The sequence below is a fragment of the Notamacropus eugenii genome, chromosome 5, assembly GCF_028372415.1.
Source record: "Notamacropus eugenii isolate mMacEug1 chromosome 5, mMacEug1.pri_v2, whole genome shotgun sequence".
In the NCBI taxonomy this organism is placed as follows: Eukaryota; Metazoa; Chordata; class Mammalia; order Diprotodontia; family Macropodidae; genus Notamacropus; species Notamacropus eugenii.
In genome coordinates, this window is record NC_092876.1 from 121456957 (window position 1) to 121529045 (window position 72089).

At 35.2% G+C, this 72089-nt stretch overlaps 1 long non-coding RNA gene across 1 annotated transcript; it reads right to left on the reverse strand.

The window, feature by feature from the left end:
• Positions 1-25804: 25804 nt before the first annotated feature.
• Positions 25805-39063, reverse strand: LOC140508888 (uncharacterized). The gene is made up of 4 exons (XR_011968516.1): positions 38857-39063; positions 37854-37894; positions 26697-26988; positions 25805-26221 (listed from the first exon to the last, which is right to left on the reverse strand). It is a non-coding gene; the product is annotated as an uncharacterized lncRNA (long non-coding RNA).
• Between the last annotated feature and the right edge of the window lie 33026 nt (positions 39064-72089).

Here is a 72089-nt window from a genome sequence, read left to right on the forward strand (position 1 = left end):
TCATCTCTACTTTCTCTCTCTTTCTAGTTCTGACTCTCTGTCTCTGTCTGTCTCTGTCTCTCTCCCTCTCTATCCTACACTCTCAGTCTTATTTTCCCCTTCACCTCTCAGTTCATTCATTCATTCATTCATTCATTTATTTGACTCAGTCTTATTTGTTGGATCTTTATTCATATCACTCCTACTAAATATGAATCAGTCAAGGACCATCTTCCCTTTTCCCTCTATGCTATCTCACTCAGTCATTTAATCAGTTCCTATTATCATCTCCATGCTGACAATTCGCATATCTGTACACAGAACTTTGGTCTTTCTCCCAAGCTCCAGTCTCTTTCTACCAAATCATAATGGATATTTCAAACAGAATATCCCATAAATATCTCAAACTGAACATGTCAGAAAGATAATTACTCATCTTTCCCTGGAAACCCACCTCTTCTAAATTCCCCTCTTATTGCAGAAGACATTCCTCCCAGTCAACTAGGTTTGTAACATCAATCTAATCCTCAATTACTCATTCTCCCTTACCCCACTGATCCAATCCAGTGTTGAGTATTTTTACTTCAATCATTTAATATCACTTATACTATACTCCTTTTTCTCTACTCACATACCCACTATGCTAGTTCAAGCCCTGACCTCTTACCTCTATTATTGCTGTCTAATTGATCACCTGTCTCTCTCCACTTCAATCCTTCTAACACATATCTTCAAAAAAAGATTCTACTCTGACGATATCACCCCCTGCCCATTCACTAAATACATAAATCTCCTACTTAGATTCAAGATCAACACTAAGTTCTTTATTTGGCATTTCAGTCTCTTAACAACTTCCCCCTCTTACCTTTCTATCATTCTTATATTTTGTACTCTACTATTCAGCTACATTGACGTACTTATAGTTTCTCGTATAATCTATCTTATATCTATCCACTTATACTTACTACCCCACATGCCTGGTATGTGCTCTCTTTTGACCTTCAGCTCTTGGAGTGCCTTCCTTCAGGATTCAGGTCAAGTGCCAACTGCTGAAAGAGGCCTCTTTCAGATTCTCACAATGATAGTGTCTCCCCTTCTGATATTACTTTCTGATCTATTCTGTATGTATCTTTAATATACCTAGATTATTTCCAGATTGTCTCCCAATGAGATTGTGAGTTCTTTGAAGCAAGAGATTTTTTTGGCCTTTTTTATATCCTCATTGCTTAGCCCAATGTTGACACATACTAACCACTTACTAAATGCTTATTTATTGACTGTCTCTAAGCTTTCAACTCTGTTTATTCAGATATACCAACTTCAATATTCCCTTTTAACCTCTGGCTATAGAATTCATTTTTGTTTTATTTTGTTATTTTCTTTGAAGGACTAGCTCAATTGTAAACTCCTACAAGGAGGTTTTCCTCTTCTTTCCAGATAGAAGTGATCTTTCCATACTCAATATTTTTAGTTACTTTGTATTTCTCCCTGTTAGCTATCACATTTTGCTTCATATTATACTTAGTGTTTCAAGGTCAATATTCATCAAAATATTCAATTGTATCCAAAACCATCCCATTGTCTCGTATCTCTAATACTCAAGCGCATTACCATTATCCAAGTCACTCATGGTGACAACCTGGTATCATCCTGATGTCCTCAATCACTCTCTCTTGCCACATATTCACATATTCTCTTGCCCCAATCCAAGCACTCCATTCAAAATATTTTTCACCACTTTTGTGTAGGCTATAATATTCATCTTTCTGGATTACTCTGGTAGTTTCTTAATGGGTCCCTTTCATTTTACAAATGATGAAACTGGTGATCAAGAGGGTAAATGACTTTCCCACACACATAAAACTATCATGTCAGAGTTAGGACTTTTACCAAGTTCCCCTGACTCCAAAACTACTTTTAGAGTTCTTATAACATAAGGTTCAGATTCAAATTCTGAGTCTTCTCTTACTGCCTGTATGACCTTGGACAAGTTATTTAACCATGTAGTCCTTGCTTTACTTAACTGTCTAATGAAGTGGTTGGACTAACTGACCTCTAAGGCTCTTTTTTTTTAAATAGTAAGTAGAGTTAAGCACTGATTTAGCCTAAACAGATTGTCAGAAGTCCCAAGCCTAAAAAGTCAAGTCCATTTAACACAAGCTCCTGAATCTTTCCCTTTTGACTTCTTTATTTCAGGAAATGATAAAAATAGTCACCTATTCTCTAGAGTTCAAAACTTTTTTGTTTTCTTATCTTTTGTTTTTCTCTTCTCTATCCTATACCTCTGGTGTCTGGGTTATCACCATTTTCTATTTTGTAACATCCATACTATCTCATTATTCATTCATTTAAAAGACATTTCTTCTACCCTTGTGGCCATTATAAATACCTGTTGGAACTATTGTATTAATTTATGAATGCAGTTCCTTGCCTCCAGTCTCCTTCCTCCAGTTCATCCTTAATGCCTCTGATAAAATAATCCTCCCATGTAACAATCCAATGAAGTCTGTCTTTGCCCAAATAGTTTAAGTGTTCTCTATAATCTGAAATAAAAACTATCCAATCAACCAACAAACAAACAGTTCTTTGCCTGGCATTTGCTAACTGAAATAAAGAAAATTTTAATAAGCATCTAAAGTGTACCAGGATTTATGACAAACATTGGGTACATAAAGAAAGGGAACAATAATTCCTACTCTCAAAAACTTACTACATAATGGGAGAGATAACTTGCAAACAAGTATTGTAAATATGTGGAACAAATTTGACATAATTTTAGAGGGACGTCAAGAGTGTTTAAGTGGATTAGGAAGGAAAGGCTTCTAGTTGAGACCATAAAGAAGATGAGCATTAGAAATGAGAAAGAAGAGAATTCCAGACATCATAGATGCTATTGACATTTAACAGTTAGTATATAGAATATCTTGTATAGGACTAGACTAGAGATTCAGTGGAAGTAAAATTGACAGGATTTGGCAAAAAACAATGGATGGGGGATATGTGGCAAGAGAAAGTGATTGAGGACATCAGGATGATACCAGGTTGTCACCGTGAGTGACTTGGATAATGGTAATGCTCTTGAGTATTAGAGAAATGAGACAATGGGATGGTTTTGAGGAAAGATAACTACAGTTTTAGATACGTCAAGTTTAAGATGTCTATAGTATATCCAGTTAGAAATTTCCAAGAGGCAATTAGTGATTCAAGATTGGAAGTCAAGAGAGATATTAGGACTGGATGATAGATCTGAAAATCATCTACATCTAGGTGATAATTTAATCCTTTGGAGTTTATAATATCGGCAAGTGAAGTAGTATAGAAGGAAAAAATAGAGGAGAGCACAGGACACAGTTTTGGGAAGCACATGTAGGTAGCAGGTGTGAGCTTGATAAAATATACTTCAAAGGAGACTGAGACAGAAAAGTTAGAGAGTGGTACTAAGTTCTATTATTTATTAAACTTTGAGGATGTCAGAACAAAAGTGAAAGCATCCCTTTCCTCAATTATCTTATGTTCTTAGTGATATCTTGCCATGGTTATCTCATCAGTCATACTTTCCATACTCTTTGCTTCAATGAAATTGAACAATTCTCAGCTGTTCACACATACATCATTCTCTCATGTCTTTATTTCTTTCCTCATGCTGTTATAACTTCCTGTTTTTCTTAATATTTTGTTAACACCTCCACCTTTGTATTGACTTCAAAATCTACATGAAGGACTTTCCTCATAATAGTACTGTGATATAGGAACTAAAATTGCAATTTTCCTTATCATTTGCTAGGTGAGACCAATGCCAAAAGAAATAAATGACTTGCATTTGTCATATAACTAGCAAATACGGGAGAAAGGATGTGACAATATGGTTGCACTCCTATCAATGTGGCAACCTAATTTCCAATTCACATGTTGTAAGAATTTTGAGTTATGTTCATCTCTGTTAGTATTTAATCTCCTGAGAAGACTATAAACTTCATTACGGTAGGTCTTGTTTTATCATTATTTCTCTATAGTACGTAGTATGGAAACCTAACACTAGCAGGTCCTCAGTAAATATTTGTTGAATGAATTAATGAATTCTGATGAATCTGATAAGCAGGGAAACATGGGATTCAGGGAAAGAAAGAATATTTAAATCTAGGACAATTGGAGTCAGTAAGTACAAAGAAAGGCAGAAAGTAAAACAAAATTAATAGTCTAGAGCCTGTGACAGGTTACCTAGATAATTTATCTGGGATATTCTTTGGACTTTTTTGCTAGAACCTAATGACACCCACTTCTATAGCTCCCTCAAAGGTTCCTAAAGTAGATGGTGCTTGGAGGTGATGGTATTAAAATTGCTAGAAAGATGGAGAGTAGTTAATTTTATGATAGTCACAACAATGTTCAACAAATTGTAAAGTTCTTGGATTATTTTATTTTCACACAACATTTTCCCCCTATGCATTTTATCTGTATCAAAGAAAAAAAACTCCCATCCTAGGAGTCCCTCACTCCAAAAATTCAGTGATTCTCTCTATTTATTTGTGTTTTTCAGGTTTTCTTATTATTTATATTTCAATTCTGTATAAGAGTCATGGTTTATGGTACCCCTACCAACAATGACCACAGCAATTCCCTCCTCCCAACAAGTGAAATTTAGTAAATACTTTGCTGAGAGCTGGTGTTTTAAGAACAAAAATGAAAACAAAGCAACAACAAAAACTAATGAACAAATAAACACAAATTCTCGCCTTATGGTCCTCCTTGTGTTGATAAACTTCTCCATCGTGCTTTCTCTAACAAAATGTGGAGAATTACCACCTTGGGAGCTACCTGTCAGCATGTGATACTCTGGGAAAGCCTTTTAGTACTTGAGACCAGTACACTATGGTCAGAAGTAAGGGAAAAAGTAAACAGTATGAGGCAATGTGGTGCAGAAGATAAACTGCTAATTCTGTAGTCAGAGCATGTAGGCTCATATCTCCTTTCTTACATGATCTTCTGGAATTTGGACATAACATTTAATCTCTCTGGGCCTTGGTTTCCTTACCTGTAACATTAGGAATTTCTCCCTTACCCTTCTCATTCCCTCCTCTCCCCTTCTCTTTTCCCCTTTCCCAAAATGGTGGTGGTGCAGTATATAATGTTGAAACTAGAACCAAGATCCTTATTGTAGAGGGTTTGAACAGATTTAAATTTCTCATGTGAAATTTTTTTAAGTAAAAATAACAATATCTGAATTTTAAATAGCACTTAATATGTAACAGGTACTGTGCTAAGGGCTTAACAATTATTATTCCATTTGATCCTCATAAAACCATCTTCTAGGGGCCAGTATTGTTCCCATTTTATAGAGGAGGAAGCTGAAGCAAACAGGTTAACTGATATGCCCAGTTAGTAATGATCTGAGGATGAATTAGAACTAAGGATTTCCTGATCTCAGGCCCAGAGCTCTTTCTTCTGTGTTACCTAGCTGCCCTAATTCTTGAATTGATTTAATTTTATTACATTATTTTCAACACATGATGATGGATATGGAAAACTCTGAAGTAGAATCTTTGATTAATAGAGATATATTGCTTATAAGTGAGGAATGAGAAATAAAAGTCTTCTGTAGAAACCTTCTTACCTCACTACGTTTCTTAAATAGTAGTATTAACTTTTCCGTTTATGTATTAAGTGATCCATCTCCACCATAATTACCAATTACACGGAAGGCAATGACAATCCTACTGGTATGTATGAGTAAGGTATGGCCTAATCTTGAGAATAACTTTGGGAAATGAAGGAATGTGCAAGCCAAGTATACCCAGAAATAAAGGGAGGTCAATTGTATGGCAAATGTGTCTAGCAGATGGTACACAAGAATGCTTCCTGGGTACTCAGGAAATAATCAAAAACACAAAGAAGTCCTCTGATGCATTGAATTGTTGTTCATCTTTAATTTTAGAGGAGGACCAATGACATCACGGGGTGGTATCTTAACTTGAATTGGATTTAAGTGAGGTAGAGTTGCTCAAAGTCATCAGCCTACTATCTCTTCCAGAGTCATCAAAGTCCAATGGCAAGATAAAAGTCGAGGTGATGGGTAATCAGTGGATGACAGTAGCATCTTTCATGTCTGACCAAGCTCTAAGCACTCCATGACTTAAGCAGCCTTCATTCCTGTTGGAACAAATTATTCTCATCTGTCCATTTTGGAAGTCTTCATATGCTAGGGGTAGACATCCTTCTAAATCATTGATAAGTTTGAGGCCTGTCAGTTACCCTAAACCTAGTTTATCCCCTCTGCTGAAATGGTTTTACTGGGGTATGACCACTGCACATTCTACAGGAAATAGATTCTCTATTAATACTTTACATAAGACCTAAGAAAAATGGCCCAGGACAAGTAAAAGAGGAGGATCTCAGACTTGTACTGGCTAGGGCACACTTGAATCAGTGAACTCCTGGATTCTGAAAAGAAAAGAAGCTGAAAAGAAAAGACTTTCCTTCCAATAACTGTGTGGAATCTGCAATGCATATTAGTCCCATTTTACAGGTGAGGAAATTGAGGTTCTTAGGTGTGAGATAACATGCCTGAGGTTACACAACTAATATATGTGAGGATTGGGAATCAAACTCAGGTGGCCTGACACCATTTAGCATGCCTTCCAGAATCACTATACTGTAGAAATCTGAGAGAACAAAAGAGAGAGAGAGAGAGAGAGAGGGAGAGAGAGAGAGGAGAGAGAGAGAGAGAGAGAGAGAGAGAGAGAGAGAGAGAGAGAGAGAGAGAGAGAGAGAGAGAGAGAGAGAGAGAGAGAAGGAAGAGGGAGGGTGTAACAAGTGTTTTCCATGAAGTATGAAGTATACTGTCTCAATCTAAGAATATCCCCCAATATTTTAGCTTCTCTTTAAGGATCCATTTAAGCATTATGTTGATTTTCATGTGACTGAGCCTGGAGAAAATTTCATTATGTAGTCAGTGGGATTTTAAGTTGTACTCACCTGGAACTAATTTCCACATAGTCCCTTTTAGGTAATAATGAATAAGAAAATGGAATTAAATTTGTGGACCAATTTGGATTAATACTATTTTTTCTAGTTATTCAGACTGGAAGCTGTACAATATAGATTTATTTTTATATCCTTTCAACCACATTGGCTTCATAATTGAGCTTTAAATGCACTGGATTTGGAAACTGAGTTCCTTGCTTTGAATTCTGTCTTTGTCACTTGGTACCTGTGTGACCTGGGATAAGTCAACTAACCTCAAGGCCTCAGTGTTGATTGCATAAAGGCCATTACAACTACAGATCTCTGAAACTGTTGCATCTCTCCCCCTAATTTAAGGACAGGGATGGTTAGGCTTGCTGAGATGGTGGGTCTGGGGTACAGTTAGTGCTTATAATACAGTAAGGGAAAATGGGATATTACATGTTTTTATTGAAATCTCAGCAATGCATTAAGAAGTTCCACAAGGTTATGGTAGATAATAGTAGCAGTAATCAGAGGAAAACAGCAGCAATAATCATACAATTAATACATTTCAGACCACAAACCATATTAACGTCAACTTCTGATCATCAGACTGAATAAGATCCAACTCAGTTTTGCTCTAGTTTTGTTTTGTAAGACAAAACATGGAATAATATGACTGGGTGGGGGGTAGGGTGACTTGAGTGTGAGTCATGGAACATTTAAAAACAATCTGCATAAACTAAGGTACTTCATGTCTCTGGTCTCAGTTTTCTCACCTCTAATATGAAGAAATTCATATTAGATCTTCTCCGAGATAGCTTGTTTCTGAAATTCTTTTTTGTAAGATAGCTTCCAGCTCCTCTGAGATCCCTTTATTTTCTAATATGAATTTTTTAAGCATGACAGCAACCAAGTAGCTGAGAGACAACACCATTTTGAGATAGATAGGCATTAAAAAATACTTTTTAAATTGTGGAGATTCATTGCAGGTTTAAACAGGACAAACAGATCCATTTATAAATAAACGAATCTGTTAATTGGTCAAAGTCCTAACAGGAATAAGCAGGGAAATGAAAGAACTGGCCGGGAAGTAGGCGCATATTGTATCTCTAATTTTGTTACTAAATCTCTCTGGGACCTTGGGAAGGCCTCTTCTAATTTCAGAGCTTTAGTTTCTTTATATGTGAAATGGGGAGGATGGCTACATAAACTCTAAAGATTATTGTCATTTTATGAAGATATATAGAGAACAAAAGTATATATTTGCATGAGACAGGTTATTTTTCACATCCTAAAGTCTAATACCAGGCACCTGTTGTAAAAACCTTATCTAGGTGTCCATGACAATATCTCTCTCTTTCTCACTCTATCATCTATCTGTCTATCTATCTGTCTATCTATCTGTCTATCTATCTATCTATCTATCTATCTATCTATCTATCTATCTATCTGTCTATCTCTATTTCTGTCTGTCTACCTATCTGTATGTAAGTATATATGTATATGTATGTATATATACACACATGTGTTACACATCCATACTATTCATATATAATATAATAAATATAGATAGATACAGATCTATCCATATCTATCTACATATGATATCTAATGAAGTAGTAAGATGATTATTTTTAACCTTTAATGCAACTTTAAAATATCCTATGTCAGCCTTTTCATAATAATGCCAGTTGAATCTTAAACGTCAATGAAATCTTGGACTTGCGTCTGAGAAATTCTTCCATTTTGTTTGATTCTATATATCAGTCACATCTGTTTCTTCTAAAGCAAAATTATTGATAAGCTGCTGTACTTTTACTGAAATAGCCTTCTATCAAGCAGTCTGTTCCATTTTGTATAACAGTGACTCTGAAAATCTCATACTTCATATTTTTGGCACTAATCTGCCTGCCAGATATCATTGCGCATCTTGTTTTTACTCACATACCTGACCATTGCTGTCATATGCTTTGAAAATTCAGTATATCATTAGAGAATGAAACATCATGTTCTGAGAGAACATACTATATTAATCTAAGGCATTTTATTAGTTGAAATTAAATAACTATTTCCCTATTATTACTACTGTTGCCACTACCACCCATATTAATACTTTATCCAGAGCTTAAGATTTCTAGATGATCTGCACAAAGACTTTTTTCATGAGAAATATAAAGTGCTTTATAATTATAAAGCACAATATGATTTCCATTATTATAATGCAGTAGAAATAGGACTGGATTTGAAATCAGAGGAAACGAATTCAAATTCTAGTTCTGACAGTTGCTACCTATGTGCGACCAGGAGTAGGTCACAAAACCTTTCTGGACCTGACTTTCTTCCTCTGTAAAATAGACAGTTGGACCAGATACCACTGATTTCCCTTGTAGCTCCCAATATTTGGAATAAGCAGGGGATGGGGGATGGAAGGGAAGAAAATGGAATGACTGAACATCAGAGATTTCCTACTCTTCCCTCAGTAATATAATGTGCAGCTTGAAAAGCCAATGAACATACAAACACATACACATCCATATATGTACATGTGCATATGTGTATCGGTGCATATGCTTGTATATATAAATATATATAAATATATATATGCATGTAGGTGTGTATGTATTCACATACAATATCCCCTAACTTCCAGTATTGTGAACAACATATTTCTTATATTCTTCAAAAATAGAATTAGGAACTTACTCAGAAGCACATTAATTTATCAAAACTCCATTCTGAGAGAAAAAATATTTTAGTTTTCTTCAGCACTTTGCTTTTTGCTTCCTTTTCAGGTCAGTAGACAAATCTGTCTCTTAATATTTCATAAATGCTAGCAGTTAGTTAATGGTCCTGGGATGTCATTAATGTAATCTTGTCAGAACTTGGCACAGACTTTGTCACCTCCCCTACTACCCCACAGAGGATGATGCATTTAAGGATCTCATTTATATTTTAATTGGCAACTTTGTAAGCCTCAGTTTCCTCACATCAATATTATACTTTAAAACATTCAGAATAGCCAGTATGTTAAATAAACCAATTTCAATTCAAGTCTCTAAAATCTTTCTTTTCATTTATACACCAAAGAGTAAGAAATGGGTGCCATGAAGTCAAATTTTCACTTAAATTCTGAATTGCTTTTATCATCATTATTATCATGGACAGAAGAAGATCTGTGTCCAACCCCTGCTTTCTTTGACTTTGGGATGTTGTGTTGTGGAATCTCTGTAAAGTAACATAAATCAGCAACTCATCTATAACTTAGAGCCTTGGAAATCTGCCTGAGGCTCTATGATCACAGATGACTTGCCCAGTGTCCTCAAGCTGGTATTCATGACAGCACGGCTTGAGCCCAAGACTTCTTGACTAGAAGTCCACTTGTTTATCCACAATGATGTGCTTCCTGTCTAGATTATGATTAGCAGAACAATCCATAACATTCTCTTCCTTCGAGATGCACCTCAGATATCACCTTCTCCATGAAACTTTTTCTTATTCCTTCCAACTACTAGTTGACCCCTTCCCAAACTCCATGCTATTTAATTTATTCGAATTGACTCTCTCTTGATTAAACATATGCTTAAATATGTATTTCATGTCTTCCCTACTAAAATATAATTTCCTTGAGAATAGTAACTACTTTGGTCATTATATTTATACCCCCAGAACCTACCACAGTGCTTGGCATGAAACAAGTCCTTAATAAATACTTGTTGATTGATGAACTGATTTATGATAAAGACTTGCTGAGGGTAATGGAGGACATATTCTGTAGCTATAAAGAGTCTGAATTCATATTCAGGTAGGCAAAACCATTGTCCTTAATACTGTTGTTCACTGGCTTTATAAATGGGGACTCGGGAAGGGGAAGATGTCACTTTACCTCCCTCAGTTCTCTTTCCTTAGTTGTAAATAAAGGGGAGGGAGTAGATCAAATAATAACTGTGCACCTATCCAACTTCAGCATTCTAAATTCATGTGCAAAGAGTATGTGTGATCTGGCAGAGATATCTGCTGCCTCACCAATAATCAGATTAATCTTTCTGATGTCAATGGATAAACAAATGTGCCCTTTCTCCTTCCCCACCCCATGGGTTTCCTTCCCAAATCATGTGCTCAACTCAAGAAAATAGCCTTCTAAAAACAGAGGAGAAATCCATCAGGCCAAGAATATTTAAACATGTCAGGTAATATAGTATATTTTCAAATATCGGAAGTGAATACTAAGCTCTCTGAGCATATATATCCTCATTGATGTGAGTAGCTCTTAAAATGGTGCATATCTTGAACTATTAGAAGATCTATGCTTCCCAATACCTTTTCATTCTCATTCTCCACTCATGATCAGCAAGCCTTTACACATCTGTGCCTCAGTTTCCTCAACTGTAAAATGAGAAGATTGAACTTTATGGCTTTTAAAGCAACCTTCTGCTCTAAATCTATGACTGATATTGAAATCTCATCTCCTCTTTTTCAGTTGCATATTTCCTGGGGGATACATTTATTGCCCATTTTACCAGCCTTGGTAAATTTTAGCAATTATTAGCAATTTATATCAATTATACCCATTTAAAGCCATAAAGTGAGTTGACAAAAGTCACTCTACTAGTAAGTGATTAGCTGTTTTGACTCTAGTGCTATACCCCATTATCTCTCTAAGATCATATTGTAAAGAAATATTCAAATTTGTATGTAACTCCTAGAGAGTCTCATTAACTGAATGTGCTTCCATGAGACTTACTTACTCTTCTGGAATCTTATACTGAAACTCACAGAAAAATTACAGTAAATACAGAGACAATTCATTTCTTTCCTTATTAAAGTCCCACATTCCCTAATTAAGCAGTTGAGTACAGAGAAGTAAGACCTTTCTCTCCTCAACTTCAGATCTCTCCCATTATTTTATCCTGTGATCCAGTGTTCATGTGCCCTATATTGAGTCTCAGCTTCCATGTGTGCTGACCTTCTGTCCCCTCTGTTTTTAAGGATGACTGCAGACAGAGTCACATTCCTCGTTATCTACTTCATTTCTCTCATCTAGGTTCATGTGCTGCGATGATGTTATGTCAGTTGTTTCTAAAACTAGATGTTGGAAGGTCCAGAGTGGTCATTGATATGGGCAGGGCATAGCTGCAGATTCCTAGTCAGCCAGCAAGCATTTATCGTTTATGTGCAAAGCATTATGGCAAGTATACTGCAAACTGCTCTGAAAGCTATTTTTTAGGTGCATATTGTGCCTCATTGGAAGTATCTGAAGGACTGGCACAGAGGAAGAGGTGCTACACTTGCTACGCTCGGTCATAGCAGTCAGAACTAGGAAAATGGGTGGAAGCATTAAAGAGACAAAGGATATCAGAAAGAAGGGGATCTCAGGGACTACCTTAGAGAAGAGGAAAGGAGAAAAGAAACATTTTCTGATAATTTGGGCTGCCCCAAGGAAGAAAATGCTTTATTGGGAGGTACTAAGCTCCCTAACGTTAAAGGCCTTTAAGCAGAGGCTGAGTAAGTGCTAATCTGTGATATGATAAAGGGATTCTTATTCAGCCAATATCTAGACTAGATGACATCTGAAGTTCCTTTTAACTCTGTGAATTTGAAACTGGATTATTTCTTGAATTATCAGACACATCAAGATATAAAAGGATGTCACCTATGAAGTAGGATTTTTCTCTAATTCACAATTCACCCCTTCTAGTGCAAGCACTCGTGACCAAAACTTCTTCAGAACTAATATAATAGCTTCTTAATTAGTATCCCTGAATCCAAGCCTTGCTCTTTCTCATACAGTCTTATTACAGCTGCCAAATTAATATTCCTCACATGCAGTCCTATCTCAATCAATAAGCTTCATTATCTCACTATTTCCTCTCAGATAAAATAGAAACTCTGATACTTAAAGTCCTTCATAGTTTGTTCACAACCTGTGCTCTAGCCTTTGTTCCAGCCATTCTTGTACTCTTGATATAACTTCCTCAATTCGTACTTCTGTCACTGTTTTTTTGAACCCACACATAGTATTTACATTTAACTTTTTCAAGGTAACTTTCATTTCATCTTGTCAAGATCTTTCTTGGACTTTGATTTCAATATATGACTTACCACTCAGATTGATATGTAAGCTATCTATGCTTTCATTCACGTGAATGATAAAATTGTTAAATAACACAAGCCCAAACAGAATCCCATGGGGACACTGCATTAGAGATGGAAAAAGTTCCAACATGAAATTGACATTAACAAAATTAATAATATTGTCAGAGTTTTGGATTCAGACATTCACTGTTTTATGAATTTGCTTGGGAGGGAGAGAAAATCAGGACATTTTTTATAAGGATATACAATCATTTTTTAAATCATAATTCCCTTTATAGATGTCCAAAACAAATCCCACTAATAATATATGTTAGAATCCTGTCAGCAATATATGTCAAATCACTGGCCTTCAAAAAACAGATGCTATTTTCTCTCTACTTTTCTCTTCTTGTTCCATAAATAAGGATAAAATTTGTCATTATATCCTAGTGAAATAGCTCTGATACTGTGGTATCTCTCCTATTTTTTAGTAATACTTGTAGTCATCACCTATGCCACATTTTTCCAATACCCTGATTTTTTTGTTTTTGCTTGTTTGTTTTCTTAAGACATAGTGATGTGAATTTATTGAGGACAGCAAATGGTTCCTTTATTATGAACTCATTCATCATGAGTCAACCCCTTGTTAACCACACAATCTGTGTCCTTCCCAATATAAAATCATCCTGTTTGTCACCAAAAAAAGGAATGAAATATAACTTAGCTCTCTAGCGTCTATTATTCTTACCTCATACAGCCGGGCACTAGTCTTAGAATTTTCTTGATTATTCTCTTAAACTGAATGCTACTTTTTAACAAGCCCTGCTTTTGTTCTGCTTAGCATCTGTTTATTCTAAATTTCAGTCTTATGGGACACCACCAAGTTCTCATATTCCTCCTTAGAAGCCTTCCTTTAATTTCACCTTTGATTCAGGTTTTTGCTGTTGTTTTATTAAGCGTCAACAGGGCCATATGCATATCTAACTATAGAGAATTTCTCCAAGTTGTGATGTAAAATGTTAACACCTTTGACGAAAGAATAGCAAAGCACTGACGAATCATAGTAATAAATTGCTTTACAAATCAAAGTACCTCAAATATAAAAAAAAATTACTCAACAGCTACATGTATACAGGGTAACATATTATAATTATATAAAAAATTTGGATGGACCCATTGCTATTTAGCCTGATGGGAATAAAGAACCAGAATACCAGAACAGCTAATTCTCTTCTCATTTCATCTCTTATCAAACTACTTGGTTTATTCCCTTGAATTTTTGACTTTTGCCCATTCATTGTGCAATGAAACTCATTTCTCTACTTTTGTAGTCTATGGCCCATCAACATTTTTATATGAATTGCTCATTGTATTTTCTGATGCAACCTGCTTTCAATAGTTGACATCTCTACCCTTAAAAAGAGGATTCAGTAATAATATTAGTTAATTACAACAATAATATTTTACCCCCAATTAAACTCTCTCTGGAATGTCTCAATCAAATAGAGATGGCCCCACATCATTGAATCAGTGTTTACAGAGGGCAGGCTCAGGAACATCTGGTAGATTGTGTGCCAGCCTGACTAGGTTTCCAGAAGTTCATCCCCAAATGGTTGTATATGAATGATGATTTTTTCCTAGGCTCAGTAAATATATTTTTTTAAAAAAATTAGTAAATCATGATTATAGTCATAATCAGAATATAACTAAAAAAAATTAAACCAGACCAAATTTATTAAGGTATATCACAAATTATGTGTGTAAACTCATGATTAAAATGCCTGGTCAGTGGGTCTAGTAAATAAGCTAACGAAAATAGAGATTGAAGTTTAAGATAGCTAAACTATTCATAAGATGCTTTTATTTTTCCTTTCTGTTTGCAAGCTTATATGTTATAATTTGCTCAAATGTTATTTGCCATTACATTGCTGATATTGTACCTTGTCTTTATAAACTCATTTTTATATATGGAAACTATCTTAGATTTCGGCATTAGGTGCTAAAGATTATGCAGGGGAAGATTACTTAATTGACTTCTTTTGAATTAATACATGAAAAAGGACAATTAAATGGATAATATTCTTAAAATCAATTGTCCTGACACCAAATAAAAAGATCCCTCAGTATTATCATATATATTCATTAACTATTGAGATTTTACTATGTACTAATATATCAAAATTAAATGTTTCTGTGACTATGAATTGAAACTTAATTAAAATATTGCCTAATATTGGTTTTCCTAAAATTGAAATAAATTATTTTACTTTTACCATAAAAGATGAACTCTTAGTCAATCTAGTGTAGTAAAAAGAATATTGAAATTAATTCAGAAAACTTTCTTTCTTTATTTATTTTTTATAAATTTCAATCTGTCACTTAATAGATGAGTATTTTTGAACAAGTCCCTTTAAAAATTCACTGAATTTCAGTTTCCTCATCTATAAAATGAAGATCTTGGACCAGATAATCTGTTAGGTCCATTTTAGCTCTTCCAGGCTATGAGTGTATTATAACTAAAGCCCATACACATACACTGTATCATATATTTCAAACACAAGATGGCACCATTACTAGTGATTTTCAATTTACTGATAAAAAGTGACAAGCTTCAAGATCTATTTTGTCAAAGAAAATAAAGGGTTTTTTGCCTCTAAGGTTATATCTGTACTATTTTGAAAAAAAATCTGGGAGAAAAGTGAAAAAAAATTCCTGCCTGTTTTGTTTACTTAGCACTAAATATCCAGGTGATTGCCAGAATTAGAAACAGACTCACAGTTCCAAAAAGGAACCTAGATATTATGTAGTTCACCCTTCTCATTTGACAACTGAAACAATTGGGGGAGATCAGAAGAGATTACTTTCGTAGATTTAGAGCTGGAAGTGGCCTTCAAGACCATGTAGCCTTGGACCCAGATTTTATAGATGAATAAACTGAGAATCAGAGATATTAAGTGACTTATCCAAGGACAGGAAAGTAACAACTAAGACGGAAGGATAGGGAGAGTCAGAGGAAGAGACAGAAACAAGTATTCGCTAGAGTGGAAGATAATGAAACTTGAGCTGATCTCATGCATATGCACATGGCATGATAAAAACAGAACATAGTAGACCTATCAATATGACTTGATTTCTTCTGAATGTTATACTTCTATTGTATCCAAAGATTCCCTTAGTACTTTGGGGTTGCCATGTTTATATAAGAACCAGTCACATAGTAATAATAATAACTTCATGAGATACTGTTATTAAGTCTTTTATACAAATAATAAAGGGGCAGATAGATAGTGTGGTGGGTAGAGTTTCAGGCATGGAGTCAGGAAGATTTTTCTTCCTGAATTCAAATCTGGCTTCAGATACCTACTAGCTGTGTGACCCTGGGCAAGTCATTTACCCCTGTTTGCTTTAGTTTCTTCATCTCTAAAGTGCTGGAGAAGGAAATGCAAGTTGTATTGCCAAGGCTATATTCACAGTACTGGTGATGACTGAATATTCCACAATAGTTCTCAATCACAAAGTATAACAGACTCTCCATGTAGAAGGCAGAAGAAAAACATTTATTTAGACCGCAGAAAGCCAAATCCCAGAACCTGAAAGCAAAATCCATCACGGTGACCAAAAAGTCAATAAACATGATGACCACCGGGAGAAAAGCCATTCCCCAGCCTCCCTGCCTCTACCAGGGCCTTTTCACAAGCAAACATTCAGGAGCCTGAGGCCTGCCAAGCCCACAGGTCTGTGACCTCTCTCCTCCCCCACAGCAGCACTCACTCACTTCCTCCCAGTTCTGTTCTACCCTTCCTGATCCCCCTGTTCAGCCAGCTCTTCCCACCACATGTGACTTAGGCTTCCAAGTGATTTAAGCAGATCATATGGGCATATTAATGAATGAGAAAGATCTTTCTATTTAAATTGCTATTACACAAGCCACTGTAGTGTCTTTGAGAAGAAAACTCAAATGGGGTCATGAAGAGCTGGGCATAAATTAAATGACCAAATAACAACAATTGATGAAAAGAAGGTAAAGAAATCAGAGGAGAATTTATAAAATTACTGAATTTAAGAGTTGGAGGTTACATCAGGGGTCATCTAGGACCATCTATACTTGGAGAAATCTTTTCTACAAAAATAGTAGACAAGACATAACCCAGGGTTCGCTTATATACCCCCAATGTTAGGAGACTCAGTATCTCCTAAGACAACCCTTTCCTCTTACAGATGTTTTTACTTTTGGACAAATATTTTTTTTTATTTATTCTTTATTCAATTTATTTATTTTTAGTTTTCAACATTCACTTTCACAAGATTTTGAGTTCCAAAATTTCTCCCCATCTTTCCCCTCCCTCCACCATAAGTTAGTGTGCATTCTGATTATCCCTTCCCCCAATTTACCCTCCCTTCTATCACTACCACCCCTTCTCTTAACCACTTTCCCTTCTAGTGTCCTTTAGGGCAAAGAGATTACTATACCCCTTTCCCCGTATATTTTATTTTTCATTTTTATACAAAACAATTTTAACATTCATTTTTAAAACTTTTATCCCTCTGTTTCTAACCACTCTCATTGGGAAGGCAAAAAATTTGATATAGAATATATATACATACACACATATGTATGTGTGTGTGTCTGTGTATGTGAAGTCATGCAAAACACTTCCATATTAGTCATATTGTGAAAGACTAACTATATTTTCATCTATCCAATCCCTCTCTCCATTTATTCTATTCTCTCTTTTGACCCTGTCCCTCCTCAAATGTATTTGCTTCTGATTACTCCCTTCCCCCAATCTTCCTTCCCTTCTATCATTCCCTCTCTCTTATCCTCTTCCCCCCTACTTTCCTGTAGGGTAAGATAGATTTCCATACCCAACTGAGTGTGTATGTTTTTCTCTCCTTAAGCCTAATCCATTGAGAGAAAGATTCACTCATTCCCTCTTACCTTCCCCCCTTCCCCTCTTCTATAAAAGCTTTATCTTGTCTATTTGAAGTGAAATAATTTACCCAATTTCATCTCTCCCTTTCACCATCTCACAGTATATTCCTCTCTCACCCCTTAATTTTACTTTTTAGATATCATCTCTTCATATTCAACTGACCCTGTGTTCTCTTTCTTTCCATTTATCTATCTGTCTGTCTAGCTAGCTAGCTAGCTATCTTGATATAATTATATCTATATATGTATCTCTATTGCCTCCAGCTACTCTAATACTGAGAAAGGTCTCATGAATTACAAATATAATCTTTCCATGTAGGCATGTAAACAGTTCAACTTTATTAAGTCCCATATGACCTCTCCTTCCTGTTTGCCTTTTCATGCTTCTCTGGAGTCTTGTATTTGAAAGTCATTTTTTCTATTCAACTCTGGTCTTTTTATCAAGAATGCTTGAAAGCTCTCTATTTCATTGAATTTCCATTTTCCCTCCTGAAAGTTTATACTCAGTTTTGATGGGTTGGTGATCCTTGGTTTTAATCCTAACTTCAAAATATTATATTCCAAGCCCTCCAATCCCTTAAAGTAGACGCTTCTAAATCTTGTGTTATTCTGATTGTGTTTCCACAAATACTTAAATTATTTCTTTCTGACTGCTTGCAATATTTTCTCCTTCATCTGGGAACTCTGGAGTTTGGCTATAATATTCCTGGTACTTTTCATTCTGGGATCTCTTTCAGGAGATGGTAAACTCCCTCACTTTCTAATTTATTCTCTATTTTCAGAACATCAAGGAAATTTTCCTTGATAATTCCTTGAAAAAGGATGTCTATGCTCTTTTTTTGATCATGGCTTTCAGGTAGTCCAGTAATTTTAACGTAATCTCTCCTGGATCTGTTTTCCAGGTCAATTGTATTTCCAATGAGGTATTTCACATTGTCATCTATTTTTTTTTCATTCTTTTGGTTCTGTTTTATCATTTCTTGATTTCTCATAGTCATTAACTTGCATTTGCTCCATTCTAATCTTACAGTAATTATTTTCTTCAATGAGCTTTTGGACCTCCTTTTCCACTTGGCCAATTCTGCTTTTAAGGCTTTCTTCTCACTGGCTTTTTGGACCTCATTTGACATTTGGTCCAGTCAATTTTTTAAGGTGTTATTTCCTTCAGCATTTTTTGGGAGGGTCTCCTTTAGCAAATTGTTTACTCTTTTTTCATGATTTTCTTGCATCACTTTCATTTCACCTCAGCTTCTATTACTTGATTTTCAAAATTCTTTTTGAGTTCTTCTTGATCTTCAATCAATGCATATTTTTCTTTGATGCTTTGGTTGTAAGAACTTTGACTTTGTAGACTTCTTCTGGTTGTATGATTGATCTTCTTTGTCACCAATGTAAGATCCTGTAGTCTTTTTTGCTCATTTTCCCTGCCAATTACTTGACTTGTTACCTCTCTGTTAAGGTAGGGCTTTACTTCCAAAGTGGAGGGTGTACTGTCCCAATCTTCAGGGGTTTTGTACATCTGTTTTCAAAGACACTTCTATGGATCTATAAATTTTCAGTTGTTCCAAGGTGGTATGATCAAAGGAGAGGTGTTCCTTACTCTATTATCCTGGACTATGGCCTGTAAGTGACCACAAGCACTCTTTTCTGCCTTAGAACTGTGAGGAGGATTCCCTCTCTACCATCACCATAAGTGCTACCATGTCAGCACCCCTTCTTGCCCTAGGATTGCCACCCTAGATTGCAACCCCAATCCGAGCTATGAGCAAAGCAAGAGTATCTTGCCTCAGTGTCAGAAAAGAGATCCTGGCAATCCCTCTCTGATCAGTTAGTTGATCTCTCCACCATCTGGAGCTCAAGAGTTCCAGAAACAATTGCTACCTCTGCCGCCACTGCTGCTGACAGCTGGGGCTAGACCAGACTCCTCTCTTATCCAAGTCCAACAGACCTTTTCTACTGACCTTCTAAGTTGTCTTTTGTGTTTGTGAGTTGAGAACTCTTGAAACCACAGAAGCTGACAATGATTCGGTCCCCTGAGGCTTGCTCCAGATTATCTGGGGCCTGATCTCTGCCAGTATGTTTTGTGGTGAACTATTCTCCTTTCTCAGATTCTTGCAACAGACTTTTCTTGTAGACTTTCCAGTTTGCCTTGGGCTGCAAATTTGTTTCACTCTGTCATTTTGTGGATTTTACTAGAATTTGTTTGGAGTCATGTTTTACAGATATTTGGAGGGCTTTGGGTGAAGTATCTGATGAGTCCCTACTTTTATTCCACCAGCATGGCTCTGCCCTCGACAAATTTAATTTTTACAAAGCTTTAGTTTTTTTGTCTGTTTTTATTTTTTCTGACATCAGTCTTAAATTTGCCACTTCACAACTGAGACTCGTGAAGTCACAGGATGAAAGATCCAAAGTTGGAAAGGGAACTTCAAGGTAATCTTAATCATCTTACAAATGAGAAAAATGAGCTAGAAAAGAGGGTAGGTGACTTGAATACATACAGTTAATAACTGGCAGAACTAGGATTTGGATCTTATGACTCCATATTCAGCATTTCAAATTATACATTGATTTCATTCTCCCATGACATCCGTTGTTCTTATTTCTTCTTTCTGAATTCAAACAGAAAACAAACTGAATCTCTTGCTCTTAGCAGCCCTGTCCTTTCCAACCCCCAATTATTTTGCTTTCACTTTGCACATATTTTGCATTTGCTTACCTCACTCCTCAGTGGAATACTTGAGTGATGTCTGGAATCTCATGGAGCCAAACAAAGAAATTTGGGCAACCACAGTCTAGTCAAGATGCTTGTGAGCACAGACACACAAATACATATATGCAAGCACACATACACACACATGCATGCATGCACAATTGTTCAACAGATCTTTCCAGGTCAATCTATCAGATTTTTCAACTATTATTCCTTGGAGCCTACTGCCTTAATATACCCTTAGACTAAAGAAGGAGTCCCTTTCTCCAAATGGGGAGGGAGTTCCTTCTTCCTCAGCTTCTTGAATTGGAGATTTTATGATTCTCTCTCTCTATCTTGGGTATGATCAGAACTCATGAATTCTGGAGGATTATGAAAGTAGTTAACCATTGCTTGGTTAACCATAAAACATCTTATTCTAGAGGAGAAGGGAAGTAAACGAGGGAGGAAGGGGAAGAAATATCTCTCCTGTATTTTGGATTCTGACTTTCTCCTTCTCTTGAAGCCACATTTGTGTCTTCATGTACAAGCATCTAGGTTTTATTTGTTTTTAGTGGCCACTTCTAACTTCTGAGAAAACATTAGTGAGCAATTAGTTAGGAGTTACTCAATAAATATTTATTAAGTTCTTGGTATGTCCCAAGCACTATGCTACATGCTGGGGATGCAATAGTCCTAGTGCTCAAGGAGCTTATAGTCTAATGGTGGAGAAAAGTAAATAGGTATTAAAATATATACACACAGGATAAATAGGAAATAAACAACAGAGTCAAGGCACTGGAAAAGGCATTAGGGAAAACTTGCTATAAAAAAATTGGTATTTTAGTTTGGACTTAATGGAAGGCAGGGAAGCCAGTAGGCAGAGATAAGGAGGGAGAATATTTCAGAGATAATGCAGAAGCCAAGAGACAGAAAGTCATATATATGGAATACTAAGGAAGCCAGTTATTGGATCAAATATATGGCAGGGAATAAAATATAAGATGACTGGAAAGGGAGGAGTAGAATAAGTTATAAGGGATTTGAATGATAACTGGAGAATTTTTATTTGGTCCTAGAGGTTATAGGGACTCATTGGTGTTTATAGAGTAGGGAGGTAACATGATCAGACCTATGCTTTAGGAAAATTACTTCAGTGACTGAATGGAGGATGGATTGGAATGGGGAGAGATTGAAGGCAGTCCAACATACCAGCAGACCATTGCAATACTCTAATCATGAGGTGATAATGGCCTCCACCAGGGTGCTGGAAGTTTAGAATAGAGAAGAGGGCATGTTTGAGAGAGGTTGAAAAGGTGAGAGGCTTTGACAAAAAAAATGGATATGGGGGTGAGAGATAGTTAGGGATTGAGGATACCATCCATACTGCAAGTCTCAGGGATTGGAAGGATGATGTTGCCCTCTGCAGTAATAGGGAGGATGGAATGAGAGAGTTGAGAAAGAAAAATAATTGAGTTTACATTTGAATATGCTGAGATATTTAAATATTTAAGTTGTCTACAATGTATCCAACTTGAGATGTTCAGAAAGGCAGTAGAAAGTGAGACAGAAGATGAGCAGAATGGTTAGGGCAGAATAATTAAATCTGAAAATCATTAGCATAGATATGGTAATTAAATTCTAGGGAGCTGATGAGATTACTAAGTGGAGTAGTGTAAAGGAAGAAGAGAAAAAGCCCCAGGAAAGAACCTTTTGAGACACTTACAGTTAGGAGGCATGATATGGATGAAGATTCAGCAAAGGAGACTGAGGAGTAAAGGTCAGATAGGTGGGAGGAGAACCAAGACAGAGTCATACCAATAAAACAAAACAAAATATGTAGAGAGAGGAGAGCATCAAGGAAGAAAGGGCCATCAGCAGCATCAAAATTGCTGACAGAAAAGACGTTGAATCAAGCAAAGACCATTGGATTTGTAAATTAAGAGTTGATTAGAAAATTTGGAAAGAGCAATTTTGGTGGAATGATAAGTCTGGAAGACAAATTTTAAGGGGTTAAGAGTGAGGAGAAACAGTGGCGATACCTACTGTGGATGACTTTTTCAAATGATTAAGGCATAGAGGATAGAATAACTATAGGATGTTAATTAGTAACAATGGAAAGATCAAGTAAAGAGGCTTTTTGTTTTGTTTCTAATGAGAGACATGAGTAGTAGATATGAACCTGTAGATGGGGAGATTGAAGATAGGGGATAGAGTGGGAATGAGAAATGATGATGGAGAAAAGGGGATGGAATGGGATATCTTGATCAGAAAAGAGAGGTTAGCCTTGGTGAGGAAAAAGGACACCTCATCATATGAGATAGGGGTGAAGAAGGAAATAGTGGTAAAATGTATCTGAGTGAGATGAGGAAGAAGGGAAAAAGGGATTTTCATGTGAATGGCCTCAATTTTCTTTTTCTTTTTCCTGAAATATATAAGGTAAGTTTCTTAGCAAAGAGGGTGGGTAGAACAGGATGCGTGAAAAGTCTGTGGAGGGATGAAAAAGGTTTGGAAAAGCTGGTGTGATGGATGGGATAGTGAGTTAATAAGAGAGGTGTAAGAGGATTGCCTAGCACCAGTGAGGGCTCAGTTGATGTGATACATAAATTTCTAGTGGATCAATTCAGAATTATTGCATTATTTTTCTCCAAGTTTTTTCAGTAACTCTTCTGTAGGAATATGGGGAGAAAATTTGGAACTCAAATGAATGTTGAAAACTAAAAATAAATAAGAAAAAAATGATTGTGGAGATTATGCTATTGGGGAGTGGGGAGGGTGCCAGATTTCAGTAACAGCTAGTAGATGTAAGAAGTGGAAGAAGAAAAGATTTTAATGAAGTTTATTGCCAATAGAGCTTGCATTACAGAGGATGCAATGGAAGGGTGGGTGATTTATGGTTGGAACTTTGGAGCTGGATGGTTCAGGGGGATGGGGATTGAAATAAGGGATAAAGCAGTGGAGGATGAGCAATGGAATTTTGATGATGACTTATGGTGTTTCAGAATGACTGACATATATAGGGTATGACCATCTGTGAGAATGCTCATTGCTGAGTGCAAAGTACCCCTGTTCTTCTCCAAGGAAGTTGGAGATTAGGCTTGAGACAAAGGCAGGATGACATAGGAGGCACAGATGGAAAACCATGCTTTACTGTTCAATTAAAAAAAAAACCTAATTCAAATACCCGCTGCAAAAGAGAGTAAAAAAAAATTGCCAAATTGTATTAATTCTTTCTTCACAATATCTTTTATATAGTTACTGAAAACTGAAACTTTCACCAATTTAGTACAAACTTACATCACGTTATACCTGGACTGTGAAATTAGACTTCTGATTGTTTGCAATGAATCAAGTCTCCCTCCCACCCCCAAGTCCATTCCACTATCAGGGTATTCTTTCTACAGCACAGGTCTGAGCATGTCACAACCACCACCCAATTCAATATATCCCAGGAGCCCCATATTACCTTTAGAATCAACTATAAAATCCCTTGTTTGACTTTTAAGCCCTGCATAAAAATTACAGTCTTACATTCTTCAGTATATTCTGTGATCCAGCAACACTTCCTACCTCACTCTTCCTTAAAAAGACTGACTGTACACTTTTACTGGCCACATCTCCAAAGTTAGCATGTTCTCTCTATTTGTCTATGCCTTTTGACACCCTTAGAGTCCTTCAAGTCTCAGCTAAAACCTCACTTTCACCAAAAACCCTTTCCTACTTTCTCTTAATTATATTAGCTTCCCCCTGAGATTGAATCTAATTTAGTCTGTACATATTTATTTAAACATAATTATTTGTATGTTGTCTCTTTATGATGTGCACTCCTTCAGCATAAGGCCTGTTGCGATTTTTCTTTTTATCTCCATTGGACTATATTAGTGCTTAACGAATGCTTTTTGGCAGTTGATTATTTCCTAATCTTTTACTAGTGAAATTGATAATTCAAAATCAAGTGCAAAAATGTAGCATTATCTCTAAGGAATTTAATCTTCTTAGATTTAGACTAGTATTATAGGCTGTTGAGATCTTTTTGAATCTGCATTCTCTTGTCCACCATGCTAACTATCCTTCCTAGTTTTGTGTCATCTCCAGATTTAATAAGTGTGCACCCATGCTTTCGTCTAAGCCATTCATAAAAATATTAAATAGATAAGGGCCAAGCATAGTTCTCTGGGACTCCACTTGGAAACCTTCTGCAAGCTTGACACTGAAATATGAAAAAGTACTCTTTGAATCAAGCCATTCAACCAACTACAAATATGTCTAACAATATGGTGATTTCACCTATGTCTCCCTATTATTTTCATAATAATTTAAGATGCTTTATTGAACAATTTGCTAAAACCTAGGTAAATTTTGTTTATATCATTGCTCTTATGTATGAATTTAACAATGCTGGTCAAATTAATAAATAAAGTTACTCTGATATGAACTATTTTTGATGATTCACAAACATTTCCCTTTTCTCAAGGGCCTAGTGACACCAGGATTTACTTAATGGATAGCTGCAATAACAAACAGTGGCTTATAGATTATTATGGATGGCTAAATTCACATTTGCGCATGGGTCAACAGTGTTTTCGATATGTAAATATGGAAAGGAATATGGCATACAGAGACACGGAGTAAAAGACAATACTCTGAACTCCATCACTACCTTCTAAAATGAACCTGTCTCGTGTGCTTCTGCTTCTTTTCCCCAATCTGTTTTTGATTTTACAATTTCAGAGTTGGAAGAAAAAAGAGAGCATCTAGTTCAACTTGTGTCTAAAAGCTACTAGTTGTACATTGTTCCTTAGGAAAATTTTTGTTTTTGTTGTTAAGTTGTTTCAGTCACATTTGACTCTTCATGATTCCTCCCCCCTTTTTGTGTTTTTTGTTTGTTTGTTTTGGCAAAGATACTGGAGTTGTTTGCCATTTTCTTATCTAGCCTCATTTTATAGATGAAGAATCTGAGGCAAATAAGGTTACATGACTTGCCCAGGGTCACACAGCTAGTAAGTAGGTGAGGCCCTATTTGAACTCAGGACTCCAGGTCTGGCACTCTGTGCATTGCACAACCTAGTTGCCCTGTAGGCGAAAAAAAAGAGAAATAATGTAATAATGTAATATAATGCGTCCTTCTCCTTGACACCCCATTTCTACCCTCTCCCCACCAAAACAGAAACAACAACAAATTTCTTTTGACCAATCCTTTGTATTCTTTGGTTGATCTTGCTATAAATCCAAGAATTCTCTTCTCTGGTTCTTTGACTCAGTATTCCTCATCTCAGAAAATTGGATTTTAAATACATGAAGCCAACTTAATGCTCCTGGCCCCTCTCTGAAGAGATTCAGCCTTTCTTTTTCCAATTTGACATTTTGGGAAATTGCAATTTACACTATTTGACACATTCATTCTTGCCCAAGGGTAGGTTTTGTCCATATAGAATAGCACAATTAGAAATGATGTGTGTTGACATAAAATATTTGCATACATATATGTGCACACATGGTCTTCCATATGAAGAGGCAGTGAGCAATCCCACTGAGGGAGTATTCAGGAGTCATGTCAAAAACCTTTAACATCCTTCCTCCATGGTCTAGTCATATGTGATCTAGAAAAAAATAATGTAATTAAATATATTCACTATAAAGATAACTTTCTACATGCACTAGCTCTGGTTTAAGATAATATAAAAATATATTAGGTTTTTCATGTTCTTAGACTTTTAAGTACAATGCAATGACCAAGATGTTATACAGGACATGAAAAATTAGGGTGTACATAAACTTAACATGTATATTCGGGAATGTAGAAGTCACTATTCATTTCCCTTTCACTCAACTGAATTTGTCTTTAATTACTTCTTGTATTTGTTTACATAATGAATTATAAAGTTGATTTGAGGTTGCATTTCATGCTGCTTTTTTCAAGGCACATTTTGGTTACTTGCTTTGGGTACCCAAATTACTAGCTATTATTCTTGAATACATTCAAGAATATCACATGACAATCAAATGATGTTAAAGCAATCTTAGTCTGAAAAAGATAAAATATAGTACTTTTCTGTATATTCTGCATATACTTACATGTTTAGACATTGTCTTCCTCAGTGGAATGTAATGTCATAGAAATTTTCTTACGTATCATATTTGTATCTTCTAGGTCAAATGATGTGCTTGGCACATATTAGGTGCTTAATAACTTCTAGTAGAATGATTGAATATCCAGAACAGGAAGGTGATAGCCATATATCCTCTGTTTGGATCAGATCTCATCGAGGAATTCTATGTCCAACCGAGATTTCCACATTTCCGAAAGATAATTGACCAACGTTGACCATTGACTCTATGTCCACAACACCTCTTGATAATAAGGAACCTGGAGACCATAACATAGAAGTAATTATTTGGAAGAAATGAGGCCATTCTACCTGGAGATCAAAAAGGATAAAGTTTCTGTCTTCAAATATATGAATTTTTATGATGTAAAAAAGGAGCTGTAGTGCCTATGAATGACCCTAAACATTAGAAATGAGAACAATATCTAGATGTTGAAGAGAGGCAGATTTCTATTCAATATACACAGCATTTTCCTTTCAGTTAGAGCTGACTCCAAGTGTATTTGTACTGAACTCTATATTGTTGTAGGTCTTCCAATGATAGCTGAATGAGCTCTTGTCAAGGCTGTAGCAGACACAATTCCTGCTGGAGGTGTAAGTTGGACCAGATGACTTCAGAAGTGTTATGGAAACCTGGGAATCTCTTATTTTCTTATAAAAAATCTCTCCAACAGAAAAGCCTGGATGAGGGTAGTAGATATTCCCACATGCACATCTGTCTTTTCCCTTTGATAATTTAATTAAAAACAAAAAAACAAAAAAACCCAGAATCTTCCAGTTCGAAGAAAGAAAAGAAAATACCCTTCCTGCAGAACTACATAATGAGGCTGGGTTTTTAGGCATCCAGCATTCTTTAAAATGACAATTTCAAGGGAGAAAATGAGTGTTGGAGAGCCTGGGACCAAATTTCAACTATGGCTTTCTAAATTGTGCATGCAAATGGGCAATTAGCCCTGTGAGATGGATAATTGCATGCCTAAGTGAACCTCTCCACTAGTAGTTTTCAGGAGCCCGATTTTCAGGTTGGATATACTGAAGTCTGTGAACTCTCTCCTCTTGCTGGAAGCCTCCTCTGAGTGGCTCCGTCTGAACTTGAAAAGAAGACTGCTTGTCTGTACTGACTACTCATGAGAAAAAATCTGGGGGAGGAGCAGATTCTGAGACTGTACTCATGAAAACATGTAAGTGAGGATGTATTTCATTTAAATTTTAAATCTGAACTCTTTTTCACCAAGGGGAAAAAAAAACGAGAAGTTGAGGAGGTGGTACATAGTTAGCTCGATTATTTTTTTTAAGATGAACTCTGGGTTTTAACTTTTTTTCTTCCTATCTATTTCTCAAGCCTGTCTTATGGACAAATGACCTGACCAACATCATACGGCTAGTAAGAGTCAGAACACTCTAAGATACACTTTCTTATTCCAAGTTTAGTCACCTTCCCATCTTGCCATCAAAGTATTGCTGGTCAGGGAGTGAGAGAGTACACTACGTGCAAAGCAATTGTAAGGCATCACACACAAAAATGTACATGCATAATTAATCCCACCACCAGTCCAAGAAATAACTAAGATTTATACTTTGGAGATAAATTTTAAGCAATAGTAGTTCACATTTACAGTGCACAAAGGGAATTATTCAAAATAAACCAAATATTACTGTTCAGATCTGAGAGATGAGAAAATTGAAAGTGAGACATATTAAGTGATTTGTCCTAGATGATATATTCCTTAAGTGGCACAACCAAGATTAACATCTCATTCTCCTACTTCCCCTTCAAATTATCTTTCCTTTTTTTATTGTTGCTAATAATCTTCAATTGTGCATGATTTTTTGTCACCCCATTTGGAGTTTGCTTGGCAAAGACTTGGGAGAGATTTGCCATTTCTTCTCCAGCTCATTCTACAAATGAGGAAACTAAGGCAAAAAAAAAAAAAAACAGTTAAGTGAGTTGCCCAGGGTGGCACACTTAATAAGTGTCTGAGACTGGATTTGAATGGAGGAAAATGAGTCTATGCCTAGAATTCTATCCACTGCTCCACCTAGCTGCCTTAGCTGTCCTTTACTCTACAAAGATAGATTTGTGGATGTAGAGAAATGTTTCATTGCAATAAGGATTTTATCTACATTTGAACCAAATATCAACACACATTTGATGGGCTTGCTGAAGGGGCTGGAGGAGGTGAGGAACAGTAAGGCACTGTTGGTGAAACTGTAAAGTAGTCTATTTTGGAAAATAATTTTGGGATAATATTCAGCTGTATATACCCTTTGATTTTGTAACATGAATTGTTTTTACTTTTGTTCAGTCATTTTTCAGTTATGACTGAGTCTTCATGACTCTATTTGGTTTTCCTGACAAAGATACTGGAGTGATCACTTTATAGATGAGGAAACTGAGGAAAACAGGGTTAAATGACTTGACCAGGGTCGTACAGCTAGAAAGTATCTGAGGACAGATATGAACTCAGGAAGAAATGCCTTTCTAACTCCAGCCCTGGAATTCTTTCTACTGAGCCACCCTAATTGATCCCTTTGTAACATCTCTGCCAAGCATATTCTTCAGAAAAATCTAAGACAGAACACAATAACTCATGTAAAAAACCACTTATATTGGTAACTTTGGTTGTAGCAAAGAAGTAAAAACAATATTTCTGCCTATCAGTAGACAAATGACTCTAAAATCAGTGCATCAATTAAAAGATACATTACTGCAGTATAAAAAATGAGAAATATAGATAGATTCACCAAAACAAGAAGACTTTAAGAACTTAGGCAGAGAAAATGAGTACAAAACCACCAAACAGAAGGAAAACAAAATTTATTGAAAAGGATTAAATAATGGATCTCTGGGAAGAAGAGGGTAAAGGAAGAGATGCAAATAGGAAATGAAAGACTTTGTTGTGGGGTCCCAAGAAGGAAAAATGGTAGAAATCTGTGTACTGATCAGAATGATTGTTGTGCCACCTCTCATGATCAACTTTCAGCATTAGTCATCACCCCTGAGTAATGCCTTATTAATGTTAAAAATATTAATAACAGCTCCCATGAAGTTCAGAGGAAACAGTGCATTGAAGTATAAATGACAATAAATTTGTAATCAGACACCTAGAATCTGAGTCCAGGATCTTTTGTGCTAGCTGTGTGACCTTAGGCAAATAACATGACTTCTCGTAATTTCAGTTTCTTCATAGATAGTTTCTTTCATATATATTATCTTATTGAACTGTTATAATAGTCTCATATGATAAATAAAGATGAGGGTCATTATCATTATTTTTATTTTATAGAAAAAAATTGAGGCCTAGAGGAATGTCAAATTTACCAAGTTTAAAAAATAAGAGAATAAGAAATTTTTTATTAAATTTATTAAATAAATTTATTAAATTATTAAATCAATTAAAAATAAATAACTAGAGGAGACTTTGGAGGTCATCTAATCTAACCCTTCTCCTTTTCCTATGAGAAAACTGAGCACACAATGTCAAGTGACCTGCCCAAAATCATGTAAGCACATAGGATCAAAGGTGTGACTTGAACTCAGGCCCTCTGATTTTAGGGTTTAAACTCTTTTTACCTACAGTATTATTACAGCATAAAGTAATTTTCCAAAGCTCACACAGATACAAAGTATCAAAATCAGAATTCAACCCTATGTCCTTTGTTCCCAAACCCAGTGCTCATTGCATAGCCCCATAGCGCCCAATGAAAGTAGAACATAAACAATGGACTAGGAGGTACAAGTCCTTTAAATGCAATATATACATGCATACATATACATATATACATACACACACATATATATGTATATATATACACACACACATCCTCATCTGTCTTTGGTTGAGAGGTGGCAGCCTTAATACAAAGGGCCAAACTTCAGAGAAAAAATAAGTCTGTTTTTAACTTTAGATCTTAATAGGTGTTTAAAGCTTAACTTAAGAGTAATTTTTTTTTTTTGAGTAGAGTGCGACAACCCTTGCTACTTCTGGAGAACTTGAACTCTCTTGTCTCTATCTCTCTCTTTCTCTATGTCTCTCTATGTGTCTCTGTCTCTCTGCCTCTGTGTGTGTGTGTGTGTGTGTGTGTGTGTGTGTGTGTGTGTGTGTGAGCATCTGTCTGTCTGTCTTTAAAAGTGGAACATTTATATTCCCCTTAGATTTATGTTCTATGACCTTTAGAGAAGTTTGGTGCGGTACTCCTCTACATGGCTTCAGTAACCTTTGTATCATAACACAGATCACTCATAACTCTCAGTGTGACCCCTCCAAAACTAGATGCCTTTTACTACAGGCATTACTCTTGCCTGCGTCCCACTTAAGATGCCCTCTGCCATTGATAAAAAAACAAAACAGAACGAAAATTTTGCATTGTTAACTTTGCTGCAAGAAAGTTCTTACTCTCTCTCTCTGCCACATCTATACCTATAAAAACATGCCCATCCTTCAACACCCATTCCATGTCAACTTCTTGCAGTCTTTGCTTCATAATCACTTTAGAAATTATCTTTCTTCCTGAAATATCTAATAATGCTCTCTATATACTAGTCTCTGACACTCAGTTGCTTAAATCATTAAAATTCTTTAAGCTTCTGCTCATCTGCAAAAGGGGAAGGTTGATTTTGGGGGTACCTACTATAAAGAGTAGTAAGAAAACCTCAGATAATATATCCAGGTAATGTATATTTCATCATTTATTTTATTTATATATCTTAGGTTAATGGAATTTAGAGCTAGAAAGAATATAAATATAAAAAACCTAGGTCAATCCTTCTATATTTTCATAGAAAAGAAAATGTCTTCCACCCCCAAAGAAATATCCTGTATCTTCTGTGTACTGATGTAAATTTTTATATGTTTACATATTATTTCTTTTCAAAAATATAAATTATTGGAGTACAAGGATAATTTCCCTCAATTTCTTTATTTGTAAAATGGGGATATTTGTACTTTCCTCAAAGTGTTGCTATAAAAAAAGTTCTTTGCCATACTTAAAGTGCGATTTAATTACAAAATCTAATTATTTGGATGATTAAATAATATTTTGAATTTATCATTATGTGGATGGGGGTCTGAAATTAGCACAGTTTCCTGCACATTATAAGTATTCAATGACTGTGTGCATGTGTGTTTTGTTTTTAAAAGGAGATTCTGACTACCTGTGTTGATCCTATCTTTGACTGTCAGTTAGATATCATTTTTCCTGATCCATCTTCGTTCCAAGTGTAGTATATAGTGGGTGTCTTGCTACTGATGCTACTTAAATGTTACTGCCCAGCTGTCTATCCATGCTCTCAAAATGAAATATTTAGCTATTTGGAGATACTGCTTACAAAGCATGCATATGGAAACAGAATTTCTGATAGACCACAGGAGAGTCTCTGGTCACAGTGCATCATTGTAACCACAGAATTATGGTATCAGACACATCTTAGCTGACATATACTTTCTTGATAATCTAGGCAAAACTCTAAAAGAAGCTAAAACCCCCAGGAACAATGGATAATAAAGGAGCCAAAGATTAGGCAGGACAAGCCTATCAGGGTGGTTCAATTTCAATCAGCCTACAAATATAGCCTACAAGTTGATTCACTCTAACATCAAAACTGTAATTTAAGTAACTTAGAACTTTATGATTCTGTGCCTTTTGGAAAGTACCTTCACTTATTTTCCATATAATTCAACAGTATTTTATTTTTTTGGCTCTATCAAATTATATACTTGTTATCACTATGTTAATTACTCTACAGAGAGATAAAGAAATTAAATAGTTTCTCTACTTTCACAGAACTAATAGCATATAAAGAAAAAAAATATGATGCATAAAACACAAGTGACCACAGTAGAAATAAAAATTCAAATGTTTCAGTGCAAAAGATGATGGATTTGTAATCAGAAGACCTGAATTTCAGTCCTGACTACTATTATTACCTTGTGATCATGGTTAAGGCATTTTCAGAGCTCTTGGGACCTCTCTTTCTCCTTCTTGACAATGAGGGGGTTTGGATTACATGATACTTGATGTCACTTCCAGCTCTAATTCTATGATCTGTGATCATATTTCTGGAGAACGTTAAGTAGCAAGGTATCATATAGTCAAATGGAGAAAGCACTGGATTTAGAATCATATTATCTGACTTTAAGACCCAGTTCAATCCTTTCTTATCCATGTGACACTGGGCAAATCATTCCCTGTCTCCTGGTCTTGGATTGCTTGTTTACAGAATGAGGAGTTTGAAGTATAAGACCTCTACGGGCCCTTTGAGATCTAAATCTGCAGTGATTCTATGATAATGAAGTGGTAAGGATCAAAGATAGGGAAATTGTTACAAACCAAAGGATTAGGGAAAACTTCAGTGAAAAGATGATACTTGAGCTGGGCTTTAGAAAATAGAAAAAAATGTACAACGGAGGGACCGGGCATTTCAGGAATAGTTTGCAACATTAGACATGTTGCAGAATACACCCCCAAACAAAAAGAAAACATTGTGAGTCATTCAGTAAAATGTATGTTGGGCTTTGACATCAGAAGCCCTGGTCTGCTTATTTTACCTGTCGTCTTCGGCATCAGGCTCTAATAAAAATGTGTGCCACTAAATCATATGTAAGGATCCTTGCAGCATATTGACAGAGAAAACCATATATTCAAATAATCCACTCTGTCTTGTATTATTATTTTTTTTCCATTTTGTTAAATATTTCCCAATTGCATTTTAATCTGCTTCCATAGTATTGGGAAGTATTGATGGATGCTATATAGAACAAGTGCTCTTTGTTTTATACCTTTGCACTAGATAACCTTGGAATAGTCACTAAAATATGTCCTACAGTTTCTTCATCTTTCACATGAGAGTACTGGCTTAGGTAGCCTTTAAAGTCCTTTTCAGCTCATTTGTTATCTTTTGAAAAATTTATGCCTTCAGAACTGTAAGGTCTGAAAAGTGTCTTACCTATATTGTCTCATTTAAATAATTTGACCAAAGCAAGGGAAAGAACAGACTGTGGCCTAAAACTTGAAATAAAGTGAAGTGCCAGGGTTTGTGGTATCTTTTTTTATTACAAGGTTAAAGCACTTGAATATTTCTTTGTTTTTCAGAAATGAATAGAAAGAATAGTCAGAAGGAGTGTGTGTCTGTGTGTGTTTCTCTTTTCCATTTCTCCGAAGGATTGATCGCTCTTAAACCAATATGATTTGTCTTTATCTGGAGGTTTTATTTTTTTTTCTACCTCTAACTGCTGTGTGTGTTAACTGCTTTCTAAATCATTTGTTAGGTTGCTATTTAAACATACTTCTGCATAATCACTGCCTTCGCTCTATTGTGGTTTTGCCTTCCCCACTCCCACATCCACCCCATTTTCAGTATCTTTATTTGGATGTCAGATTCTTCAAGTTTTGCCCGAACTCCTTAAGGAACAAGTGCCTATTATGTCACATATACCTATTTTCCTCTCCTGCCTTTCAAGTTCTCTGAGAGCCTGTAAAATGAGAGCAGCCCATATATTCTTTGGAAAAGGAAATTATATTTAGTTCAAGGTAGAGATGAATTGTATAAAGAACACTGAGTTGGGAGACGTGAGGTCTTAGTTCTAATACCAGTAGCTCTATGACTATGAGCAATGTTCTTGATTTCTCTGCACTTTAGTTTCCTCATTTAAAAATATGAATAATAACACTCACACTGCTTAAAACCCAAGGATGTTTGGGGCAATGTACCATATGACCTTTTCAGAAAGGATTCTAATCTTTGTTGTTGCATGGACACCTTGGACAATCTAGTGAAGCCTGCTCTCGTTATTCTCAGAATAATATTTTAAGAACATAAAATAAAATACATAGGATTATAAAGAAAATATGTTATATTGAAATACAGTTATCAAAATTTATCTTTTGAAAATTTTCATGGTTCCCAGATAAAGAATCCCTGCCTTAGAGTATTATAACATCATAATTTCAACTCAGTTTGGTCCTCTTTGAGATATGTTAGGTGCTTCAGGCTAATGGTCAGTTATTTTTCTGATGTAAGAAATAATGACTTGGTTCAGGGATTTTAGACATATGACCAGCTGCTTCTAGCTCCTCAGATCATATTGTGCAGTCCTCTTGTTCATATTTATGTGCTGTCAGAATGAACAAGTCTTTCTGGAAAGAAATGCAGGCTTAAGTAATAGTATAAAAAATAAATGCCATATAATTAAAAATATAGAGTGAGTTTGATTGGAAGACCTTAATACTGTATGTAATCAAATAATGTGAAATGAGGATAAATCAGAATGCATTATTAGGGTAAATTATGAAAGACTTCATGAAAGAAATTCTTAAGATGGATATAGTAGAAGAGGACATTTCATATGTGGAAAACAATGAGGGAAGGCTATGAAAATGGAAAGCTTGGTGTGTGTACAGGTGTTTAGCAAATTCTCTAGGTTAACTAGCTCATAATATGCATACACTGTTGGATAAGAGGTAAGGCTAGAAAGGCAGAAAGTAGCAGAATCTGGATGGCCCAAGAATGCCAGTGTCATCAGTTTATATTTTATGCATTACACGCTAGAAAGACACTGTAAGAAACAGCATGATAGAGGTACAGCATATAAGACAGAGTAGCAAGATGTACAAGTAAGTTTCCCAACATAACTCCTCCACAAAGATCTAGAAAAAGTACCAAATCAAGTCCTGATTGGGGAATTTAAAGAAAATCCATTGATTCATATTTTCAACTTAGGGTAGCATAGAGCAGACTCCAGATAGGTCTATGGATACTGACCACAGGTTTATTCAACAATGTGGAATATTATAGTCCATGGAAACTAAAAGGGAGCCAAGGCAATGCACCAGGGAAAGAAGTCCTAGGCTACCCAGTGGAGTTCTGATATTATGCAGAATTCAGGAACAGGTTCAAGTTGGATGTTTTATAATATACTACCCAGTTAAATGTCAAAAATTCAGGGCAGACTCAGAAGGGTGCTTGAGCTTAGAGGCAAAATTATACAGTAAGAAGCATTCACAGGTCTTTGACTGTGCATTGAACAAGAAGCAAGTTCAGAAATAGTATCTTTTTCAATGGGATTCAGGAACAGACAAGGTCTCATTTCCAGCTTCTATTCCTGTCTGATGCCTACAGCAGAACAACCAGGGCGGAAAGTACAGACCAAAAGAGACCATGTAGTTCAGCCTCTCTGAATGTGTTGAACATTCCAGGTGGCTTATAGTAGCTCAGTTCAACAGCAACTATTGGAACCCTAACTGGGGCAAAACCACAGATGTATCATTCAGATCTGATTCAAGTATTGACAAGCACTCTCCACTATAAAAGAGCAGAGAGCAAAAAATATAAAATTTTAGAAGTGAAAATTATTTCATGTCTTTGGAGTATGTAATAAGAAGTTTATACATAGAATAAGGAAGAGATGAGAGGAAAATTTTCATTTAAACTTTAACCCTTATCTGAATTGGGCAAATGTGGGTATTGAACACACAAACAAAGCTGGACGTTAAAATACATCTCTTTTAATAAATGAGTGAAGGGGAAGAAAGTGGAGTATAGAAGGGAAAGTAGGCTAAGGCAAAAATTATTCTTTTTTAAAATATATTTTTTATTTTTCCGCAGTTGAATGTTAAAACAATTTTTAACATTTGATTTTTTTTTAAGTTTTCAGTTCCAAATTTTATCCCTCTCTCTCCTTCCCCTCCCTGTGATGGTAAGCAATTTCATATAGGTTAAATATGTGTAATCATGTAAAACACATCTATATCAGTCATTTTGTATGAGGAGATGAAAGAAAGAAAGAAACAGAGAAAAGAAGGAAAGGAGGGAGGGAGGGAGGAAGGAAGGAAGGAAGGAAGGAAGGAAGGAAGGAAGGAAGGAAGGAAGGAAGGAAGGAAGGAAGGAAGGAAGGAAGGAAGGAAAAAGAAACAGAGAGGAAAGGGAGGAGAAAATAAATAAATAAATAAATAGATGGAGAAATCAAGAAAGAAAGAAAAAAATAGCATGCTTCAGTCTGTAGTCAGACAATATCAGTTCTAGATAGCACGTTTCATCACAAGTCTTTTGGGACTGTCTTAGATCATTGTATCACTGAGAATAGTTGTTATTCACAGTTCTTTATTAAAGGATATTGCTGTTACTCTGTACAGTGTTCTCTAGGTTCTGTTCACTTCATTTTGCACCAATTATGTAAGTCTTTCAAGTCTTTTCTGAAATCATCCTGCTTGTTATTTCTTACAGCATAATAATATTCCAACAAAATCATATATTACAGCTTGTTCAGTTATTCTCCAATTGATGGTCATCTCCTCATTTTCCAATTCTTAGCCACTACAAAAAGAGCTGTTACAAATCGGTCCTTTTCCCCTTTTTACGCCTCTTTAATTACAGATACAGATTTGGCAGTGATACTGCTGGATCAAAGAGTCTACACAGTTTCATAGTGTTTTGGGAATAATTCCAAATTGCTCCTCAGAATGGTTACATCAGTTCACAACCCCACCAACAGTGCATTAGTGTCCAGCTTTCCCACATCCCCTCTAACATTAATCATTTTCCTTTGTTTTCATATTAGCTAATCTAATTGGTATGAGCTAGCACCTCAGAGTTATTTTAATTTGTATGTCTCTAATCAATAGCGATTTAGAAAATTTTTATGTGATTATAGATTGTTTTTATTTCTTTGTCTGAAAAAAACTACCTGTTTATGAACATTTAGCAATAAATGAATGGCTTGTATTTTTATAAATTTGATTCAATTTTCCATATATTTGAGACATGAGGTCTTTATCAAAGATGCTTGTGTCCAAAAAGTTTCCCCCAGTTTTCTGCTATTTTTTCAATTTTGGTTGAATTGAGGATTTTTTGCAAAATCTTTTTTTTATTTTTATAATCAAAATTATTTATTTTACATTTGTTATGCTCTCTATATATTCTTTAGTACTAAATTCTTTCCTTATCCATATATCTGACCAATAAACTAAGCAGGGATCATTCTTAAGCAAAACCTAGTAGATTTTTAAAAACATCTTAAAAGAATAGGATAGGATAATAAATAATTATTTGGCTCTAGGTAAAGGAAATAGAAATGCCAAAGAACAGAAGCAGATTACAATAAAGCTGGAACACTAGTACTGAACTTACCTTTTCTCTACTGCTACTCTTTTCTTCTTATAAAGATGGGTCTGGAAACATATAAAAGAAAAAATTAACAAAAGGATTGTGAAAAATCAACAATAATCAACAATCTTCATTGCTCATTCTGTTCTTCAAAATAATTTAATTATCTATTCTTGCAGAGATAAAATCTTGGCTAACATCTGTCCCTGTAATGGCCAAAAGACTTTAGAATGATACAGTAAATCTACACTGAATACTTCATCATTCAGCTTTAGCATGTTACAAAACTGATGATGCCTTGTTGCATTTGCATTAATATAATACTTATAACCTGTTGAAAAGTGTCACTTAAAATAATCGCTTTAGCACAGAGATTTTTCTTATTCAAGATGCAATCAAAAGAACTGAGAGCATCTGGATCTGTTAATACTTTTTTAAAAAATCTGTGCAATAATCCTTTCATGTTTTCCTGTCACGGAAGGTAAACCGTCTGTATACATATACTCACTAAATGTACCAAATTCAATCCAAATTCATGTCATTCATCTTGAAAGTTGTGAATAATATATCCCTGATGTTGCTTGTTAGAGTGCCCAAAGCAAGTGCTCTTCAAAGCAAAAAAAATCTTCTGTTAGGATCTGAATGAATTTTAAGACCTGTAGTATTAACCGATTCATCCAAATCAATTGAATAATAAATATTTCCCCTTTGAAGTATTACATGAAGTTGTTCTCTTAAGTTGAAGGATCATTTATGCTGCCAATGGTTATGGTTCTTCTTGAAAGAAGCAGTTTTTTATACTTTGAAATGTTATTGGGGTCTAAGCATCTTATAACTTCAATAATATATTTTTTTCACAATTTCTACATCATTGAATGACTTCCCCTTTTTCTTGAGTATATATATATATAAAGTATACTTTATATGTTGCTTTGGTGGCATTATTTCCAGGTCTTATTGCTGTTTGAAAGAGTTGTCTTTGCTTTTGCTTTTCATCTTTTAATTTCTGCAATACAATCTTTCATACCTCTCTCTCTCTCTCTCTAATTTCAAATATTTGTGATCCTTCTGAGTGTTATAATGCTGATGAGCATTGAGTTTCTTTCATGTTGATATTGCAGGATCAAAAAGCAAGCAAATCATCTTTAGTAGAAACAAAATAATATTGCAATTTCTAATCCTCATTTAAAAAATCCATTTTCTTCTTTAGTGTTCTCTTGGTCTTCTTTGATATGATGGGCTGTTAAGCAGACAGAATTTAAAAAAAAAACAACTTTTGAGTTGGGCAATTAGTCACAAATTCAACTTCAAACAACACTACAGCGTACTTTTTCCAAAAGCTGATAACAGACTGGTATATTGGACCCCCATAAATTCTTGCCAATCAGTCTATGCAGTAATGACACAAGTCAAGCAGGGGAAGTTAGAACTGAATAGTGAGTACAGCAGCTGTAAGTTTATCCCTTATGACTAACTAATGTTTTAATTATGCCAGTCAATCTGGGATGATTATTTCATTAAAGCTTATTTTATTCTTTGGCATTTTAAATATTCATTTTAAAAATAAAATAAAAATATAAAAGACAAGCAAAGACTGGTTCCTCTGTCCTTCCCAGGTCTAACTAGTCTCTCTCACTTCCTCTCAAGTCTGTTCCACCCTTCCTGTTCCAGTTGTTCAACAAGTTCCTCCCACCACAGACTCATGTGACTCAGGCTTTCATGTGACTCAAGCAGGTCAAATGAACCTCTTAATGGATGAGAAAGTCTTCCCATATACAAAAATACTTTAAGACACATTAACAATACACTAGGTGTAGACTAATACTTCATAGGCCAGGATAAATTCCAAATGGATATGTGACTTAGACATAAAGTGTATCATTTTATGCAAATTAGAGGAGTAAGAAAAAAATTACTTATCACCTGACCTATTGATATTAAAAAATGCATAACAAAACAAGAGACAGAAAGGGTCACACAAGTAAAATGGACAATTTTGATAGCTCTTATTCAATTGTATCAGACTCTTCATGACCCTGTGCAAGATAGCATGTCAGTAATATCCAAGGGGTTTTCTCAGCAAGGTCACTGGCAAACACATGTTGAGTGACTTATCCAGGGTCACACAATTACTAAGTGTCTGAGACCTGCATTAAATTCAATTCTTCCTGATGCCAGTGTTCTATCCACTGAGCCACCTAGTTACCTCCATAATTTTGATTACTTATTTTTAAATCCAGGTAAACACGAGAAAGAATCATTGTAGCAATTTTCTGATAAAAGACTCCTTTCTAATATGTATATGGAACTGATTTAAATCTCTAAGAATAAATTTTCCCCAACTGCTGAATGGTCAAATGGTAGTAAAAAGAAATTTTCAGAGAGAAAAAAAAACCTAAGCTATGAATAGCCTTACAAAAATATGCTCTAAATTATGAATAATTAGCTAACTGCAAATTAAACAAACTCTGAAAATCCTCCTCATAGTCCTTGGATTGGCAGAGAGGGATAAAAAAGAAAGTGACGAATGCTGCAGGAGTGTGGGGTAAAACAGGTACATGAATCCATTGTTGATGGAGCTATAAACTTATCTAGCTATCCTGGAAAGCATTTAAAAAAAATAACCTCCCCAAAGCTATTAAACTGTGCATATTCTTTGAACCAGTTATGGTGCTAAGTTTGTTTTGCAAAGAGATAAAACATATATATAGATAAATAGATAGATAGATAGATAGATAGATAGATAGATAGATAGATAGATAGATAGATAGAGATATAGATACATTTGTATGTATCGAGGTGTGTATATATACATGTATATGCAGCACTTTTTGAGGTACTAACAAATTAGAAGCTGCTGAGATTTTTACCAATTGGAGAGTGGACTATGGTGTGTAAATGTAGGAGGATACTATTATGCTATAGTAATGATGAGGGAATTAGTTTCAAAGAAACTTGAGAAGACTTCAAGAAGTCTTTCTGAATTATGTGGAGAGGAACAACATAATAACTTATACAACAGCAACACTGTTGTAAAGACAAGCAACTTTGAAAAAAATTAGCAACACTGATTAATTCAGTGACCATTCAGAATTCCAGAGAAGTCATGAAGCCACCTGACACCTAATGAAAACATAATAGAGTCAGACTATAGATAGAAACTTTTGGGGTGATTTTGAACATGGCCAAAAATGGGAACTTGTTTTGCTTAACTATATACATATATGCATATATATGTATATGTATATACATATATACACGTGTGTGTGTGTGTGTGTGTGTGTGTGTATATATATATACATAGAGAGAGAGAAAATAAATTTTCATTTTGAAAAAAATTCAAAAATGAAGAAGCATAAGGTGATAATGTATTGATTCTTTACCTTGAAGTAAGGAACACCAAGACGTAAATAATGCTTTAAATATATTGTTTGCAGTACCACCTGAATGAGACTATCATTTTAGTTTTCCCAGTCACCTAAATCTCACTTTCCATATCAAAATGAACTGTCATACTATAAAGAAAATCACACTGGTATACCCAGGATGGGTACTAGCAGAGGTTCTTAGATCTGATTAGTAGGAAAGATAGCTGTTTAAGGGGTCAACAATCTGATTTTTTAAAAATTACATTCAGTAGTTCAGGGGAAAAGTCAGCACTCTGAACTTCAGAGAAAATACAGAGAAAATATAAGCAGAGAAATAAAGGGCAACAGACAGGGTTCTGTGTTGATATATACTTTACATTCATCCCTAGATTGAGAGAGCTTTTACCTCTGAACAGTCAGGGGGTCCGTACATATGTCTACTCAGAATCTTGACCAGGGAATCACAAAGTCCTTCTCAAAAGTGAGCCCCCAAAGCAAAATGCCAACTCAGAAGGCATCACAACCCTTGTGACTCAGTGCCTAATAACAAATTAACAAAAGGTGTGAAAGTCTTCCTACAAGCAAATGTCTTCTACACAAACTTCCCTTAATGGGCTGCATGTGAGGCCTATTAATGGATGGGGAAGATCTTAAATCTCATTAACCTTACACATACAAGACAGTAAGGGGCTAAGGTCAGGGTCAGCCACAATAGGCTTGACATGCCTGGTGTCTGGCTCCTTTAAGACCCATTCCCCCTCTTACTTTGAGATTAGTTAGAGTTTTGTATTTTTTCCTCACCCCACTACTCAGAAACACTTTTACACTCATCAGTCAAGTTATGGGAAAGTATGGTGAGTATTGCACTTGGAATCAGGAATGCCTGAGTCAGTATTTGACCTCAGCTAGATGACCCTGAACACCTGATCTCTCTCCTACTCAGTTCCAGAATCTATAAAAATGGGGATAATGACAACAGCTAATTCCCAGTGTTTTTGTTATTGTTACTTTGGGTGGGGGGATGAGGTGATGTACATAGAAAGCTTTATAAATCATAAAATTTTCTTATTGTAAGATTTTGTGCAGGGAAATGATGTGACCGTAACAAAATCATAAGGAAAATTTTCCTATGACCCATACTCCCTTCTGATGCCTTTGTAAAGCCAGTGCCAGAGATGCTAACCTCTGTTAATCCTACCAGAGCCTATCAACTGAATAGTGAGGCATTTAAAAAGTTTGAGAGAAATGGTTTCTAGGCAATTTATTCACTGTATTAATAAGACCAGCATTTTATTAGTAAAATGACGATCATTTGGCCATTTCTCTTAAACAAAAGATCCCTCATGGTGTTGGATTCACAGTTTATATGCCCTTGGAAAAGCAGGTATTCTCAGGGTGGCAACCAACTCTGATGGATTAATAATTAATGAGAAAGTGAATATTACAATGAGACACTGGTCAATATTAAAATGAGGGTCTTGAGGTACCTGACTTGAATCATCCAAGTCTCAACCAAAAAGACTTATCAATTTCTATGTCACCTTCCTGACAAGGGGAGAATTGACATTTTCCCAGACATCTCTGAGTAAACAAAATGAACATGAAACCTCTCATTAGCCTAAACTTGGAATTTCATTTACTGACTCATTAGATCTTGGCTTCAAAGATTTCTTTGAGAAAGATTTCCACACTGGTTGATTTCAGGGTGAAGAAGTAGATAAGGGGAAAATCCTTGATCCCAATAAAATAATTAGTTATTAAGTACAAGGGAGAAATAATCATTTCTATTGATAGAAATTGACCTTTGTGCTAAGACAATTTGTCATGTACTCTATAGATATAATATATTTACCTTAAGGTACAAAGTTAATTTATAATCTCTAAAATATTCTCTAAATATTTATACTCAAGACAGTTCCTAGAAGTAGCTGGTGAATAAGGATGTAATTCCCATATTATAAATAATAACAGTGAAGCTCATACAGGAAAATGACATGTAATATGACAAACATATAAGTTATAAAGCTGAACCTCACTTTTAAGCTTGCTAGATTATATTCTGAACAGATGCCTGGATTTAGGACCAAATGACCTGGAGTGGAAACCTAGATGTGCTACTTAGCTCTTCCCTTATAGGGTTTTGTGAAGATCAAGTGAGGTAACAATTATAAAGCACAGTGCTATAGTAAATGCCATATAAATGCTACATATTATTATACTAGTTAGAATTATTTCTTAATAACTCTAGCATTAGGCATAAGAATTATCCTTTCTGTCCCTTCGGTTCCCCATCTACAAAATGAGGGATGGCATTGGGTATATTCTGAGGTCCCTTCTTACCACAAATCACATGACACCAAGTCCTTTCTTTCATCTTTCTCCCTTATTTCATCACCTGCTAAATGAACAAGGACTGTTTTACTGATGACAGAAATGAATCTAGAAGAAATTTTATAGTTTAATTAAAATAGTTTCCTGTGAGTTCAAACCATTAGAAAAAGCTTATTCCAGAAAACCAAAAACAAAAGGCTAAAAATAAAATAAAATGCCTACCACTAGTCATTAATAGATGATAAGTAAGAAGCCAATAATACACAATAATTCAGACAGCTTCCACAAGGCCAGAGGATGTTTAACACATTAATAGAAGCCAGAGACAGTACTGCAAAGCAGATAAATGTAGTCTAATGATGGTTTTGATGAGTCTTTGTCTTTGGGCTCTTTGTGCATTGAAAAATATGAGAACTAAACAAAAGAGAAAAATAGTCCCAGACAGAGTGGTGTGTGTCACTAATGAGTGATGAGACCATGAAAGACAAAAGACAAACTGCAGCGTGTAGTGTTTGATCAGTCTTTATCTGATACGTCTATTGCAAAATATGAGATCTGACAAAGAGTAGGCGTTTAAAAAAAAGCTAGAAGTAAGTTTGAAATGTGAAAAGTCATATCTTCAACCCTCCTCACATCCACCTTCTGGGTTGGATCTTTGTTGGCCCTTACATATGTGAACAACTGATTTATCATAGGGACCAAATGTCCTGGTAGAAATGTCAAATCAGTGGACAGACTAAAACAACTTTATTGGAATGGTTCCAAATTGTTTTAGTAAGGTAATAATTCAAGGTTGGATTCTATTGGCAGGCTATTTTGGTGAAATAAGAACTGTGCTTGGAGTCAGGATGGAAGTGGATTTGAGTCTCAACCCTGACACAGAAGCTGAATTGATGACTTTGAGCACGTCAGTGTACCTTTCTCATTGAGAACAGTCTTAACATCCTATCTATCTGGCAGGGATATTATGGGGGAAAAAAACAACTTTTTAAAAACTGTATAGAGCTATAGAAAGGTGGGAAAGCTAGGTGGTGCAATGGATGGAGTGCTGGGTCTAGAGTTAGGAAGACTCCTAGTCTCAGGTATTTACCAGCTGTGTGACTTTGAGCAAGTCACTTAATCTGTTTGCCTTAATTTCCTCATCTGTAAGATAGGCTAGAGAAGGAAATGGCAAACCACTCCAGAATTTTTGCCAAGAAAACCCTAAACAGGATCATGAAGAGTCAGGTATGGCTGAAATGACTGAACAACACATAGAAAGGTGAGTTCTTGTGAGTTGAAGGCTTTATGGACATAAAGTGCTGTGGTGGTTCATGTTAGATATATGCCACAATCCTGTGAAATATAAAGTAACAAAAAAAAGACCTTCGTTGTTTTATAGACTAGACTAGACAAGTCCAGAGATATTAAGCAGCTTTCTCAAAATCTTTCAGCTAAAGAAGCCAAGTTGGAATTTAAATCTGTTTCTCCTGACAAATATTCTAATACAAAGTACTTTGCAAATGGTAAAGGGCTATAATTTTGAACTATTTCACTTCCTCCTCCTCCTCCTCTCAATAATAACACATATAACAATCCATCCCTAGGCAAATTCTCTAAAAGTATTTAATAAATATTACAATACTAAAAACTTATTCTTGTATGACATTGTATGGGAAGATTCTGTATTCCCTGGTTTTAAGCATGAGTATCATCTCACCAGATGCTAAACCAACTAATACTGAAACCAACACCTGGCAGATTTAACCCTTTCATATTCAGAATTCCCATTCTAGAACTTTGAGTTGATTTGTGGTTGCCTCATTCAACTCACTGTATTTAGGCCTAGCTCAAGTCATATCTCGCTAAATTCATTACCATTTCTCCTATCCTAGTTCTCCTACTTTTTGGACTACTCCTTTTCACTATCCTTTGCAGAATCGTCATCTTGGGCATTGCCTCTAAACTTGGGTGTCATCCATAACATTTTTTTCTGGGCCCTCTTCACTTCTTCATTGGATGGTGATATTTCTAAGGTTACCAATGATCTCTTAAAGGAACTCAAGATGCAACCTAAAATTAAAATTTCCTATAAGCCAGATATAATCATTGAGCGTGTAATAATGAGCATGCTGCAAAAGACAGATATTTGACACATTCCTCTTACACACACACACACACACACACACACACACACACACACACACACACACACACACTAAAGCAGATAGTAACAGAACATTGGCTTTGTTTAAAACATGCAAGAAAAACACAAATGATAAATTTGTAATATTATATTAAAATGATTAAGCCATGGAATCAATTCTCATGTGTTTCTAAGTTATTGTAAAATTAAGAAAATTTTCCTCTCTGCCCCCATTACCCCCAGTCCTGCACTAACACATTTTTTTTTTTCTTCTTTTTTCTAAATATCTCCATTTCCTTATACTTGCCTTTATATGGCATGGCCTTCAGTATGATCAGTGGCAATTATGCCCATATTATTGCCCATTATATTTCTACAAAGGTGCTCCCATTTGTAGCTTCACTATAATGTTTTGCCAGCATTGAACACAGTATTTCAGAGCACTCTGCACAGGCAGAGGCCTCTCACACCAGAAACTTTATTTTGAATTCTACATTTGACTTCACTGGTGTACAGAGGTACACTTGGTATTTTCTCTGGCACTTCAACTCACAGAGGGTTGCCTAAAGCATGGAGAGATTGTGACTCTCCTATGGTCCCACAAATACTATGTGTCAGAAAAAGTATTTGAATTCAGGTCTTCCTAACTAATTGAGGACAATTTTCTATTCGTTATGCAATAGCGTCTTTAATTTAGTGCTCTTTATTTTCTCAAATACAGCCTCAGATTTTTGTATACTACTTTATCATATTGCCATCTCATATTATACTTGCTGTTTTATTAGTTGCAAATCTTTTTTCAAAGAAATTTACTCTATCCATGCCTCATGCAAACTATTATCATGAAGTAATTTTTGAATGCAACCAAAGAACTTTATACATCTGTGTTGTATTATCTTTTTATTATAGAACAACATAGGTATTTGGGGATATTTTTTGGATCCTGATATTGGAATTAAATATGGCAACTAAAGATCACAGATCTGTGTCAGCAAATTTGAAAAGTAGACTTTCTATGACTTCCTCAAAATTATTATTAAAAAATATTTTGGCAATTCTAAGCAAAAGGAAAATAAGTGAAGCAATTGATTAGAGCCCTCCCTTGAGACAGATATTCTCCACTTGATGAAATTAGTGATTAGTCTTTGGATTTAGTCATTCATCCAGTTCTCATTCCATTTAATTTTATTATAATCTCCCCTGTATCTCTCTATCTTTTCCACAAGTAAGTTGACAGTTCAAAACTTTTCATAAATCTAAATATATTCTACCTAATTAAAAAAAAACCTCATAATCAATTAATGAAATATGCATTTTGAAAAAGGAAATTAAGTCAGTCTGGGGTGAACTCATTTCAGTAAAACTATTCTGGTTCTTAGTGATCAAGGCTTACTTTTCTAAATGTCCACAAAGTATTAATTATGTGTTCAATAATTCTCTCAGGAAAGTCGATGTTTCATACGTAGTTCTCAAATGTCACTCTCTTCTCGTTTTCATGGGGTGAGAGGAGATATAGGAACATACATGATTTTCCCTTCCAACGATACTTCCTCTCTTCCTCAAAGAATACTCAGGAAAGAACCCACTATTTGGCAAGAATTGTTGGGATGAATGTAAAGCAAAATGAAAGAAATTAGTTGCAAAGAAATCATTAATATCATATGAAACACTAAACCGAAAAGAGGCATATAAAACCAATATCAAAAATCACATAAACATTCAAAGATAAATGAATAGTTCTGCAGATATGGATAAAGAATAAGTTCTTCAGCAGAGAAAATTTAGGAAATTTTAAATAATAAAATCATTTTGATTGTACAAGATAGAAAAGCATTTCCATTAACCCAGTTAATGAAATTAGAATAAAAGAGAAATGATTCACTAGGAAAAACAGATATAACAATAACACAAAAAGTCTTATACGTAATATATATAGACAACTGACAGGTGTACATATTTGTGTGTGTATATACACACATACATTATATATATATATATATATGTAGACACACAAATACATACATATATGTGCCTTTGTATGCACACAAAACATGTGTATCTGCATATTATACATATTATATATACACACATATGGATATGTCTGTATCTATCTATATGTATTTATCTATCTATATACATATATACATAATAAAATGTTATTCTTCAATCATTAGTTAAGCAGTTAGTTCCAGTAATAGAGAATGCTAACTCTTAAGATCAATATGAAAGAATGATCCAAATCACTAAAGAAATAAAAATCAAAACTACTCTGACTTTATTTTATTTTTTCACATAAATTTATTTATTTTCAATTTTCAATATTCACTTTCACAAAATATTGATTTCAAATTTTCTCCCCATCTTCTCCTTACCCCCATTCCAGTACAGCATGTATACTGCTTGGCCTGTCCTCCAATTTGTCCTCCCTTCTATCACACCCTCCTCTGCTTATCTCTTTCCCTTCTACCCCATTGCTTATATATCTTATTCCCTAGTTGAATGTAAAAACAACCCCTAACATTCATTTTAAAACTTTGAGTTCCGCATTCTCTCTCTTTCCTCCTCCCCACCTACCATTATTGAGAAGCAAAGCAATTCAATAAACGTTATACATGTGTGGTCATGCAAAACACCTCTACAGCAGTGATGTTGTGAAAGACTAACTATATTTCCCTCTATTATATCCTACCCTCCATTTATTCAATTCTCTCCTTTAACCTGTTTCTGTACCAAAATGTTTGCTTCTGATTACCCCTTCCCCCAATCTGCCATCTCTTCTATTATCCCTCCTCTCTTTTTTCCCTTCCCCCTGCTTTCCTGTAGGGTAGGATGAACTTCCATACCCAATTGGGTGTGTATATTATTCCCTCCTGAAGCCAAATCCAATCAAAGTAAGGCTCATTTATTCCCTCTTACCTTCCACTTCTTCCCTTCCATTGCAAAAGCTTTTTCTTGCCTCTTTTATGTGAGATGATTTACTATATTCTATCTATCCCTTTTTCTTTCTCATAGAATATTCCTCTTAACCCTTAATTTTCTTTTTTAGATATCATTCCTTCAGATTCAGCTCATCCTGTGCCCTCTGTCTCTCTCTCTGTGTCTCTCTCTTTCTCTCTCTTTCATTATATAAGTATGTATATGTATATACATACATACATATACATGCACATACAATATACTATTGATAGATAGATAGATAGATAGATAGATAGATAGATAGATAGATAGATAGATAGATAGATAGATTCCCTCCAACTATTCTAATACTGACAAAGGTCTCATGAGTTACAAATATCATTTTTCCATGTAGGAATGTAAATAGTTCATACTTTAACAAGTCCCTTATGGTTTCTCTTTCCTGTTTACTTCTTCATGGTTCTCTGCATTTTTGTATTTGAAAGTCAAATTTTCTATTCAGATCTGATCTTTCCAACAAGAATGTTTAGAAGTCCTTTATTTCATGAAGTTCCATTTTTTCCCTGACGTATAATACTCAGTTTTTCTGTGAAGATCCTAAATTCTTTGACCTCTGGAATATCATATTCTAAGTCCTCCAGTCCCTTAGTGTAAAAGCTCTTAAGTGCTTTGTTATCCTGATTGTGTTTCCAACAGTACTTGAATTGTTTCTTTCTGGCTGCTTGTAAAATTTTCTCCTAGACATGGGAACCCTGGAATTTGGCTACAATATTCCTAGGAGTTTTCCTTTTGGGATCTCTTTCAGGAGGTGATCACTGTATTCTTCCCATTTCTATTTTCCCCTCTGGTTCTAGATTATCAGGGCAGTTTTCCTTGATAATTTCTTGAGAGATGATGTCTAAGGCCTTTTTTTGATTGTGGTTTTCAGGTAGTCCAATAATTTAAAAATTCTCTTTAGTGGATCTATTTTTCAGGTCAGTTGTTTTCCCAATGAAATACTTCACAATGTCTTCTTTTTTTTCCATTATTTTATTTTAGTTTTCTAATTTCTTGATTTCTCATAGTCATTAACTTCTATTTGTTCCATTCTAATTTTTAAAGAATTATTTTCTTTAGTGAGTTCTTGGACCTCTTTTTCTTTTTGGCTCATCCTGCCTTCAAAAGGATTTTCTTCTCATTGGCTGCATTGACCTCTTTTGCCATTTGGGGTGATTTACTTCTAAAGTTGTTATTTTCTTCAGTATTTTGGGGATTTCCTTTGGCAAGTAATTGACTTATTTTTCATGATTTTCTTGCATCACCCTCATTTCTCTTCCCAGTTTTTCCTCTGCTTCTCTTACTTGATTGTCAAAATCCTTTTAAAGCTTTTCCAAGACCTGAGATCAATTCATATTTTACTTAGAGGCTTTGACTTTGTTGTCTCCTTCTGGATATGTGTTGTGATCTTCCTCATTACCAATGATGTAAGAAAATACCTCTTCTCCAAGAAAGTAAGAATCTATAGTCTGTTTCTTTTTCCCCAGTTTGCTTACTTTCCCAGGCATTTGCTTGACTTTTCAGTTTTGTTAAGTGTAGGGCTCCAGAAGTAGCCTCTGCTTCAGCAGTGGCTGTAGCTGTCTTGGGGCTGGGATAAGGGCCAGACCAAGTCCTTGCTACTGAACCTTGAAGCTGTTTTTAGCTTTTGTTTATTGAGAAGTTTGGAATCCAGAGCAGGTGCCAGTGATTCAGTCCACATCTGCTTGGCCCCACACTGAACTGCCCTGTGCTCTAAGCCTGGTGCAATAAACCCTTCCTCCCAAACTTCTAGATGGTCTTGGACTAGAAATCTGCTTCATTTTGTCGTTTTATGTCTTCTACTGCTCTATAATTTGTTTAGAGTAATTTTTTACATGCTTTTGAGAGGTTTGAGGGGAGAGTTGTAACAGGTCCCTGCTTGTCCTCTACAATGTTGACTCCACCCCCCATTCTGATTTTTAATGTCATACTCAGAAAATTTTCCAAGATAACCAAATAATGAGTGTAGCCATTCTGTCATAGTATTCATGACCTGCAATTTCTAGGAACCTACATCAGTATTCTACTTAGGCTCCCACTAGATAACTCACTGCCCAAACTTGAAGCTATGTCCTGATTACTTTAACCCTTTCATTCCAGAAAATTAATCCTTCGGAACATACTGTCTTAGTTCGTATTTGCCTCTAATGGGTTATTCTTTCAGGAAAGCCCAAACCATGCATCAGTTTAATCCCTCTTTCAGAAAACTCTTCTCATGTGCTTCCTTGTCACAATTTGTCATTAAAGTTGCCCTCCCCTTTTCTATTTTGGAACCATGATTAAATCAGCTCTGTCAGCTATGGTACAAGTAATCCATCAGTTTACTTCTTATCCTAGCTCTCTGTTCCCATTTCCCCATTCCTCTAATTGTATGAAACAAAGAGAACCTTCATGATCATCATTCACCCATCAGTATTTATTTCTTGCATTTGTTTAGTTATTTGAGGTCAGTGATTTCCTTGCTTTAGAATTTGTAACCTCTGGAAATTATGGGAGTATTTGGCACAGAGTAAGCATTTATGTTTTTTACTTACTCATTCATTCTGAGCAGAAAATGACTAAAATTTCTCCACTCTTTCATTCAGAGATTCTCCTGCCTGACATATGCCCCCAAAGGCAGTCTCTAACAAAAGTAATACCCCATATGAATGGGAAAAAATGACAAATATTTGTACTGTTACTTGAAGTGGAAGCAAAAAATATGGGGATAGGAAGCAATTGCCCATCAGTTCAGAAGTAGATAAATTGTGGTCCATCAACATAATGGAATATTATCACTCCACTTTAAGAAATAGTGAATCTGATGAACGAAGATAAACAGAAGAATAATTGAAAACCAGCACAAAATTAAATGAATAGAACTAAGAATAAAATATGCAATAGGAGTACAACAATGTAATTGAAAAGAACAATAATAAATAAGAAGAAAAATTACATAAAATTATAGTGGCCACAACTAATCTCAAAAAAGTGCTTTGAGAAGACATATCTAGCTACTTGTTAGCTATTCAAGCAATGTAATCAAACAATAGAAAAGCATTAGAGGTAACCAGAGAGAGAGACTAAAGCCAAAACTCACTTGAGTGATTTCTAGAGGCCATATGATCAGTTTAGAAAGGCAAGAACACCATCTCTATACATCCCTGTCAAAAGAGTTTCAAGTAGTTCTGGCATCATCACAGATGGAAAAAGAAGAATTCAACTGATGGTTCTTTCCTTTTAAAGTATCTCCAAATCAACTCTTCTTCTTGCTTCTTGACCAATAATGGGATTGCTTCATTACAATCAATGTACATGAATCCTTCAGTCTTCATGATGCCTATACTTCGGTCTGCCTGTCTGTCCATCTATCTGTTTTTTGTCTCTCAACCATTAATTTATCTATTATTTGTCTATCATCTATCACTCCATAATTGATAATATTAATAACTACATATTCTTATTGCATCATTTTTCTTTAAAGTGTTTTGATAATAGTAGAGTGCTTGGTGTGTAACGTGAGAAATATACAAAAGTAATTGTAAAACAAGTTATGACAATAATTATAATAATGACTGTCATAGTATTAATAACATCTTTCTTTAATAATAACCAATGTTTACATAGCATTTTAAGGATCACAAAGTGATTTTCAAGCTTTTTATGCATTAGATAAGGATTAGTTTTTTAAAAAATAAATTCAATAGCATCAGCAAGTCAAAGAGGGAGGGATGACATTTGGTTGAGGAGACCTCAGAAGACTTTATAAAAGAGCTGGCCACTGACCTGGGCCATGAAGGAAGTGAGGGAAAATAAGGAGAAATAATTATATGTTCTAACTTTAAACCTTAATTGGGAGGAATAACAGTCCTTGAATATCATATTAAGGAGTTGTTTCTTTATTTAGGAAGGAATCACTGAAAATCAAGTAGACAACCATTCTCAGAGTTAGAAAAACTTAAATTCAAGTTTCATTTCTCAAACATTGGATGTCGTGGGTAGGTCATTTAACATCCAATGCACTTGGACCTCTCTAGATTTATGAATTGTAGCATTTATTCATTTGTGTTGGAATAACTAGTTCCCCACCATCACTAACCACTAGAAGCTCCCTACATTGATGAAATCAAGGTCTGAACCAAAACCAAACAAAAATAATAATACTTAAGCAATATTGAGAAAAATATGAAAATACTTGAATGAACTGACAATAGAGTAAATAAAGCAAAAAGAGATAAAATACAAGCTGATTACAAAATAAATGACTATATCACTAAAAAAAAAAATCAGGATTTTTAATATGCATTTGTCATCCAAATGCTCATGACAATCCTGTTTCCCTTTGTACTGCTCAGCTAATGTACAAAATCCTGTATTTGGTATTGAATGCTACTCACAATCATATCTCGACTTCTTTTTCCACAATATTACTCATGTATTTTACACTCTGGCTGTTCTGTCTCCTCCTGCCCACACTTGGAATACTCTTCATTCTCACGTCCAGCTCTAAAAATTCCTACCTTATCTCCTTTTATAGATCTTTTCTTGATTTCTCTAGTTGTTAATACTATTTCTCTCCTTCGCCTGCAAATTATATCACACTTATTTGTATTTAATTACCTATTTACATGCAATAATCAACCCATTAGAACCTAATTCCTTGAATGTAAAGACTGTTTCATTTTTTTTGTTTTTGTATCTCCAACATTTAGCGTAGTGTCTTGTTTTAGTAAGAAAATGTTTGTGAAATTGAATGGATTAATTTAAATATCTCCCCTCAGGAATCAAAGATGATATACAGCTACCTTCTCTTGATAAGAGACAGATTATGGATTTCAAATGTTGTATGTACTTTCATATTTAATCCCTGGGGCATTTTAGTTTTTATTTCACTGATGTTTTTCTTATTGCTGTATAAGGAAGGGTTATCTTGGGGTGGTTAGAGGGAGATGATAGTGATATAAAAACAAAGCAAACAAATACCAATCAAACATTTCAGTTAAATCTGTCACTTTCAGTTGTAACAGTTGTGTTCTTTATGAGAACTGGTGGGGAGCAATGAATGAAGATCACAGGCACCAGCAAGAAAAAACAAGGAGTTATACGTAGGAAGCCAGGAGAGTTTTAGGTGAGAGGGTATATAAAGGTACTTTAGAAATTGAGCAAGCATGTTAAATTGAATAGAATGTTGGATTCTATATTGAATAAAATGTAAAAGGACCTGAGTTCACATTCCATATTGTTATTGATTGCATATAAGACTTTGGACAAGTTCTTTAACTTCTCAGGGCCCCATCTACAAAATGAGAAATTTAGAGTTAGTGGTCTCTGAAATACCATCTAACTCTATGATATTGTGATCTTATGTTAGGCAACCATTAATCAGTAGCATGTTTAATGCCAGGCTGAGTGTGCAGGGCAAAGCCAGTCAGGAACTATATGAAGATGGATGCTGGAAAAATGGTTTTAGCATCTAAGGAAGAGAACAGTTTGTATCTGATCAGATGAGATTAGTTACCAACTAACAGAAATCAAGATGGAGTAACACAACTACTAACTGATGTTTTGCCATGCTCATGGACCTAGAGGCCTGATACCTAGTTATTAAAAGAAAAGAAGACAGTTCACAAGAAGCATGCAGAAGAGAGAGACTGTATATTTCAAGGTGAAAAATGGTAGAATCAGGATTAGTCTTCAGAGACCTACATAATATTCTAGTGTAGCTAATTAAATGTCCCTCTACTTTACCCTCATTTTCCTGGCTAACAAACTCAGAGGCCAGTGTTTTACATCTACAACCCTTGAGATAACTTTCCCTGAACCCATAGGTTAAGAATCATTGGATGTGTGGTTAGAAAATTTCTTACTTCATGCCATTATTTAAATATGTTAGTTCAAGACAGAATGTTTTCGAAGCAAGATGTAATTATTCAAGCAGCCTTTGGGGCCAGTGAAGCTGAAAGGCTAACATTGAACCACCATATGCTGTATGCATGGGAAGGAGTTGGCTGGAACTGAACATTTAAATCAATTTCTTTCTATGAACAATGAGATGAAACCATCTAGTTCTTCCAGAAGCTTTGGAAAGGATCACCTGTTGGATCCAGACATGGGGTAAATTGCTTTCATTTGAATACAATTTGGACTTTGCTCAACTAATCTCAGTTTGTTAATTGCATTTTGGAGGAAGGATAAATTGAATGAAACAACTGGTTCTTGTTATAACTGTGCCAGCCGTGGCTTATTGTGTGTAGTTCCAGAACCATGCCTTGTTAGTCTCAATAAAAGATGGACTTTGCAAACTATAATAATTAAATCTTCCTCAAGAAAACAAACTACAGGATCATGGTGCCATGCTATATTACAATAAAGCATCTTCTACTAAAAAAATAATGGTCTGTTTTTAAACTGATAAAGAACCTAAACCCTTTTTCACTATCTGTGAAGGCAATCTATCTTGGGCTGAGGATAGAATATTATCTGCTAGGGAGGCAGAAATCAGATTGATAAAATCATAGATTCACTGAAGAACTTATTGACAATCATCTATACAATTTATCTATATTATTTAGGTCAACGAAATGAAGTCCAAATGTCTTATCTTGGTATTCTATGCTATGTCCCACAATGATCCAGTCTACTTTTCAAGGCTTATCTCTTAATGATCCCTTTTAAACATGTGTTGCAGACATCATAAATTCTTTCCATATATTTCTCTTGTCTATGTACCTCACACCACACTGTTCTCCATGGCTAGAATATACTGCTTTCAAGATATAACTACTGAAATTCTGACTGCTTTCTTACAGTGAGACTTTCTCTAGCTTCAAGGGAATAGTAAAACCTTCCGTTAAAAGGACAGGAATTAGGATAGAAAGATAGTGATCTAGGCAGTGAACTCCTTGAGAAAGGAGGATGAATGTTCTGGAGCAGAGTATACCACTAGTAACAAAAATTGAGTTGGGTGGAACATTTGGATTACATGAACTTTTAAGGAGAAAAATAGCTTATTGAAGGAGGTGGAGTCTGTAAGTAATAGTGAAGATCAAGAAGTATTCTGACTCTTCTAGGACTAGCTTGTGTATTTAGGGGAGAGGCATGAACAAAGATGTAGATAGTGTTTTAGATAATAGTAGAGGTTGCAACACCATCAAAAGGGAGCCAGTCTTAGTGAAATATGAATAAAAAGAATGTGGGACAAAAACATCCAAAGTGAGGAGAGTTTTTTTTTTTTTTTTTCACATGGACAATTCTCTAGGGCATGGTAGAAGACATGGGCAGGATTGCTTTGGAACATAGCTGGGGTAAGGGTGAGGAGGATGAGCTTGGGGAAAAAGGAGGAAAAGACAGGAGATAGTTTTCTCCTAAATTGTTTGTGACTGGTCAGTACAGGATGAGAAACAGGAGAAGTGATAGGAGTAACCTATCGCCCTTCCTTCTATGGTTGGGAGTCTAAGGTGGTAGTAGTTGGAGTGGGAAAGTTATAGATGGTGATCCCCTGCCATAGTTGTTGGGTCTAGCTTTTGTCCCAGTGCATTGGGTGTAGTTGCTCCTTTTTCAGTATTTCTGGTAGAGGAGGAAGTGACTGTTTATTATCTCTAGGACTGAAATACTTAAGACTTTTGGTACCATGGGGGCTTTTCTTAGAAGAGTGTTTTAACAGTAATACAATAAAATGTATAAGATAATAAAAAAATCATTTCCCCTGAAATGTTTTACTTTTTTTAAGTTCGCAAATTTCTGGCTAAGAAAACCTGTTCAAGAATAAAATAACAATTCCTCTATTTAGCTCTTAATGACCTATACTACTTTTCTTTTCCAGATTCTGAAATACAGCTGTACTGTCCCAATCTTCTGTCTTTGCTCCTCATATAGCATTGCATAGCCCATCCCCAAACCTTTCTCAAATTGTTGTTCACACACGTTGTTTCACGGAAAACATAGAAGAGGCACTGGAGTTTTGGATTCCAGTCTCTAATAGGTTCACTCTTGATCTGGTCAGAAGGAAGTAAGACAGCTTTGAAGACATTACTCTAGTCTGAAATGCTCAAAAAGTAGTTGCTGATAATAGGAGCAACAGTTCATAAAGCATTCCCTACTCGCCTTTCTTATAGGAACTGAAAAGAAGGGGGACAACTACCCCTACATCTCAATGGGAACAATCAAGACTGGCACAACTTGTGCACTCTTCTAAATCCCCTAAAACCTCTATGAAGGCTAGTTGAAGCTGGTATTCATTACCCAAATCATAAATGGGTTCCCCTACAGGTTCCCCTATTAGGTTCCCCTATGGATTCCCCACTCACTGACTAGTCCCCACTTGCTTTACAGAGGAACAGACAAGGAATACATCTTGCCAACATTAAGCTCACAGATTATTTTTGACAATATCATCATTCTGTGCAGGCCTAGTAAATATCACATTATATTACCCCTATATCTTATGGCATAGTTGTAGTAGGACTATCACTATGATTGTAGGAATTACTATCTAGGATCCTTTGGGCTATTCTGGGAGTTATCATCTAACACCTGGAAACTAGACATTGCCATGGCCATGGATCCTGAGGAACTATTCTCTAAAAGGATAACAAAATCCTCGTTACTTACACATGTGCAGAATGCAATCCCCTTTTATGTCCACTTGAGTTTGTCCTTCTCTTTCTTTGAGATACTGTTGAAACATCATCTGAATGAAGATATTCCTGATCCCAAATCCTATTACTCTCATATCCACAAAATCATGAGTTTAACTACTTGTATATATCTGTATGTATTCGCTGTAAATTTATATATTTAATTGTTGTCCTCTCTCACAATAATATAAGCTTTTAGAGAGTAGTAATTGTTTCATTTTTGTACTTATAAGTCCAAAGCCTAACACACTGCCTGACACATAACAGATGCTTGATAAATTCATGATTTCGTGATTATTTTTAGGAAGCATTCCCATCCTCTTGGTGAATCTGAGTTGGTGAATGCTGATACTCTGAATCCATATTTCACTTTTCTGTTGATTGATATTACTTCAAGATAGCTTGTCCTTGAGTATTACTCACAGTGCAATACACCCCACCTACTTATTTCCTTCAAAGCTTGTCTCTATCTGACACTTTGACAAAGATATCAACTTTGTTTCTGCCTAGTCAGGTTTCAGTGACACCCTTGTATCCATTCCTCCAGACTCCACTACAGATTGTACTACCACTTTCACTATTCCTGCATCAAACTTGCCAGTCATTTCTGAAAAGGGATTTCTTATTGTATATAATCTTGGAAGTCAGAGACATATTATGAATGAAGGGGATGGGGTCTTGTAAGGTAACTGAAAAGAGTCATATCTGCTACTGGAAATGTGATAATAATTTAAAAAACTAATCCATAAGCCAATCAGGTAAATCACCAAATATTACTATGTGTCACATGCACAAAATACTGGAGACAGAAAAAAAAGGTAAATACAATACCAATTGTCAAGTACCTTAAAGTCTAATAGAGGAGACAGCATTTAAATAAATATACATACATACTGTATCTGTAATAGTTGAAGGTAACATTAGAAAGTAAGTCAGTAAGGGAGGAAAAAATAAAATCTATATTGCACGACATGAAAATTTCAAGAATTCTACGGATCCATGATGCAACTTACAAACATTGTGTAATATGACAAAGAGGTTTTGCATTGTGGTGGATAGAACTTTGGACTTGGGGGTCAATGAGAACAAAACTAGGCTCAATTTGTACTTCTGATGCTCACTAGTTATGAGACCTTGGATGATTATATTGGAAGCATTTGTTCTAGACCTGGGCAGAGTGTACTATGTAGTGGAGGAGAGGTGCTGAGTTAATATTTTGAGGAGGGATTTGCCTTCTCTACTGTTACTACTTTAAGTTTTTACCTTCTCATGCTTCTTGTTCTGACCCATGGAGAAAACAGAAATTGTGCGATCTCTTGTGAATAATTCCAGATTTACAGGTATTTGAGAAGACATGAGGATTATTGAAAATATGCAGTCCTCCAATATTTTGGATATTTTAGCTAGATAGCCCCCAAATTAATTTCATATTATGCATAATAGGGCATCATCTCTATTGTACAGGGTACTGTTCTTTATCAGTTCCCTGGAATCATGGATGATAATTTATTTGATCAATATTCTTAAGTCTTTTAATATCATTCATCCTTATGATGGTGTTGTAACATCATATATTATTATTCTACTTCTGTTCACTTCACTTTGTATTGGTTCCTATGAGACTTTCATTGAAATCATCTGGTTTTTCCTCCGTTATATTTAAATACCATAATTTGATTAACTATTCCTCAATTGACAGACACCTCATTTTGTTCTAGGTCCTACTGTCACAAAAAAGAATGCATTATGTATTTATGTGCATATTATGTACATATCATGTACAATTTTCCTCTTTTTGTGGTTCCCGGAGGTAAAAGTAAAACAGTGATATCACTGGGTCAAACAACATGAAATGTTTTGTTACTTTTTGTACATAATTCAAAATTAATCTCAGATTATCTGGACCATTTCACAGCTCTGCCAGTAGGGCATTGATGTGATTATTGATCAAGAGATTATTGGGGAAGACTTATGATCTTTTAAGTGGACCCTCTCATAAAAGTGAAAGGATATAGACAAAGTTCTCAGGTGAGTATTCCTGGATAGGTTACAACCTTCATCCTTGAAGGAAGCATCTTCCTCAATGAAATCATAGATCCGTTTGAATAACTGTCCATTTCAAATAATAATGAATCATTTTATTACATGCAATGATGTTGCTATTAATGATGATGATGAGATTTTCCTTTTTAAGTTATCTGAAGTGTCAACAAAACCCATTCCATCCCATCTTCTTCAATAAATTGTCCTCTTCATCATTACCTACTATCTCACTAACCTTCAGATACTGCCTGTCTGACACATCTTCCTTACTACCTACACACATGCCTGTATCTGCTCCATTCTGAAAAAAAAAAAAAAAACACCTCACATGATCCATCCATTTCTGCTGTCTATATCACTTTATATCTCCCCTCTCACTTGTGAGTGGAGTCTTTGATAAGGTCATCTACAATATGTCCATTCAGCTGTCAAATTAATCCTTTTTAAAATGCATGTCTGAATAAAACAACTTCCTATTAAATAAAACCCAGTGGTTTCTTATTACTTCCAAGAGCAAATATAAAATCATCCATTTAAACTTTGCATGGCTTTTACAACCATTTATAACCTGGTCTGTGTCTACCCTTCCAATTTCTTTAAGTTCTTCCATGTACTCTGATCAAGCGATAGTGGTTTTCTTGCCATTGTTTACATACAAAACTCTTACCATTTCTACTAGCTGCCCTCTATAACTGGAATTCTCTCCCTTCTCCTCTCTCTCTCTTCATGTTCCTGGTTTTTTCAAGTCCCAACCAAAGTCCCACATTCTACAAGTCCTCCCTAAAATTAATGCCTTCCATCTTTATGTCCATTTTACTTGCTTATATCTTTGTATATAGTTGATTGTATATTGGTGAGACTCCATCAAATTTTAAGTATTTAAGAGCAGGGACTGTTTTTTCTTTCTTTCTGTCTTTCTTTGTATTGCCAGTGCTTGGCACATAGTAGGACTGTAACAACTACTAAGTGACTTGGCTGATAGATCAATACGGTGAGATGTGTTTCCTTTTTTTTTTCTTTTTGGAGGGATCAAACTTGATTTCTATGATGTGGGGAAAATTCGTGGTTTTGTAAAATCCTTCCTCTAGTAAAGATTACGAACTCTATTTCTAGTCTTAGAAAATTGCCTTGGATTTGAAAAGTTAAATAAGTGTCCCATGGTGACTTAGTGGACAGGTATAAATAGATCATGAAGAAGAAATAATCATAATATGCAAGATGGAATGGTGATACCTGAATATGCTCAACTTATCCCCCAGCCTTTTTATGTGTATTCACCTAAACTATTCTCAAAGAATATTTGTCTACTATTTTAATACATTTTCAGAAAAAAAAGAGTTAATAAAAACAATAGAAAATAACCATTCTATGGTCTCCTGACCTTCACAGCTGAAAAATCATATTGTACTGATGTCTTATACTTTGGTTAGTGTGAGGTATTCAGCTAATAGTGGGATACTGTGACTGGAGCATCAGAAGTCAATGACTTCTGGTATGTTATCTGTTTCACCATTTACTGACCCTGTCTTTCAGAAGGATAAACTTGTAGTGCCATTGAAAATTAAGAATTGAATGATATGGGTTGAAATCCCATCATTCCTCACTAACTAGTTGTTTGAATCTGAGCAAGTTATTTTCTTTCTTTGAGCATCTCTTGCATCTGTAAAATGGAACAGTTAAACTATAAGATTCCTTAAGTATATTCAAACTCTAATGGCTTGTACTTTCTGTGGTGTCTTTTTTCTATCCCATTTACTTTGCTTCTCTCTATCAGGAGGTGGTTGTCAGGACGTTTTGTTAACTCAATAAATCACATATATGAACTATAGCTGGACAGGGCCAGATCACACTGTGATTACAAGGACAATTCAAAAAACACACATGCTGAACCCATATAGGGATTTCTAATAAGAATATAGGATGTTTTCTTGGGGTGAACCTTCAATCAGATGATTGAGATTAGGATTCATGTATAAATATCATTAGCTCTTAGTCATGTCCTCCCCTCCCCCCACACACACTTTTCTCTTCCTTTTACTCTCTTTACCCTTTTTCTTTATGTTGTTGGAATCACCTGGAAAAATAAAATATGTCTCTCCCCATTCCTTCTTCAGCACCTATGACATCTGAAAGTCTCATCTTTTTTCACTTTTTTCCAAAAATAAATTTGGAGAATTTTTCCATGAATTCTTTTTCAGGTTTTAAAAATGAACAGAAACCTTACAATAGCTCTTGGTTATCCTTTAAAGTTTAAATAGCTTTTTTACATGACTTATAAGGGACACAATAAACCTGAGAGCCAAGAATAAATAGCTAAAGAGGGGCAAAAAAAGTTGAGTGGTCTTAATGGGTACATTGAATTGTGAAGAATATGTGAGAAAAGTCAATGAATAATAAAAGGCAATCATGAAAGGAGCAGAAAGGCAAAAACCTTGGACTGTACCAAATTATTCCAACCATTAACAATTTTGATTATTCTTTTTGTTTTATATCTCCCCAGTGGACAAAAAGTGTAAACATCATTATTCTTGTTTACATATGAGGAAAAGAAAGATCCAATGAAGAATAGTCATTGAGAGTTGGAAGAAACCAAAGAAATCATCTAGTTTACTACATAATCTCCCAAAGGATTATCCTATATACCTAGAAAAACATAATCAAAATCATATGTGAGCACAAAAATTCAAGTATTTCAAGGCAAATAATAAAAGGAGCCCCATTTTTCCAGATATGAAACTATACTACCAAGTGAAGAATAGTTGATGAATTGTTTGTGTCCTCAGCTGATATCCTCCCAGTGTGAAGAGATAGCAAGCAATACAAGATATATTAATTAGGCCCTCTGTGGTAAAAATATAGTTGATTATTTGACAATCATCTATTCCATTCCATTCATTCTGTAGATATTTCTTCTTCTGATCCTCATATGAAACTTACATAATTCTTTTCGTATAAGGTATACCTTGGTAGTGCCATATCTTAGTCACTTACTTGATCATGCTAAATATCAATGGTATTAAATAATAAGTCTCTCACATTAGACTAGTTTTACTTACTAACCTTACTCTGTGTATAACTATATACATATATATACACATACATATATACCTATTCATATATATACATGTATATGCACATATATACATGTACACATACATACACATGTATATATATATATGTGTTTTTGTATGTATGTGTGTGTCTGCCTGAAACTATAGATCACATGATTGATGTTCTCCTTGGATAGTTTTTTTTTTCTTTGATCTAAAGCCACCACCACACCATCCATATGTGGAACCATTGGTTCCACCACCAAACATCAGAGAAGTTTTGAACACTGTGGATAAGTTCACTTACCTTAGTACTGTACTTTCCAGGAATGTACAGATAGATAATGAGGTTGATGCATACATTGACAGAACTAGCTCAGTGTTTGGGAGGCTCTGAAGGAAAGTATAGGAGAGAAGAGGTATTAGACTGACTACCAAACTTAAGGTCTACAGAGCTGTGGTACTGACCTCATTGTTGTATGCCTGAGGAGCCTGGGCAATATACCAGCACCATGCCAGAATTCTGAATTGTTTCCATTTGAATTGACTTAAAAAGATTCTAAAGAGTAACTGGAAAGATAAAGTAACAGACACTGAGGTCCTTACTTGAATGAAACTACCAAGAATTCAAACTCTTCTTCAGAGAGAACAGCTTCAATGGGCTGGCCATATTGCTCAAGTGCCAAATGAAAAAAGATTTGCCAAAAGACTGTTTCATGGAGAACTAACACAGGGCAAGTGTTCACATCATGGTCAGAAGAAGCAATACAAGGTCACTCTCAACGTCTGTCTTAAGAAATTTGGAATTGATTGTGTGACATGGGAGATACTGGTACATGACTGCTCAGCATGGCATGCCCTCATCAGAGAAGGTGTGGTGCTCTAATGAACAAAGCAGAATTGAAATAGCTCAAAGGAAACACAGGATGCACAAATTTAGAGTATCTACCCCAAATATTCAGGCAGACTATTTGTGTCTGACCTGTGGTAGAGCCTTCCAAGCTCATATTGGTCTGATCAGTCACAGTCAGACACACTGACTGCAGCATAATGATGTCATTTTGATCCTTTTCATGAACAAAGTACAACAAGCAGCAGACAAATTTTTAGAAAATTTCTTCTTCCTCCTTTTTCAGATTAAAGACTTCTTGATCAGATTCTCCAAATTTTTGATAAATGACACTTTTACCAGCTTTTGTTAATGGAAAATTTCTGACCAGGAACCCAACTTTCCTATGTTTTGAGCCATTGCCATGGAACTTTGTAGCAGCAAGCACCCTGAGACATCTAGGATGGCCAGATAACACAGGTTCTTAGATCTGCTTTTCTAAAAGGAAAGCTACTTTTGAGGGCTCAATAATCTTTAATCATATATACCAACGGAAAAATACAAGCAGAGATATAAAGACCAACAGACAGCATTCTGTCTGGCCATAAGCACTACATATATTACAGATCAACAGACAGATCCAACTGTTTGACCATTACATACCTTTGTAGTTACCAGAGAGAGAAGCACCAGTATCTGGGTTTTCAAAGAGGGGAAAAGGGGCTCCTTAACAGCTACCCTGAGTCTCATCTGGCTCATGAATCTTCATCCAAAGAGTAGGCCCCAAAGCAAAACCTCACCTCAGAGTACATATACACTTTTCAGAGCAGGAGGGCATCACGACCCTTGTGACTCAGTGCCTCATTACAAATTAACAAAATTTCCTATAAAATAAGCCATCCTCTAATCAAGCTTCCCTTATTGGATTCCACCTGAGGCCTATTAAAGAGTGGGAGGATCTTTAAGTCCCATTAACATAAATCTCATTAACATTACATAAATATCATTCTCTACTTGCATCTTCTTAAAAAACTATTTCTCATATCCTACCTCTGCTGTTAAATGCCATATTTTCAATGGACGGTAGTGATGGAAACACCTTTGCCTCCAAGATGTTGATTTCTTGTCCATCATGTGATTGTAGCAATGCTTTCTAAATTCTTTCTGATATCAAAACATAGTTTGGATTAATTTAATTAGAAAATTATAAAGCTTAAATGTATAAGTCAGTAAGAGTAAATGTTTAGCTGAAAGTCACAGGATCTTCAAGTTGAAAGGAACTTTTAATAAAATTTAGGCTAAATTCTTGTCCATGTGTGAATCTTCTCTACAATATCCTTTCTGAGTGATCACTAGGTTAGAAGTTTCAAACCAGAAGTTCATTGGCACACCTAAATGATCGAAATCCAGATTAAAATGTAATTGGGGGATATTAGCAACAAAACAATTTGCAATAAAACATACATAGCCTTACATTTTAAAATTAAGTCAATATGTGGCCTATAGGGATCCTTATGCTCAGAATAGTGTCCCACATTTCTATTTGATTTTTGGCACTACAGATATAGACATTACTCACATATCCCCATTAGCCCTAGATTGGAAGAATAACTTCAGAATATTTAATTAAAAGTGTAATGATTATAGCAGGGAAAATAAATGTGAGTAAATCTTAAATTTCTATAAATCAGACATTCAGTAAGAGATACAGAAGTTAATGCTGTGTCACAGGGTACTTTGAAATGGAGTTCTGTATCTTGTGGGAGTGTGAACTATATGACCTATAAAATACCATCTCATTTCAAAATAGAGTCAGACCAGACCATAAAAGCAAAGAATACTAGTTCTGGAGTGAGGTAACAAATTAAAATCTTTGCTCTTACACTCACCAGTCATATGATCATGAACAAGTCATTTTGTCACATTTTTCTCACTTGTAAATTGAGTATTGTAATAATATCTGCATTGATTACCTTATAGGGGTATTGTGAGAAAGCACTTTCAAAAACTGAAAGTATCAGAGAAACATGATAATATATACATTTGTAGATGATCCATCACTATTCCATTTGACTGATGGCTATTTGAACTCAAAGTAAGATGCTGAATAGTCCAGTGAATAGATTGTTTGGCCTGCAACAAGAAAGACCTAAATTCAAATCCAGCCTCAGACACTTGCTAGGTGTATGGCTGTGGGAAAGTCATTTGATCTGTGTTTGCTTCAGATTCTTCAATTATAAAATAGTAAATAACATCTCCCAAGGTTTGTCGTAAGGATCTGATGAGATAATATTTGTGAAAATATCTTACCACATTGTATGCACTATGTAAATATGATTATCATTTATTATTTTTATTGGCTAGAAAAGATTCATGTCTTATTCCTTTTCTCCTGGGAATGAGGGTAACTATGTGATCTTATAAGATGTAACAATTCTTGACAGAATGAAAACTTCCACAAGGTAAAAATATCATGACTAAAGTATGATATAACATTTCTTAATTTGGAAAATTTATACACACACAGACACACACATATGTATATGTATTGTGTGTATATATGTACACACATACGTATATATCCCTTATATCAGTGCGCCTCCACTTTGTTACTACTATTTTTTTATAAAACTTTTTTTATTCTCATTAAATTTGAATTAATTTAATTCAATATTTATTTACTAAATGCTTGCTAGATATTTGGCACAAGATACTGACAAAGCAAATAGAAGTGAAAGAAACATCCTCTGCCCTCAAGGAACTTATATTCTAAGGAGGGAAAAGTACATATAAAAGGAAACCAAAAAGTATGAGAGGAAAGGAGCAAGACATCCAGATAATATGGAGCAGGGTCCAAAGAAGAATGAAATTCTTTAAAATGACCTGAGCACTTTCAATTCAATAGAAATGCATTGCGGGAGGCGCTGTCCAATCCAAGAACTGGCCAGTCTTCTAGGGGTAAGAGTGATCTTTCAATATGAGAAGACTGCTAGAATATGGTAGAAAAAGAAGACTAGTCAGTCAGGAACAGAATCCAGAGATGAATAAAGAAGCTTCTATAGAATTTCATTAGTTTAATTGGACCTTTAGAAATGCAACATTTCCTTACTGCCCCATCCCCAATCTGATTCTTATGTCTTTAGCTTTGGACACTTTGTAAAACTAACTTCTCATTCAGAGGAAAAGGATTGTGGATTAACAAACACATAAACAAAAATAATAACTAAACAACTTGGAACAACTACCTTGATTAGTATATAGAGCTCTGCACTTAGAATCATGAGGACCAGAGTTCAAATTCTGTCTCAAACACTATTTATGACTTTTAGTAAGTCACTGAGATTCTCATTGTCTTAAGTTGTTCATCTTTGTAATGGTGCTAACACTAACCCAGAGTTACTGGGTTATTTTGGGGGATCAAATAATAAAATAGCACACATATAGGTGTATGTATACATACCCACACCATGTGTGTGCATGTATATATATATATATATATGTATATATATAACTTTACAAAACTCAGAGAACTATATAAGCGAGTTATTATTATTTCTGGTAGTAGTAGTAGTAGCAGCAGCAGAAGTAGTAGTAGCTATAGCAGCTCTGTTTCATATATCCTAAAATTTGGCTGCTCTGCATAGCATTTGTATTCAATGGGGACAGAAACTCCATATTTAGGTAAAAGTGATGATAGGAGTAAAGACAAGTATTAGAAATAATCAGTGCTGAACTATTAAAATGAAAATGCTTGTGGACCATTGCTCTCAGTCCAGAGATCAAAGGATTTTAAGTCAATGCAGTATTACAACTTTGTCTGCCTGGGATTCTCCAAAAACATCTCATTCTTTGATAAAACGATGAAGATGGTGTTCATGTTCAGTTTTAGCATGAAGTAAGGAAGAGCCCCCTGTATAAAAAGTGTCAAGTCAGCTTGACTATTTGCTCCTCTCTGGCCTAAGTGACTAGAGGTGATTGATGTGAAAGTGGCAGTGCAGTTTCTACCAAGGTAGCTCCTTCAAAGTAGAATTGATGGCTCTGTAAACACACATCTTTAGAATATTTCCTTATGGTAAATCCCACAAAATGTTCAGACTGCTCAAGCTGAATTCACAAAACTTTGAGTGAAAATAAACAACATTCCCCCAAAAAAACTGAAATCTGTTAGCAGTAGTTTTTAAACTGCTATACTTTCCCCTCATCTTAGACTTCTTTGCACTCTGGTTAAATCTACAAACACATTCTCACCATAAGGTTGTTAAATTCATATGTAAAAGGAGACAGGATGTCCAAAGGTTATAAATAAAAAGTAATAAGATTATAAAGGAAACCAATTCAATTAAATAAGCCTTTATTAAGTACCTACTGTTTGTCAGGCACTATGTTAAGTGCTATGGATACAAATAGGAAAAATAGACAGTCCTTGACCTCAAGAAACTAATGAGAGAATACAACACATAAAGAGAAGCTGTAAAACTAGGAATGGGGCACCAGGGAATATATTATCCTAAAAAGTTGAAGCCAACCAGAGTAACTTACAGAAAACTGAATTACCAGGAGGTTGTGAGTCTTCTATAGAAGACAGCTTTTGGAGTAGTTTACTGTAAAATATTTAGTAATATATCAACTGAAACATAGTTCTCTCTCTCTCTCTCTCTCTCTCTCTCTCTCTCTCTCTCTCTCTCTCTCTCTCTCTCTCTCTCTCTCTCTCTCTCTCTCCTCTCTGAGTGTGTGTATCTCTGTCTCTCTGTATCTGTCTCCCTTTCTGCATTTCTCTGTGTCTGTGTCTGTGTCTGTCTTCTGTCTCTCTTTATCTCTCTCCAGGCAGAAATCTGTCATTTGTTTTTCTATATATCTGTCTATACATCTGTGTATTTATCCCAGATTACAGGCTTCAGTTTATGGCTTCTAGCCTTGTATCTTGTATGATATACAGAACTAATAAATGTTCCTGGGGGAAGAGGATGTTGACTTTGTTTTACCTGAATACTTATTATCTGTATGAGAAGTTATGAAAGTTCCAGAGCAAATAATTTTGGAGGTGAAGTTCCTGCCCTCAAAAAACTTACCATCTATTTATGACTACACAGGGCATAAGAAAATGACAAAACTGAGATATAAAGTTATTTTTTGTATATATTTTAAGAGACAACAAAAATCGGGCACCAATGGGAGAAAAAGAAACACTAGCTTCTATATATTAGACACAGTCCCAAAAATCTAAGAAAGAATAAGGTCTCATCATTATCTAATCATGAAATCACTATATTTCCTTTCTGACATCTTCTTTTTTTCATATTTTCAAAGATCTTTAGTTTCACTAGGGGTCAGTACTGACTCTATTGCTACTGGACTTTTTTATGCCTTGGTTTGATGGTTTCTGTAAGTTTCCATGGTCACAATAGTCATTATCTACTGTCCAGCCTTAGGGTGATGAGTCATTCTGCACTTGATTAGTCTGATTCATGCACAGCAGACACACGCTCCATTTCAAAGTCATACTTGAAGCTACTCTAGTTTGGTAGCAACTGTGAAAACCTTTATTCCCCTGAGATATGCCTCAAGAATCCATTATCATTTCCATTTCCCAGCATGTGATCGGAGAAGTGCAGCAGTGGGGCTTATGGCATTGCATTCATTGAAAGAAGATGGATTTGCTTGGTCTCTCAAATGGGACTATTCTTTGTTAAAGCATGTCTCATGCCATTTTGTTTGTGCTATTAGTGTTCATAGTCAAGTAAGGTGCATATAAGAAATTCAGGGGACTTTTGTTTTTTCTGCAAAAATAAACTTTCTATAAAATTTTGATAGGAATATTAATCATCTTTTACTATACATAAGTAGATTTGCATAGATAGAGAGGTTTATTGAGTTCTATGACTATCTTTATATAGATATAACTGTACCTACTATATTGCATGAATTGTTCTAAATGCTATGTATCTATCTATACGTATAGCCATCTGTAGATATAATATATAGAGCTTTAAGTATAGATATCTTTCTTTATCTATCTGCCTATGGAGAGAGGAAAGAAAGAAAGAAAGAAAGGAAGAAAGAAAGGAAGGAAGGAAGAAAGGAAGGAAGGAAGGAAGGAAGGAAGGAAGGAAGGAAGGAAGGAAGGAAGGAAGGAAGGAAGGAAGGAAGGAAAGAAAGGAAAGAAAGAAGAAATGAAAGAAGAAATGAAAGGAAAGAAAGAAAAAAGAAAGAAAAAAGAAAGAAAAAGAAAGAAAGAAAGAAATTAGTTTATATGTGATCCTGAACATATTATGTACTCCTCAGAATTTATTCAGCAGAGGGATGACATGGTTAGTCTTGTCATTTAGTAAAATCACTTTGGAATCTGGTTGGAGAATGGATTGGAGAGGGGAGCAACTTAAGGCATGGAGAGAAGCATTTCAAGGGAATAAATGTTCTTGCTCATAAGTAGGGACTGAAATACTCTTCTAAGACAATATATCTTAGAACCTTGAAAGGTTTTATTCTACTTTCTTCTACTTCTCTTCATCCTCACTTTCATTTTACCTCAATTAAACATTCTAGATTTTCATCTAGTCTATGTAAACCTAGTATTGTCCTTTAAAATGAAGAGCCTTTTCCCATCCTAGTTCAGCTATTGTTCTTTTCAATTTATACCATGGCATTTCTTTCTTACTTAACTGAAGTATCATCTTTTGGTTATTGATTACCTTGCTTTGTTAGTTTGTCCTTTTTTGTTAGTTTTTACTGATTAACTAATTTACCAGTATTAAATATCATATTCCCTCGTACAAAAAGAGAAACAAACCAACCTAAAATTCCAAGGCATGGGGATATTGTGGTACCTAATATTCTTCTCTCAGTTCCATTCTTTTGCTTTTTTTTTTTTTCATTTGGGGGACATTCATTCAGTGATTAGCAGCACACATCCCCTAATTACTATCGAATTTTCTGGTTTTCTGTTAGAATATCTTAATAGGGTAAAACTTTTTTTTTCTTTCTATACTGACATTTTCAACCAAATTTCTACTCCCTACTTCTACTTCTACCACCATACTTCCTAACCCTATAAAGTCTGAACCTGTGTTTCCATTTCATTGGGAGGAACGTGGTATAGTGAATAAAAGATCACTAGCTTGAGACAGGAAGATATGTGTCCAAGCCTTACCTGTGATGCACACCCATTGCATGATGATGAGGAAGTCACAACCTCTCAGTGTTCAAAATAACTCTCTTAGGCAATGAATTGTTAGAGGGTTTGATAATTTTTATGGCAAGGGAGGTTCTACAATAGAAATCTCCTGTGCCAACTGAAATTATGATAATAATGATGATATATGATTTTATATATATTTTATAATATAGATACATAATAAATTAGGTTTGATGTACTCATTCATAGTACTCATTATAATGTTGACTTCATGATGGATTCATTCATTCTGTATATCATTCACTTGTTAAACTTATATTAAATTACCATTTCATGCATTCATTTGTCAAGGCTATTTTGTATTTATCATTTTGTTACATGGAGAGTTGTAAGGAGAGTTCAGTTGCTAATGAAATCAAAGTTCCAGCATATTTTAATGAGGTGATATGCATATATATATATATATATATAGACAAAGGAATAGAATCTAATCCCTTCCCTTAAGGAATTTTCATTATAATAGAGATGGACAATTACATCTTAAAAATTAGAAAATAAACTAGAATATCTCTGCATACAAAAAATATAGGGGTTTTAGAAAAACATATACACACATACATAAAAAGTTAAATGTGCATATATGAGTGTATACATATATGTATATGTATACATATATATCTAGCTCTTAAATGACCATAAAAATATTTCCTTAGAACAAGCATATGCAATAGATACTATAAGTACAACTATGCCATTTCCCAGATGAACAAAGTGTCTTTAATAGGAATGACTTTAGCTAATACTACATAACCAATAGGTGGCAGAGCTAGGATTAAAGTCAATGTCTCCCGACTTTCAGTCTGCTGTTCTTTTCTTTATGCTGCCACTGACTTTCTATACTACGGAGTGTGTGGTTGCCTACTAGGACCAGGATCAGAAAGGCTTCATGGAAGAGGTAACATTTAAGCTTAGCCTTTGTCAATAGGTAGCATTTAATCAGATGAATTTAGTGAGGATATTCATTCTAAAGTTGAGCAAAGTTATGAACATAGACTATATATATATATATATATATATAGAGAGAGAGAGAGAGAGAGAGAGAGAGAGAGAGAGAGAGAGAGAGAGAGAATGGTGAATAAACCAATTTAATTGTGCATGATTTTATTTTGAGATGTCTGGAAAGACAGGTTGAAACCAAGTTATTGAGGACTAATATTGACTAAAGACAATATGTTTGGGAAATGAAGAACCAATGAAACTTTTGAATAAAAATATAGCATGCTCAGAATTGTTTGTTACCTGTCAGGACCATGAAATACAATTTAATGACATGAAAGGTGGAATCATAGCATGGCAGATTTGAAGAGGACCTCAGATCATTAAGAACAATTTTATTTTCTGTAAGGAGAAACTGAGGCCCAGAGTCATGAAACGACTTGCAGAATTTGATATAGTAACTATTGACAAGACTGTAAATTGAGCCAAAGTCTTTTGACATTATGCTTGGGTAATACATTTTCTCTTTTTCCTAAGTCTCACCATAGAAAAGACTAGTTAACAAGATAATATAATAGTATATGCAGAAGATAAAGCAGGACAGTGTAAACTTGGATTGTAACTGGGGGAACAATAAAGAAGAAAGTGATTTGAGGATCATCAGCACTTGATGACTGAGCAAATGTAAGACGTGAGAGAGCTGGGAAATCAAAGACATTTCTAGGTTCTGAGGCTGAATGACTGGAATCACTAACAAGAGTGATGCATAGCTGGGGAGTAGAGCAACCAACACCTAGCTCT